This window comes from Copadichromis virginalis, linkage group LG8 (genome assembly GCF_057382275.1).
Source record: "Copadichromis virginalis isolate Kocher_CV1m ecotype Utaka linkage group LG8, C_Virginalis_male_GT1.1, whole genome shotgun sequence".
Classification (NCBI taxonomy): domain Eukaryota; kingdom Metazoa; phylum Chordata; class Actinopteri; order Cichliformes; family Cichlidae; genus Copadichromis; species Copadichromis virginalis.
The window spans coordinates 560703-630984 of NC_140625.1; the positions used below are offsets into that span (position 1 = coordinate 560703).

A 70282-nucleotide genomic window follows, 5' to 3' on the forward strand; every position below is an offset into this window, starting at 1 on the left:
GTGAACACATCTTGAATAAAAAAACCTGAAAACAAAACATACTTATCTTTTCTGTTTTATTGAAACCACTTTACAGAATTGTTTCCAATGAAGAAAGAAGTAGGTAGCTTTCCATGTGTAATTAGTGTGTCATTGCAGAAGAAGCTTAATGTGTAGTTTGTAAAAACAATGGGGAAAAAAGGTGTCTGAAGAAGAAATGATAAATGTCCTTTTTTTTCAAGCCCTCTCTGGCCGGCCGTTTCAGTGCCTCGCTTGGGGGGGGCGGGGAGACGTGCACTGGCGTTTCCTTTTTGCTTTTTCCTGCTCTGGCCAAGTCCTCCGCCTGCTCTACATCTCTCTCATTACCTTTTATTAGCCGAAAATCCCAATGAGGCTTACACTCATGCCTTTGCCCTTCACCACTTCCTTCATACGCTCTCTTTGCTTTTGGCCTTCCTCACTACACTAAGTAGGATTTTTTAACGCTGTGTAGTGACTCTTGCTAAGTACATGTGAAGAGATGTTGAATAAAAAAAGTAAAAGAAAAGGTACTTTTGTTTTGTGTTTTATTGAAAGCACTTTCCATAAAGTGTAATTGTTTCCAATGAAGAAAGAAGTAGGTAGCTTTCCATGTGTAATTAGTGTGTCATTGCAGAAGAAGCTTAATGTGTAGTTTGTAGGGTTAGGGTTAGGGTTAGGGTTAGGAGAGGGTAAGGTGGGGGCCCGATTGGGTCCCAATGCACAGGCCATCCTTGCTCCCGGCTCAAGGAACCATGTCCCCGATTTGGTGCCCTGAAAAGGGATTGTTTTAGCATCCTGAGCATGAGGCCTCCAGATGGGGAGGGAGGGGAGGAGGGAGGGAGGGAGAGCGAGAGAAAAGGGTGAGGGAGAGGGAGAACGGGGAGGGAGGGGGGGGGGGGAAGGAGAGGAGGGTTTTTGGGGTCAAGGGTCAAACCAATATGGGGTTCAAGGTGGTTAGGGTCAGGATTGAATTCAGGGCTGGGCATCAAAGATGAGGTTAAATCCAGCGCAGGTTTCGAGCCGGTTAAGGTTAGGATAAAACCTCATGGTCAGGGTGCTTCAGCAAATATATACAGAGACCGGTGGAATGATGATAACAGCAATAATGATGATGAGTATAACAAGCATGGCAACAAGCATAGCAACAACAAGACACTAATAAACAACAATTATGTACACTGTGTGGATTTTATGTCCCTTTAAAAACTTTTTTCATTTAACCCCTTAGGGTGTACAGTGTCTAATTTGGCAATCCAGCCTCTTTCAGCCTTCCTCCTCTGCTGAGCTGTCCATCTGGGGTTTGCCTGTATCACTGTTGCTTTGACCGATTTCCAGCCGTGTGACAGGAAGTGTTTCACCAAATGTGTGTGTGTGTTCCTTTTCCTTAACACATTGTACCTGTGCTGGGTGAATCTGGTCAGAAGTGTGTTGCCTGTCTCACCAACATATTGGATGCCACATTGGCTGCAAGTAATCACATAAATACAGTTCCTGGAGCGTGGGGTACCGTTACATTGTGAGTGGAATACATTTCCATTTGAGAAGCTGCGCAGCCATGTTTGGTGCTTAAAAAATTGCCCCTGGTCTCTGAGTTTGGGCTCAGAGAGAGGTGAAAGTTTTGCCTTAATGAGGAAATCCCTCAGGTTTTTATTCCTCTTAAAGGCCGCTATCACCTTATGATCACCCAGTAATTGGGTTTTCTGGACAAGATCTTGAAAGTTGTTCTTAATCACTCTGATCAGTTTACATGTTGATGGGGCATATGTCACAATCACTGGTAGGATAGGGGTCAGATCAATAGGTTTGGTCTGTAGGAATGATTTAAAACATTTCCTAAGGAAAGAACGACAGTACCCCCTAGTGGCGAGAGCTGCAAATAGAATTTTGGTCGCTGCTCTGAAATCACTCCGCTGGGTGCAGATTCTGTGGAATCGCAATAATTGGGACTTAATTAGACCAGCAAAGGTATGTTTCGGGTGGAAGCTTGTTTTATATAACAATGCATGCGTGTCCGTGGGTTTGAAAAACACTTTAATGTCCAATTTGTGGGTCTGTGAAAAATTTGGGCCTTTAAAGGTGGTTGTGTCCAAGAAGTCAATTGTAGAGTCGCTAATTGTGGATTTAAGTTTAATTGAGTCATTGTGATCATTCAGAGTGGTTAGAAACGTTTCAAAATCTTGTTCAGAATGAGGCCATACTCCCCAGATGTCATCAAGAAACCTGTAATAATACAGCGGTTTTTTATTACATTTTGCCAGGGCTGCAGTTTCCCATTCAGCCATGAATATGTTGGCGTATGCTGGGGCAAATTTCTTACCCATGGCTGTCCCTTTTATTTGTAAGAAGTAGTCCCCGTTGAACTCAAAGTCATTTCTTGTCAGATTGATTTCCAATAATTGCAATAATTCTTTTTCTGGCCTTTTCTTTTCTGGATATTTGTGGAAAATATTCCTAATGGAGTTCATTCCCTCCTTAATATCAATATTGGTATAAAGGCTGTCAATGTCAATCGAGAAAAGAAATGAGTTTGGGGGTACCTCTGCCTGTTTCACCTTCTCCACAAAGTCATATGTGTCTTTAATATAACTGTCATGCTTTGTGGACAAGGGGTTCAGGAAAAAGTCCAGATATTCTGCTGTGTGGTATGTTTCACTTTCACAATCAGATACAATGGGACGCCCGGGAGGCACCTGGAATGGTACAGACCACTTTGCCGGGTCTTTGTGGATTTTGGGAAGCAAATAAAACAGCCTTCCTCTTGGCTCAGAGGAGCCCAATAAATAGTTTTTCTGTTTCATATTAATGAATTTCTTTTGATAAAGATTATTAATTATTTTCTCCACAATAGGCAGTGTGTCCAAATAGATGGGTTTCTTCAATTTTGAGTAGTATGTTGTATCATTTAGTTGTCTGTAGCCCTCCTGTAAATATTGATCTCTGTCCAGGATGACCACAGCACTTCCTTTGTCTGCCGGTTTTATAATTATTTGTTTATTTTCTCTTAGTTCTTTTAGAGCTTTGGTTTCTTCTCCCTTTAAGTTAGGTTTGATGCGGTCAATGTGGAAATGATTATCAAAATATTCATAATCAGCTTTCACCAAGGTGGACACCTCATGTGGAAGCTGACCCAAGGGAGGAGACCAATTAGATTTGGGAGTGAAGGGTTGGATTTCTGTGTCAGATTTATCTCCATAATGTATAGCCAATTTGACCCTTCTGTGATATTGTTGAATGTCGTATCTACATTGTAATAGGAAATTTTTATTGTGGCCCTTTGTGGGAATAAAATTAAGGCCCCTACTTAAAAGGGTCCGCTGAGCAGTGGAAGGCTGAAAGTGTTTAGATAAATTGATGACACTGTTGCAATTGACATCACTTACCCCCTCCCTGTTAGCTGGGTTCACGGGGATACAACATTTACATAGTTGCTCCAATGCTCCAACATACACATCGCTGTCTTATCAGTCCAATGGATATTGTCCTTTTCTGTGTGGAACATTGAATCAGGAAGAGTGGGTATGTGTTCGTCCAGACCTGCAATAAAAGTGTTCAAATGTAGCAGTGTTTCCTGCTCATTCCGGGGCAGAGTTGAGGAAAAGTTAATAGCTGGAATGTAGATGTCGGCCTCAGGAAATCTTTCCTGGGCTGTCTGCAGTGCCTTTTTCAGCTCTGTGACCGGTGTGTCTTTGTCTCTTTGTGACCTATTGTTTAGGCCAAAAGATAACACCAGTGTTTCCAAATCTTCGTCGCAGGTCGCTTTTTCCAAAAGGGCTTGTGCGTGGCACCATTTCGCCCCGGGAAAACTGTCAATTTGTATTCCTGGTGCTGAAAAGGATGGGAGTTTACACACATTTGAGTCACCCATGATGAGTGATGTTTCTCTGATGTGAAGACTCCAGTCTTCCAGTTTCTTCTGCGTGTTCGGGTGTCTTGTTGGAGGGTGCGTTTGCTGAATGGGTGTACCTGGTGAAGAGGGAGGAGACAAGGAGGATTCCTCAATTCTCCTCGTTTGGAGGCGGGTCTGCACGCAGGATTTCAGTTTATCCTGAGTGGTGCGTGGCAGGCTGGAGCGTGAAGCTGTCGGGGATTTGGGCGCTGTTCTTCTGCCTCCCTTGGATTTGGTGGGGGTGGATTCCCCCTGTGTGAGGTCCATTACCTCGATCTCCATGTTCTCAGAAGGCTGTGGAGGCTGAGTGGGTGGAGGTGACTTCTCCCCAGTGGGGGTCACGTGGAGAGCGTCGAGGACCCTTCTCACTCTCTGGTCTTTAGATGACATTGGTTCAGGCTCTGGTTCAGGAGGATCTTCCTGAGGGGTGGTGGTGGGCCTCAGGTCACCGTTCTCCTCCACCAGTCCCTCTGTGAGGGGTGACCAGTCACCTCTGATGGGGTCAGTCATGGTCGTCGCTGTCACCATGGTTACAGCGCTCGCTACAGGCGGAGCATGGATCTGCGCAGTAACTTTAATGGCCCGGCTGGTGCTGGGCTGTGGTGTGGCAGGTCGCGTGTGGGAGGAGGCTGGCTGCAACACCTCCACCGGAGGTTCGACAGGGTCGGGTTGTATCAGGTCCTCCCTCGCCTCTGGTTGTCGTCTCGGCTTGCCGGCTGTATGGTCCCGCTCTGCCGATCTGGTGTCTGCCAGCCTAGCTACGATGACTGCCTCGGTCTGTTCTAGCGACTCAGGCTGGAGGCGGCGGCCCAGGTTGCGTTTGGCCCAGGATGTCGCCACTTCAAAGGGTCCCCTCCAGTCCTGCTTAGGGAACTCAAAAAGGCTTTTTAATTCCTCCTCCATCGCCTCAGAATAATGTTCACGGAGGATTGAAACAGTGTTGTGCGCCCAGTTTTGAGCATTACCCTCAATCAGCGCCTGTGTCCGTTCATTTGGGACGGCCGGCTTAACAACAGTCATCAAGTTCTGGGCTATTTTATTCAAAGAGGGCGGGTATGCATCCCTTGAGACATTTTTAAGGTGGTGGACTGATTTAATGAGTCTATGAATAATACGCACTTTGATAGAAAAGTCTGGGTCATCAGACGGTATTTTGTTCGTGGGAGGCTCAGATCGCTCGGATCTGGCGTGTTTCACATACCGTCTATTCTGGGCTGGTCTCTGTTCAAAACGCCGCTCTCGGTGACGGGCAGTATGGTGGTCCGCAGTCGTTCGCCATCTCTGCTGGTTTGGCTGCCATGTGTGCGGGATTTCTCTCACCTCCCGGTGGTCCCGTCCTCTCACTACCGATGCGTAGGTCCGGCGCCCATTGCGGGACGGGTAGCTGGTCCGTCGGGGTGACCTCCGGTCGCTCGTGAAGTAGCGATCTCCCCGTGTGTCCTGGGCTCGCCCCCGTTCAAACCGCTGCTCTCGTTCAGTCCGATCTCTGTGTTGGGCAGCATAGCGATCCTCAGTCGGCCGTTCTCTCCGCTGGTTGTGCTGCCATACGTGCGGGATTTCTCTCTCATCCCGGTAGTCACGTCCTCTCACCACCGATGCGTAGGTCCGGCGTCTGTTGCGGGACGGGTAGCTGGTACGCCGGGGTGATCTCCGGTCGCTCGCAAAGCCGCGATCTCCTCTCCGGTTTCCACGTCGTCGGACGGTGGTCCACCGGTCCTCTGCTGTAAACGTGGGCATGTTTGCGGTCTCACTCGTGGCTTTAACTTAACTAACTGGTCACTTGTGACTGTGCTAGCAATGTTAAGCAGCTGTGCGCAAACTGATGACACTCACGTTAGGGGTTAGTAAAAGAAAAAGTAAAAGAAAAGTACCTTTTCTTTTACTTTTTTTATTCAACATCTCTTCACATGTACTTAGCAAGAGTCACTACACAGCGTTAAAAAATCCTACTTAGTGTAGTGAGGACATGTTTTGCCTGCTCCAGCCAAGTCCTCCGCCCCCTCTACATCTCTCTTATTACCCTTTATTACCTTACACTCATGCCTTTGCCTTTCACCACTTCAAAACTAAGCCTACTTCAATATTACCTTCATACACTTGCCTTGCTTTTCGCCTTCCTCACGCTGTGTACTCACGCTTGCTAAGTACATGTGAACACATCTTGAATAAAAAAACCTGAAAACAAAACATACTTATCTTTTCTGTTTTATTGAAACCACTTTACAGAATTGTTTCCAATGAAGAAAGAAGTAGGTAGCTTTCCATGTGTAATTAGTGTGTCATTGCAGAAGAAGCTTAATGTGTACTTTGTAAAAACAATGGGGAAAAAAAGGTGTCTGAAGAAGAAATGATAAATGTCCTTTTTTTTCAAGCCCTCTCTGGCCTGCCGTTTCAGTGCCTCGCTTGGGGGGGGGGGGCGGGGAGACGTGCACTGGCGTTTCCTTTTTGCTTTTTCCTGCTCTGGCCAAGTCCTCCGCCTGCTCTACATCTCTCTCATTACCTTTTATTAGCCGAAAATCCCAATGAGGCTTACACTCATGCCTTTGCCTTTCACCACTTCCTTCATACGCTCTCTTTGCTTTTGGCCTTCCTCACTACACTAAGTAGGATTTTTTAACGCTGTGTAGTGACTCTTGCTAAGTACATGTGAAGAGATGTTGAATAAAAAAAGTAAAAGAAAAGGTACTTTTGTTTTGTGTTTTATTGAAAGCACTTTCCATAAAGTGTAATTGTTTCCAATGAAGAAAGAAATAGGTAGGTTTGCATGTGTAATTAGTGTGTCATTGCAGAAGAAGCTTAATGTGTAGTTTGTAAAAACAATGGGGAAAAAAGGTGTCTGAAGAAGAAATGATAAATGTCCTTTTTTTTAAGCATTCACTCGGCCGGCCGTTTGGCGCATGACATGTGGCGGAGCACCCTGCTACAGAGCTCCGCCAGTTCGAACCCCCCACGAACTCAATGCCACGGCCCTGCGCGGGGGGCGGGGAAGCGCACTCGCGTTTCCTTTTTGCCTGCTCCAGCCAAGTCCTCCGCCCCCTCTACATCTCTCTTATTACCCTTTATTACCTTACACTCATGCCTTTGCCTTTCACCACTTCAAAACTAAGCCTACTTCAATATTACCTTCATACACTTGCCTTGCTTTTCGCCTTCCTCACGCTGTGTACTCACGCTTGCTAAGTACATGTGAACACATCTTGAATAAAAAAACCTGAAAACAAAACATACTTATCTTTTCTGTTTTATTGAAACCACTTTACAGAATTCAATGCCACGGCCCTGACAACCACACTGGGGCACATATTCACCAAAACACAGCACACCTTGACAATCTTATCAAGCAGTGCTGTCTTCATCCTCACATGATATGAGTAATCGGATTGGCATTGTAGAAAAATGACACGCGAAGCTGTCAAACACTCTATTTAAAAACTATTAAAATAAGATATTTCTGCTGATGAATACACTGAGCTGGATTATAGTGCTGTGGCTTATGTTGAAATCTGCTGTGCTGTAGGGGAACAGGCTGTGTTGTCTTGTTGTGTGCATGTTTGAGTTGTGTTTCTTTTGAGATGGTATATTTTTTTCTTAACAGAAACAGACTGTGTCCAGGGTGAGAAGGGTCAGCTGTGATCTGAGCTGCACGCCCCAGTGTCCTGGAGGTGTACAGGTCCTGCAGAGATGGGAGTTTGCAGCCAATCACCTTCTCAGCAGAGCGCACAAGGGTTGCCCGGGGCGGCATCGTGGTGGGGGGCGGCATCACGGGCATCGGCGAGAAAAAAAAAAATAAAAAATTGCTCGTACTCATGCTGCCCCGACATCAGCCGGCGCATATTGGGAATGGTACAGGCACCGATCGGTTTTCTATCGCCCATTTGCTGGGAGTAAGGGCACCCTCTGTTTGCGAGGTGCGCCTGCTGCTTCGCAAAATAAACACTGAAGCAGTTTCACAAAACTTAGCGAGCAGTTTGCTGACTGTAGCATGGGAGATGGGTGGTCTCGTAGGGTGTCTTGCATTGAAATCTGCTGCAATGACCCGGTTACTGCGTTCACCAGATATCAACACAATTTCGATCCGCTCCTAACATGTTAACCTCTTCGACATATCAATGGCTGTGAACAAAGAGAAACTTGTAAATAACTCATGAAAGGATAACCAAGCACACCATTGGGCAGAGAGAGTGTTCGCCCGTGGCGCCAAACAGGCTAGGACCGCCACTGTCCCTGATAGTGGCTCCAGCGTACCACACGGTGATGGAGTTGAGGATGGACTCGATGATTGCAGTGTAGAATTGCATCATCGCCCGTGTTGGCAGGTTGAATTTCTTCAGCTCCCTCAGGAAGTACATCCTCTGCTATGGCATCATGGCCTTGGACTCATTTTTACAACTTTTTAATAGGAAAAAAAGATTAATTTTAATTAAAAAATGTTTTGACATTTGTGAAAATGGAATTTTTCCTGTATTCATTTTTTTTACATTTGTTTTGGTTTTTATTGCCTTTTGAGTCAAAAGTCTCCAGAGGCAGATGCTTGGTTTCCTGGTATTTCAAGACATTAATGCAATGGAAAGGGATTTAAAAAAAAAGAAAGAAAGAAAGGAAACAGTGGAAAGTGAATCTCACATGAAGCGGAGGAGCTCAGAGTTCTCTCACTAGTCTAAATATCTTCAGAAGTGAGTGCAGATAGTAGTGGGAACATTTACTCAAGTACTTAAAATACATAAAGTCTGTGTTTCAGGTAGGTGTTTCCATGTTATACTAGATTCTGCTATTGTCATGGTTGGCTGTGTGGCAGGCGAGCAGAAGCGGTGGACGCAAAAATGCAGGACTCTTGGAGACGGGAATAAACTGAAAACGCAGCTTTATTGCTGGAAGAATGACTGACAAAATAAAACTTACAAAAGGAAAACAAGACTCTAAAGCGAGGTGCTGGAGGACTGGACATTACAAACACACAGCAGGTTGAAGGTACGACGCGACAGGGAGCCCAGGAAAACACAGGGCTTAAATACACAGGGGAGTAATTAGGGAATGGGCGGGAGGGAGGGAGACACAGCTGGGAGAAATCAGGCTAACGAGACAGGGGAGAGGTAAAACTGAACACACTGACATAAGACATGAACTTTCAAAGTAAAACAGGAAATAAGAAACAAATCACAAAACCGCAAACATATCCACAGTCATCCAGGACACACATATATATACACTCTGCACAGTTATGTGTTAAAAATACAGTAGATCAGGTCCATCAGTCAGAAACGGAGCCTGGAGACGTCTGAGACAAAGCTTTTGTAGCTCTTTGTCGACGTTCCTCATAATATTTCTAAAAAAAAGGGAAAAGTGAGAAAACAAACATCGTTAGGCCAACAGTGTGATTTTGTGTGCTGAATCGTGTATATGTATGTGCGTGCGTACCTGCAGGTTGTCGTAGTGTTTCTGGCTGCAGCAGTGGAGTTCCTTGGCGGTCTTCTCATTCAGGCAGAAAACAGAGCAGATGTTACAGAAAAATCCTGATTTAGGGACCACAAACTCCTGACCTGCAGAGAAGCAGAAACAGGAAGATTAGACAAGTATTAACAACACATTTGAATTTAGAGTGTGTGTGTCTGACCGATGGGGCTGTTAGGGTTGAACTGAGGCAGTCTGAAATCTGCTACAACACACGGAGACTGAGAGCGAGATCGCTTTGCCTCAGCTCCGACAAGCTCCCTCCTGCGTTTAGCCACAACTGAAAATGAAAAGAGCGACACGTTAATCATCAACGAATCTGCTACAGGAGCCACTGGGTTTATAACATATTTAAACATTCAATTATAACTCAATAATAATTGAACAAATGATTTCGATTTACTTGAAAAGCTGAAACGTTCATCGGCCACTTTATTAGGTACACCTGTTTGACTGCTCATTAATGCGACTCTCTAATCAGCCAATCACATGGCAGCAACTTAGTGATTTAGGTATGTAGACATGGTCAGATGACCTGCTGAAATTCAAACTGAGCATCAGAATGAAGAAGAAAAATAATTTAAGTCACTTAAACGTGGCATGTTTGCTGAGCTTAGCATTTCAAAAACTGCTGATGTGCTGGGATTTTCCCACAGAAGCATCTCTAGGGTTTACATAAAACCGTCTGAAACAGAAAATATCCAGTGAGTGGCAGTTCCCTGGAGGAAATGCATTTTTGAGTTTAGAGGAGAATGAAATAACTGCTTCACGCTGACCGGAAGGCCAGAGCAAGCCAAACAACCACTTATTACAATGCACAAGAGCATCTCTGAACGCACAGCACATCCAAGACTGAAGCAGATGAGCTACAGCAGCAGAAGACCACACTGGGTTCGACTTCTCTAAGCTAAGAACGCAAAACTGAGGGTACAATTCACACAGGCTCAGCAACGCTGTAAAATAAAAACGCTGCCTGGTCTGTTGAATCTCAGTTTCTGCTGTGACATTAGGATGGTAGGGTCAGAAATCTTGGATCCATCCTGCCTTGTATCAAAATCTCAGGCTGGTGATGGTGTGGGACATAGTCATCGCACCAACGGAGCATTTCTTAAACACCACATATATAAAATATATTACTACCACCAGGCTGAATGTCTGTAGCACAGTGAGGAGCACAAATATGAGATCAGAGCCACAAAATATCACAACTTGTCTTTTTATATTCACTTTACTGTGTTTTGGCTGTCAGAGCGGTGTATTTTGCTGATTTAAAGCAGCTCTTTGTACCTTTAATGTCGGCCATGCTCCATCCATCATTCTCCTCTCCCTCCTGTGTCTCGTCATCAGGACACTTGGGCTCTGGCTGCTGTCCAGCAGGGGCGGCTGCAGCATCGGGCTGGGTCCCTGCTTCCTCCTCGGTCCTCTGGCTCTCCGCCTGGCAGTCACCTTTGGTCACTGCATCAGTCGATTCTGCGGTCTTCTTGGTTTTCATTTTGAGGTTGTCACCAGAGTCTTGCAGACGCTGTTTCAGGCTCTTCAAACTGAATTTGAAAGCAAAGATGCCAGTAGGTTACCACGAAAAGAGGTTTGTTGTCACAAAATGTTCATGTGAAATAAGAAATTCCATTTCAAATTCCTAATCTAGAGTTGCTTATATCTAAATCACATGCTGCTCTTTTTGCATCTTTGGGAACTGTTTACTACAGACGACCTTGAGGAGCGTATGGTATATTTGACTCTGCCACTAAAGCTGAAAAAGAAAGATACTCACGACTCAATACGTCCAGCTTTACTGCTATGAAGAGGAGAGAAAGAAGCACAAGGTCAGACAGACATGAAGACACTTTAAAGAAAATGAAGAAACACAGTGTAAAATAAATTTCCTCTTTTTCTCACTTCTGATCGTGGGACACACTTACCAAGCAGATAAATAGTCCTTGGTGACTTTGCTCTCCATCACCTGTGTTAATCCACCAGGTTCGGCCATCTCAATGCATATCTGAGAGAACAGAACGGATATTTGAGCAACACAGTGGTACTCAATGGGTGTGCTACAGGCACGATTTGTATTGTACAGGGCGATAAAGAATTTGTCCTGGCGAGTTTCTTTACTGCCCTGTACGATAGTACAAGGCAAAGAAAAAAAAATCTTGGAGTTTTAAACTTGCAAATGGGAAATAAGTGCAAACATATTTCTATACTTTTGCAAAGTTTTGATTGAACAATAAAACCACTGAGCAAGAAACACTAAAAGAATAACTTAGCGCTGCCTCAAACTGCAGGGATCTCCCCTGCTCGATGGGCCAGGACAAAAGGCTGAACAGGTCATAAGATTACTACTTGGTTGAGAACTTGGTGCATTTCAGGCAGTCCTTCTTCACCAGTGTTTGCAAAGGCATGTGTAATTCAGATTGCCTGCCGCAGGGACTGTCTGTACATGGAATATTTAAACTTGCTCAACTCGTGTTAAAAAACCACAAAGTCTCCTTCAGACTCATTTAAAATGTTTCTCAATATGAAAAGAACAGCAGACACCATGACAAGCCTTGCAGCCTTCTGTAAAACATAAAACAGTTGCACGTGTTTATGAAATCGTACCCTGTTGGCAAGCGGCAAGAATCTGACAAAAGCAGCGATGGACGCCACCACTTCCATGATCATCATGACAAGGTCCACATTCACCTCGGAGACCTCCACACTCAGCAGCCGGTCCTCCAGAGACTCCGACTCTGGAACATGCTGAAAAACAACCAGCGTTAAGATCAGGGAGACCCGAGCCTGCTGCTTTTACAAGACAGATTTATGTGACTGCTGCCTTACAGTGGTGCTCCATTTCATCATGCTTCTATACATGCTCTCCTGTGAAAAGAGCAGAAGATGAAAGGGGATTACATCAATCGCTGATCCTCTGTTTGTACAATAAATATTGAATAACTCTCCTCCTGGTTAGAGTGTTTTTAATCTTCTATTGAGCACATTTAATAAGATAAATATTGGACTCCACTGTAAGTGAGAAGTGACTCGATCCTGGTTTGCATCTTTGTGGCAAAGGATTCATACTTCAGGACAGTAACGACACAACATATAACAAGGTTTTGCAGGAACTATTTGATGCTATTTGAGTCTCAGTGTCAGGTCTGACGGTGCCCCGACCGGCGCCCTGTGTGTATGTGTGTGTTTGTTCTCCTCTCTCTCGCTCTGTTTCTTCCTCTCCTGCTCCGCTGCGATTGGTACGCGGTCGCGTAGCAATGGGAGATCTCCGACCCGGAAGTGCTGCCGCTCTGAGCTGCTGTCCCACCTGCGACTGATTCCTCGCCAGCTGCTGCCAATCATCCACCGTCGTTGGCAGAGCTATTTAATGGTGTGGCTGAGTGACAGACAGCGCTGGAGTATTGCACCAAGCCTGGTAGTGACTCGAGCTCAGCAAGGGTAAAGCAAGTGTTTGATAGCGGAGGGAGGCTAATCGTGGCTGTTTTGCCTTTTGCCAGGAAGCGAACGAGGCGGAGAGACGGAAGGAGAGACGTCACTGATGCACGGGAGTTGTGTGGACACACGAGGAGAGACGGGGAGAGGAGCACTGAAGGGACTTGCACTATGGATAACTGTGGATTGGCTTCACTGTAAATAAAGACACTGTTCAACTTTAACGAGAGGTCCGCGTCTGGGTTCACTAACTCACCATCCTTAACACTCAGTGACTTTCCGCAACAGTTGTCAGACCTCAATTCCTCTTAACATGTAGCTGTGGAGAGAGCTCTCAGAAAGCTCCTGAATAGCTAGCCCACAAGGAAACTTGAGAGGGGAAACGCTGACGCTAGAAGGTTAGCAGCGACTGAAGTTTCAAAATAAGTAAGGGCATTACTTAATAGTCAGTAAAACACTCTGGAACCTATGTCTGGGTCTTTAAAGTTTACACGGGGCTGACTTCACAAGGAGCTCTGTGGAAATTTAAAGTGGTGGCGGAATGACGTGGGTTGTCGCCTACGAACAGAAAAGTGGATAAAGTTCATGCAGCTTTTGTGCTGCTGTTGCAAAAAGGAAGGAACAAATACAGACGAAGTAACAATAAATAGTTGATTTGAAATTCATGCATATTTTTAGTTTTTCCATTTCTTATTCAGATATTTATCAATGAGTGACTTATATGTATGTATATATTGTATATATTGTGCTATTCCTTACTTCTTGTATCTGTCTGTGTTACTGTTTGTACTGTAACCAATATATTTCCCCCAGGGATCAATAAAGTACTCTGAGTATTCTCATTCTAGTAATATTAGCCCAGAGAAGGATGATGCTGTGCTCACTCCTTAGAGGAGAAATCTGTTTTGATTGGGATCTGAATAGTTTGAGTGAAACAGGAGCATGCCCCCGATTTAACAGCCCCCGATTGCTCCATTTTCATACCTCACTTGTACCAGGAAGCATGTCTTGTAAAACAATGTGGATTCTGAGCGTCCACTCTCCAACAGTAACTGGATTTTTGAGGTAATCCCTGGCGAAATCGCAGCACGCATCCCAGCTGTTAAAAAACACAAAGGCCTGGAGGGGAAAAATGATGCAGAGGAAACATTCAATATCAATCATTAAATTGAATTCAATTTGCAAATGCAAATTTCTCTGTATCAGCCTGCTGGGTCTACTCCTCACCCTCCTCTGCAGTGATAAAACGATTATTTTGTAGTACAGAGTCTGAACAGTCTGATCAGGGACGTAACGCCACACCAGCTTGGTGACATCCTCCTGTCTGTAGTTTCCTTCTGGCAAACCGGTCAACATGATGGTGGAGAACGTAGAACCTTGAGATTGGGCTTTCTGCAAGACACAAGGTTCAAGAACCAAAGTTTATTCGAAGAGAAACTTTGCGGTACTTTTTAAAAAATATATTATTATTACTGAGCACATAGAGAAGACAAAATGAAACCAACTTTAGCAGAAAAAAAGAAATGTGGTTTTTGAGGTGAGTATTTGGAAAAATGGACACCTCTTGGTATTTACTCAAGGATTCCTGTTTAACACATGAAACCTGGGTTTATAAGATGCACTCACCTCAATGTCATCAGGTTCACTGACAGTTAAATACTCTAGAAGTGTAAAACAGACACAGTTAGTAACAGTCAACACTTTATATCTGGAGGTTAATTTTAGTTTCCAGCTGTTTCTCTCACCTGGGATTGTGAACCAAGGAGAGACAGTGGGGAACACAAAGGGACTAGTTGTCATTGTGATCCAATATGGTGAAGTGCTGCGTTGTGGGATGGTAATATCTTCTGTTGGGACAGTTGCACCATCAACAGCAACCTCGCTGTCTGGCAAAGCTTTGTCTGGCAATCTTGGTGCTGCACAAGCAAAAATAAGTTTTGTTAAAAGTTTTGTGGGGGAAAGAAAAGGAAAAACGAGTGGTGCAAAACAGGTTTTTAATGTTTACAATGATCCAGTAATATCAATGTTTTGACTTTTATTTGAACTTTAAGCACCTTTACAGATACCCAAGGTATCATAGACATCAGAAAAACAACGATTAGTGGGTTAGATCAAATGCCAGACTGAAAAAGTGCAGTTTAAGTAATGGCTCTGGCTCATGTGTCTGGGGCAGAGACAAGCAGAAGGAAATTGACCACTGATGGAGCAAAGATTTCTGGAGGGGCCAGAAAAGAGGTCAGAGAGATAATAAGGCAAATGAGCATCAAAGGATTTGTGGGAACCAGAATCACAGTGTTAGTGGATAAAAGTTGAGGGAATGTGTCACAATGATTGATTGTGAACAACAATAAATCAGCAGTTTTGTCTGCACTTTATCCACAGCCCAGGGGAGACCTGAAAAATCTATTCATGAGTGTTTCACAAACAGAAAGCGAAAGAAAGGTCTGACCTTCCATTAACTTAACCCATCTTTTTGTTTCCGTTTAATTCATATTTGTTTAAAATCCCATTTAAAAAACACTTACGCAGTGAGGTACATCCACACTGTGGTATTTTCAGCCTTGACAATTTGTGGCCGGTGGGCCGTTTTAGAAGGCTGTACCAAACGCCAAGGCGATCAGCATCACGAAGAGACTGAAATTCGATAAACACCTGAAACACAAGAAAGAAAATGTATTCTGAACATTTTACCTTCACATTGTAAATGTTAGAAAACAAGTGCTAAGCACACGTGGAAAGAGTGAACTAAGTACAGCTTTATTGTGGAGTTCACTGGATTCAAGAGTCAGAAATCCTGGCTCAATGATGCACTGGAGCCATGCTCAACATGACCCCTGCACTAATGCTGTAATGTGATAAATACTAGTGCGCATGAGCATATGAAGAATTGCTCAGCGAGCAGCTTATCGGCAGTCTCTCTTTACTATCGCTATAGTTTTGCAGTTGTGCTTTCCTCAAGATAAGTAGCATCCAAATCTAGACACATTATCTCTTTTGAAGGATGGATTTATGAAGGTTGGTGCACGTCCTTTAGTTTGGTGTGCAAGCGGTTAATCTGTCAATTTTTCTGTATGGTTAAGATTACACTTACACAAGCACATATCTCACACAGCCTTTCACAGACTTCTAACACATGCACTTGTTGGCATTTATGAGTGTGTTTATACCTTGTTGAGAAGAGGCAGGTAGTTTCTTACACAATCCATTTTTTTCAAAGCTTCTCTGAGATGCCGGGACTCGCCTGGCGAGATGTTCCTGATGTAGATTAATCGTGCTCCATTGTCAGTCACTTGCTGCTTCGAGAAAACCGGGTTAACGTGAAAAAACAACAACCCCACAAACAGTATGACATTCCAAACATTCTTATACTACAGCTCCAAGATCAAGGCCATAAGTTTGCACTTATATTCACACAGCAGGTATGCACCCTGGCAGCTATCTTCATTTTCCAAACAATTTATAATTGCAGCTCTCGCTGTTTTTGATAACACTGGTTGAAAAAGTATTTAAACTAATGTACACACAGTGCCGTGGAAAACGCATTTGGCTCGTTCCCAATTTCCTAATTTTTTGCACAAGTTTCAAATCGTTAAACAAATGTTTAAAAAAAATACAAAATGCATTTTTAAATGAGGATTTAATTTATTCCAGGAAAAGAGTTCTCCAAACCTTTCCTAGCCCTGTGTGAATATCTGAAAAAACGGGTATGTCCCCATTTTTCAAGGTGTTTTGACTTGGATGTGAGTGCTTCCAGTTATGACTTTATACTCTGACCAATAAATCTAAAGGTATTCGAGTGCAGTCTTTGTTTCTGAGATATGTGCGTTACTTACATAGCATAGCCGTTTCATCAGAGACTTATAAAACTCAAGCTGAAAGAAAAAAAACAGTTCAAAATCATTACATCACTTCGGATTCGGTTCGATTTATTTCAGCTTAAAGGTATTTTTTTCTACAAAAAGAAATATTTTTTACATTTATAATCACACTTTAAATAAACAAGCAGAAACAAATATTTTCAAATAATTGTAATAACATCTGTCACAACAGTAGATTGCATTATCTACACACAGTGCTTACCGGCGTCATTAAAATGTTGCCCTTCTCAACCTGCAGTCGAAGTTTAGAACCACTGAGAATAAAATCGTGATTTTCTGATGCTAGCACGATGTTTTTAGCTGCCACTGCTGTCGGCATGAGGGCAAAAGCCTGAAGGAAAAACAAACAACCAAACACTGATTTTTACTGAATAACCATGAAGACAGGCACTCACAAAATATGTATTAACTAACTAAATGTTAGTTAGGTCGTCTTAGAAAAGAGATTTAGAGCGCCATTAAAATGAAGGTCATAACCCAGCCCAATGCAAACTGGTGCTTACCATGCGTGCCTGTGGTATAACGTAGATCGTGTCGTCGTAATACTCAAATCGGTGTCGAGTGAGCAGACCGGCGATGTCCTCCTCTGCGTAACAGCCATCGTGATACTCTGGCAGGTTGCTTATTAACAGCACCTTGTAATCAAGCGAAACAAGCTGTGCAAACGAAAAGAATTTCAGGATCAGTTCACAATTGCAATGGAAGAAATTCCAGACAGAAATCTGAAAAATGCAAACATTAACTTATAAACCTCACTTTGAGCACTGTCTACAACTATGAACACAATCAGGTACCTATTACAAAATGTTTCTGATGCTAATTTTCCTTTACTTCTTTTTTTCTTTCTTTGTTTCACGTAGTGCAGCTCTACCTTGACTCACTGACAAAAAAGGCAGTAAGAGTCAGCTATGAAAGTACTTTTCATTTAAGGTGGATCCATAAACAGTGATAACTGATTCCCAAAAGGCAATGTGTAAACAGCACTATTGCACATGTCAAACTTGGGAAGGAAAAACCTTTTTAAGCACTCAAAACCACCATGTCCTGGATGACTGTGCATATAATTTGAACATGTTAAACTAGCTTTTCAATAAAGGAGTTTTAGTATGTGTTAGTACATGAGATAATTGTTTTATTACAATACTAAATTGGTAACCAAGAATGGTGCAATTCTATTGGTGTCTATACTGACTACAAAATCTCTGGTATTGCGACATCCCTAGTGAATTTTTAACATTTTTCTACATTTACACCTACTTGAGCGTCACCTGACAATGAGATATAACTACAAACTTGTAAAACAAACTGAACTATTTCAGATCAAAACTTAACCACTTTGATAAAGCATGTTTTTCTTACAGGTATAATTGAAGTGTTTTTTTAATGTTACCTTTGAATTGGGAAGTTTGACTGTCTTGAGACAACCTGTGAAGTGCAGAGCAAAAGAAAAACCAAAAAATAATTATGAAATAGAAAATATCTTCACATTGAGAAATCTTTCATACAGATCTTTGGGGATTTCTTACGGATTCTTTCTGGACGCAGTTGCTCTTGTATCCGCTCCCAAAATGTTGGGTGGGTAACAGCGACCGGCTGATCCTTTGAGATCTTCTCTGCAGTCACAGAGTCTTGGAATAAAGGAAATGTAGTTAAGTTCAATAGTGGTAGTTTAGATAGGATGCAAATTACCCAGCTGATCTAAATACAAATCTGCGTGGTTGAGGCCGTTTCTGCTTTGGAAGCCAAGACTTTTGGCTCACCGTCAACTGCAGCACCTTTAATTGGTTCAACAGCCTCCGTAGCCTTGGCTGTATTTTTAGGTGCCACTGCAGCTTCCTTACAAACACACACACAACGAACATACATTAGTTTGTATTACTACCAAAACTGTTAAGTTACTACATTCACACTAAGAATCATACATGAGCACTTGTCATGAGCTTACAAGTATTTACAGACAAGTTGGAGTCTTCCATGCAAACCACAAGCAACTGTGGCAACTTGCAAGCAACCAGTGCGATTCCAAGGATGTTTTCAGTGCAATGTGTATATATAGATTTAAAAAATGCATAATGCAACACAGCAAAATAAAAGTACAGTGTGTATGCTTTCATAGCATTAGACTTGAGCGGAAGCTTCCTGACATGGGGATGACTATATAAAAGCTCAGTATAATCCAAAGTAACTATGAATTTGAGGGGTGCGAGACTGTAGAAGAAATGTAAGGATAACCAACTGACTTTAAACCGCATAATGAATGCAGGACTACAACCGTGAACGGACAGTATATTTATAGAGAATTGTAGCTACGGTGCATAAATATCTATCTTAGATTGCAGAAGCAAACCAGGAGACAAACAGGAGAGGAACTTTCTCTCGATTCACAAGTAGGTCAATGAACTCATCCATCTATAACAGTGACAGGGGCGGATCTAGAAGGGTGGTATGGGGTGGCAAGTGCCACCCTAAAATGATCCCTTGCCACCCCAAGTGCCACCCCAGTTTTGCATATGACAGTGTTGTTTATTAAAATAAGACAGCATTAACAGTTTGAACGTAGTTACAGTCAACAGTGAATATAAATGCTAAAACTGAAAATATTGCATAGTGTTCCCCCCTCCACCATTAACAAATGGTTCAGCCCATAGCAGGACCGGCTTTTTTCTTGTTTTCAGTAGCAAGCGATGCTTATGATTGTGCCAGAGCACATTCTGAACAACACCATGGGAATTTCGCTTTTTACACAGGTGGGTGGATGTTACACTCTGGAAATGGAAGGAAGGTGAGTGTTATTAACCCTCTGTGGTCCACGGACACGCTGCACCTCCAAATCACATGACTGATGTAAGCTGACACAGCAACAAGCTGCAGCCACGCTGAGTTTCTATTTCAGCCCACATTGAAAATTCGGACTTCAAAGTTTTTAAATTTTAATTACAGGCCAGTAAATCCAGAGTTATGATAATATATATAAGCCACGCTTTGTTCTAAATACTGTCGTCACGTTTTTGTGTGTGTGTGTTTTAAGCGTTTTGTAAGGACAGCACGAAAACAGTAAAGAAAGAAAAAAAGCCACCACCTTCCTAAATGTACCATGTCGACCAATTAAAAAAACAGTCAACGCGTGGGATTTGATTGTTTAGGAAGAGGGAAACGTTTTAGGAGTGACGGTAACGGCAGCGAGACAGAGCAAGCAAGTGAGAGAGAGAGTTTTTAGATGTGGGAGATTTGTGACGTTTAGTGTGGAGTGTTTACTTAGTGTGTTGTCTTGTGTAGTTCTGTTGTGTAGTCGTTTTGTTTTGTGTGTCAGTGAGGGCACTAATGAATGTCACAAAGGCACATTTGCAATGTAAACACTGTCACTAAGTAGAAAACCAGCGGAGTGATACAGCTGCTGTTATCAGGCCTGCAGGTTTGTCCCTGTGCTGTTCTGTCTTTTGGTGGACAAACTTTTTTTTTACTGGCACACATAGTTTGTGGGGCATCTTAGTGCGACACCTAATTGTTCTCTCATTTTAGTTGTAGTAATATTTTTAAATTCTTATACAAAATGAAAAAAAAACAAAAAACGGCAGGTGTATCGGCTGCATTTTTAGATAAATAGTTGTATATGTTTACAAAATGTACAATTTATATTTGCATTTCAAGTTATAAAAATATACTGTGGTGTTTTTTTTTTACAGTAAAAACATACTACTAGGATTTTACGTTCTTTGTGTGGTTTCAGATCAGTAATACTAATGCAGTATGTCAGTGAAAAAAACAACTAAATTCAGTTGAGCTGAAAAGAATGACACCAAACAAGGCAAGGGGAACAAAATAAAATGAAACAATCTGAGGGTGAAATACAAACGTAAACTCAAAAGGAGTCAAAAATGGCCGATTGTATTTCAGACCTCAGTGGGTTCATCCAACAAATCATGAAAAATTAGGTTTAAATTGTTGTTCATGACAGTGCAGATTTCTGACATTTTGTGTCATTTAAGCTGTAACAATGTGACTGTTTTCTAACAGTGTGTCTGGATTTTATACTTGTTGGGCTACATATTTATTTATTATACAGGCTATACAGAAACTCACATGTTTTATGTAACTAAAGTGTGTAATTATGTGGGCTACAGACAATAATTAAGTTCTAGACTATATTTATATGAAAAACGTGTATACTTACTGCATTTGAATTATTCTAACCATATGTAACCACCTGCATATGTGTTTGAAAAATAAGAAGGCTTCGATTTTGCCACCCTATTTGATTTCTTTGCCACCCTAAGAAAATTTCTCTAGATCCGCCCCTGAACAGTGAACAAATTTCAGTGTACATACCTGTAATTTTGACCTAAACAAAACAACTGACTTAGTTTTTCAAAATGTTTTCTCCATAGCAGAAATCACATCACTGTGACAGAGACTACTTACAGTCCCTTGTAGCCTCACCATGGTCGGAGGGGAAGATTTGCCAGCCTGTGGAAACACAGGGAAGAAAATTATGAACAAACCAAATGCAGATTTCATCATGACAACTTGACTCAAACTATCTGCTTGTATAAATCTGTGTTGAAAGATTTAATCTTGGTTGTGTGGCATCAACAATCACGTCATCTGTCACTGATCACATTATAAATTGTCCAAAACTGTGCATTCATGAAAAAAGGCATAATATGAAGTCACCTCTGTCTTCTCTGTGCTAGGCGTCCCTTTAGTTGTTTCTGGAGATGCAGAACGTGAGGACGATGATGATGATGTTGATGGGGACGACTTCATCTTGACTAGCTCAGCCAGCAGGGCAGGAGCCAAAGTTTTGACGACAGTCTCCAGGTCAGACTGGTTTGATAAGGACTGGAGAGCTAAAAGACCACAGGTGCAAAAGAGATTCACACTTTGGTGGGTGCCAAGTCTCGAAAATCATCTACCGTTTCTGAAAGTTTTATAATAGTAGAAAAAACTATGCTGACATTTCTGGTGGCACTGGTCTTTATTTATCCTTTACATTAGTAAAGTTAAGGTTGTGAGGGGGGAGGAGAACTTTGATCTTAGAAAAACTAATGAGTACATACAAAAAAATAAAACATGAAGCAATTTTCAAACCTGATGTTTCCAGCAGTTTCTTTGCCAAGATCTTTGAGCTGCTTGACTTCTTTCGCCTCGGAGATGACCTCTCAGTCGACGATCGCCTCTCCCAGCTTTTCCTCGGTGATGAACGTTTCTCATCTCTTCTTCTCAGTGAGGATCGTCTCTCGCGGCACCTTGAGCGTGATCGATATCGTGAAGAGGAAGGACGGTCATACCACGAGGAGTCAGAATGAGACCGGGACCTGAAAAAAGTATGGATCAAAGAACTTAATAACTCAGAAACATCTCAAAGCACACACCCAGCATGGATACAAAAGGTAAATGCTGTCCACCAATTAAGTTTTTTCAAGTTGATATTTTTATATATATGTTATATTTCACCCTTTAACAATCCACTGGAGAGCTAAATCTTCTTGATTGATCCTAGTTCTCAAAATGTTTGTTGGACAGACCTGCGATTGCGTCTGGACCTGTACAGAGATCGTGATTGGCTTCTGTGTCTCTCCCTTCGGCGGCTGCGTGATTGAGAACAGGAATGACTGTTCCTCCTATTCTGCAAGTCACGGTGGCGACGTGGGCTGCCGGAGCGGGAATGGCTGCTTCGCCTGTCCCTGCTACGCTCCGAGTCACGATGAGTGCGGGGTCTGCGAGAGCGGGAAAGCCTTCTTCGCCTGTCGCTGCTTTGCTCCGAGTCACGATGACTGCGGGGGCTGCAGGAACGGGAACGACTCTCATGTCTGGTTTTCTTCTGGGAAGTCTCAGCAGACGTTGCGGGAGAGGGCTTGGCACCTGACGCACTAACAAGTGCATTAAAAAGAAAAGCACAGTTAAATGAAAGAAAATGAAAGGCTCCAATGCTGGCATGTTTTTTTATTCGCCAAATGACTTCAAATGAAGATATTTACCCTCGCGGTGATGCTATTTCACCGTTCCACTCTGGGTATCTGTGGAAAAACACAGGTACATTTTTGTCAGATGTTGCCAAGTAGAATGTCCTTAAAAATATATTATTGTTCATTAATTCAAAAACTTAGAAATGTATTCAGCCTTTTAACAATAAATCATTAAGGTGCTTTACAGGAACGCAACAAATATGACAAAGAAAAATGAAAAAATACAAATGAACAGTTCTTAGGAAGCTATCCTAGCATTACAACCCCGACATCATTTCGGCACAACCATGGTTGCGCTGCCCCAAAGATATCGGTTCATAATCACGAAGTACAGAGAAGAAAGACTGACTGCTTTCGCAGAAGTTTGCAGTTCTCGATGTGAAGGCTGGTATTCTGGTGGGAGACCCAATCCTAGTGGTCACAACAAAAAACAAACATTTAGACCAGATTCATTATTATCAGGAGCAATGTTTGTCATTGACATCACTTGCTGATAAAAAGGTCACTAAACTTTGCAGTGGCCTTAAAAAAAATCTTAAAATATTAACAGTTAGTCCTTCACTGAACGGAGAAGCATTATAACATTAGCCAGGAGCCTGGATTGCACTTAGAAACCTTCATGGGCCAAAAACAAAACAGGAACAAATAAGCATGACACATTATACCTCTCCTGGGATACAATTTTAAAGATGAAATTATTTAGTATATATGGAAAACACAAGTCAAACATCTGACTACAAACAACCAAAACAAAAGGGTCATCTTAGGCTCTGGATTCTGGACTCTCAGGCTTAGGGGTGGGTTTTTATAATCGATTCATCGATTAAAATCGATTCTGGCTTGGATAACGTAAAATCGATTCATTAAAATCCTGAATCGATTTTTTAATATAAATTTATTTTGCCCAAAATGCCAGAATCTCAGGTGACATCTCACAAAATTTCAAGAACCACCAAACAGTTAAGACAGTAAATGAGAGCAGGAACACGGCTTCTGCACATAGACTTAAACACACAGCGCGACCCGCGGATCAGAATCAGTGAGATGTCGCCTTTCTCACGGTCGGGGCTGAAAGCCGACAGCTCGCTGATTCTGATCTGTCGGCGGGTCCGCGCTGTGTGTTCACGCCCTTTATGAGCCGATTCTAAAGCTGTTAGTTTGATCTCTCTCCAAACAATATTGACCGAACCAGCAGCAAAAGAAGATCCAAACGCTTCACATAAACATCATCATGAATTCACTCTGACTTTTACTGTTTTGCTTCCACCGCGATGCACAGCTCTCTCTCCCTCTCTCTGTACTTCAAGAACAGTTTCCCTTTCTTCATTATTCGCTTGCTTGTTACGCACAAGTCTACCGCTGTTTACAGGCTGTCGGCCGCTGTTTTTTTCCCTTTTACCTTCTTCCGAAAAGAAAACCTCATTTCTGCTGTTCAATACTGAACAAATTTAAACTTTTTAAAATTATTCAAAATGTAAAACGCTTAACCGTGTCTCTAATAAAACCGCTGTAACGTCAGAGGTGATGTTCATATGTTGATTAATGGTTTTCTTTCATTTTTGATGTACTGCAGAATATTTTTATAAAATCCCAGGCCAGGAAAATCACCTTCATGTTTTTCTGTGTTTTATCTTCAGCTACTTTGACACAAAAGCATCTGCTGTGACGCTTACACCTGTGATAAAGTCTTGCGTGTGTCAGCTTCCTTTTGATTGATACAAAAATATGTAAATGTACTGATCTGAATTATAATATTTCTGACTGTCAAAATTTCCCAGATTTAAATCGAATCGAATTAAATCGAATCGTGGATCGAATCGATTCGGGACCTTGTGAATCGGAATTGAATCGATTCTAGAAATCAGTGACGATACCCAGCCCTACTCAGGCTCTTCTTATGGCATCAAAATTTCCCAAGGTTCCAAGAAGGTCGTCTCAGGAGAGGCCAAGTTTGGATTAGGACAAAATGCACCACCTATGTTGATCACAGTTAGAGTAGCGACAGGAAGATGATGTTGAAATAGGCCAGAAGAGGAAGGCGCTGTTTCTTTGACGAGGAGCCCAAATGTGAAATTTGGTGCAGCAAAGGAAGGCACATCCATAAAGAGAGATTCAACAATCAGTCAAATTAAAGCTGGTGCTTGTGTAGCTCATGACTGGGCGCTGCGCCCAGGGTGCTTATGTTTGTGGTAGTAAAAGTCTTGTGACACCGAAACACTAACTTAAAGTATGAGCAAAGAAAATTAGTATAACACAAAAACAAGGTGCCTACTGATATAAAATAAAGGACCAAACACACTATTGTTCACTCTAGTGACAAAAGACAAAAAGGGGAACTTTTACATTCAGCAACAGTTCCAGGAAAAGCAAAGCTGAATGAGCACTGTGGAACAGTAGCCCAAGGACAGAGACAAATGAAAAAACAGCCCTCTTCCAACATTTTCTGATGCACAGGTTCTTCATGCTTGCAGATTCTTCCTCATCACGTCATCTGAGGCCTTGGCTCCATTGTTAGCAAATGCCTTGAATGTCTTCGCATGGGTTTACATCAAGTCAAAAGACATTAAATCTATCAATTGCAAGTACAGACCACTGAAGTTTCTGAAGGTCTCTTTGAAGTAGTTTTTTAAATTACAACATCTGGTAGACATATAGTTAAGTTTAGTCTGGACTGTAATCCTTCAAAAGTTCTGTTACAGAATACTGAATTGCAGAAATATGGGAAAATGTGTCCAAATGTTTGCAGTCCAAGTTGGTAGTCTTCCTACAGTCATCATTATGCAGTAATAGTGAATAAAACAAACCAAATAAACTTTAAAGTAGCATCCATGAAGCTTTTTCAAAACCAAAATCCTATAATGGCATTCAAAGTCAAATAATTAAAAACAATCCCAAAACAAAACAAAAAACATTGCGTTTCAAATAAATAAAAACTGACTGAAAGCAAAAACATCGAACAATCTTCGACTTACCTTCATCTGATTACATTCCTTGTTACATAGAGAGCAGGTATGCGGAAAGACCCTAGGTGAAGTGGCAGTGTAGTCTTGCATCTGGGCCAGCACTGGGATATCCTCTGTCACTTGTAAGGTAAAAGGCAGGTTGTCAGGAGTGATCTGATCTTCAGAGTATGAGATTGGATGTTCCAGGTCCTCTTTTTCAAGTCCAAATTGCATAAGGATGTTCACAGCTGTTTCTGAAGTAGACTCTGCAGAGCCCACAGGTTTGGACTTCTTTATGTCCTCTTCCATTGAAGTCTTACTCCCTTCTGGCCTGCAGCTCATTGGCATAGTTAGCAGTGATGGGATTGTTCCTCCAGATTTTGCAGGAGACGCAGATGAAACTCCAGAAGAGCTAAAGCTGGACCCAGGCCCAAGATGAGGAGGTGTCTTATGAGAGTCTCTCTCTGCCTGCATACTCGACTGTCCATAGCGCCCCTGGGCTGAACTTTGTTTCCCAGAGGCATAGGGGTTATATAAGGGATGGGACATGGTGTTAGCAACCTTCAGAAGGTTTAGTAGACTGATGGCTGCAGCTGTCAGGAAAGGGGGGTGTTGTAGATATAAATGGGGCGCGTGTATTGGTTCGGCCACCAATAGCAATGGCGTTATTTATCTGTGTCAACGCAAGGCGGGCTTTCAGCTGAGCCAGCCGCAAGCATGCAGCTTGCTGTCCGATCAGTAAAGAGCTCCCTGGGAGCCTACCATGTAGGGGGCTCTGTTTGTACCCTGGTGCAGGAGAAGGGGTGTAACGCTTCGATGGCAATGGAAAGCTGGAAAGTTAAAAATAAAGAAAACAAAGAAAACAGGTTAATGAGTTGTACTGGGCCTCAGAATCTTGGAAAGATGAAATCCACACAGATGGACCTGGACTGGTGCAAACTGCCATAAGTCATGAACACATCCTCCTACCCCCTAAACATGATCGCAACAAGCAGGATTCACTGCACTGTTAATGTTAGCTATGTTATATTGCTGCCTCTGTTCGGTGGTGTCGAGCCAAACGGACTTTAACGTGTGTTTGAACGAGCTGACGGTTCACTCGTTAAGCTGAAAGAAAGATGCTTTAATCACAGCAGTCACACATGTGTCCACTGTACCATCTGGGAACTCTTCTTGTGTAGCACTCGTAATAACACAAACACTAAATCCTCCTTCTCTGGTGCTGTTGTGTAGCAGTGTGTACACCTGAGACTGTCACCTGTCTGTCTGTCCTGCACTCTCTCTCTGTTTCTTTCTCTCTGATTGTGGAATAAAAGTATGAACGTGTGTTTATAAGTTACACTTGTGTCTGAATCCTGCAGCTTATCACACATTTCATTTCCATGTGTGACAACTGCAAGTGTCCAGAGTGAGGACAGACTGAGGGACCCACTGCTGCACATCATCTGTGAGGCTTTGCAGCCCTGATGATCCACCAGGACAAACTCAGCAGTGTGTGAGGAAGAGGAGGAGGAAGAGCCAGCAGCAGCTGACAGATGGAGAGAATAGACAGACTGTTCCCTGTTTGTGAAGGACTGCTAGGAAAGTTTAACATAACTGTCTGTGCTGAATCAGTCTTATTAGGTAATGTTCAAATAATGTTATCATCCCAGTGTTTTCAGTGTGAGAGAAAGTACTCAGGGCCTTCAAGTTACAAACTATGAAAGGCAGCAACAAGTTCAATGTTCAGAAACCTAAAGTATGTATCAGCAGCAGAATGGAGCTAAAATAAATGTTTGTTTCAGTTCTATGAAGCTTTGAGTATTTTGGATCAGTAGCACTGCTGTGTTTGTTGCATCATATTGCTGTAATTGTTTATATGCTTTATATATTCTGAGCTAAGTTGATCTATAGTGTTACATCATATTCTATAAGGATGTTATGTGATTGTAGACTTTCTGCCCAGTTTGACCCATTTAGCAGAAGTCAGCCTGTTTAAGGCTCTGATATCTATTCTGTATGACTTAAAGCAGTTATGACATGGTCTGATTTTCTCACCCAATAAAGGAATATTTCATGTATCAGTCTACTCTTCATTCTATCAGACACAGTTACCACAGCTCGCACATTTTCTTTTTACACATATATGTAAGCATTGAGCCAAATTTAGTAATGCCAGCATATTAAACGAACAATATTTGTCTTTTCTATATGATACATCTATATACACACTGTCAAACATACTTGTCTTTGAGTGAAGATTTAAGGAGATAGGAAATATAAATAATTGTAACTTGAATCTTATGGCGTTATTTTTGTGCCACTATTCTGAGCGCAAGTAAAAAGAATTTGAGCATAGTGGCACTAAAATAACGCCATAGAATCTTTACTGAAGCTCAGTATTTGACACAGAGTTCGAACTCACTGCTGTGATAACTAATAATGATTAAGATAATAACTATCATATTGGCCATATTATATTTACATTACCAAAGTAAGATGACTTTAGTCTCATGAACAACATGAGCTAATTGTTATTTACTAGCTAATCTTAAAATGACTGTTCAGTACAAAAATGAAGCCCAACAATCATGTTTTACAGTCGTGTGGTCTCAGCCTCAGATACTTATCACATCACACAAAGCTCATGTAGAAACAAATGAACAAAATATGTTCTACTCCGTTTCTGTCAAACAAAGCTGTATGAAACGTTTCCCGCTTTTAGTATAACGGTTGATAGGCAACCTGGGCAGCGCGAGGGAGGCTAGACCGTCCCATTTCACAAGCCTACAAGCCTGTTTTTGTTTTCTTTACAACAACTCGGTGTACATACCGTGCTTTATATGTGTGTAATCCCTTTGTTCTGGTGTGCTCAAATGTATACTCGCAAAAAACTTCTTGCAATCTACAACTTTGCTAACGGAAAGTAAACGCTAAACGGTAGCCAGGTGACCCAGCGCAACGATTTCCGTTTCAATGGGCTGCCTTCAAAATAAAAGCACGAACGGAAACGGCAAATTTCAAGATACTGTAGTAATTCCACTAAAGCATATTATTAATGTTTTGCTTTTATTCCACTTGTTTTGTAGTGTATTGCATTTATAAAATGAGGTTGCTGTTGTAAAATGTGTGACTTTGGGATATCCTTTAAGTGTGTGAGCTCTCATAAAAAGAAAAAAGAAATTTGTGGGATTAAAATATAATTACATTTTATCAAGAATCAAGAATCGCACTAACTGTGACATAAAAAATGTGGCATTTTACCCAGCTAACTATTTTAATTGGAATTATGTTTTGTAAAATATATTTTTTGTTTTTATTTTTTGTTTTTGAAGGCTCTGATAGGATAAATTTCTTAGACAACCAAGAAATTGAGGCACTAGTAGCTAACACTGTATTTTAAGCGAAAGCATAATTCTGGCAACCACTACCAATCAGCAATCAGAAAACAAAAATAAAAATAATGATGAGGAAAATGCAAATAGTTTACTAAAGTAAATGACTCAAATACAGTGTTAGCTACTAGTGCCTCAATTTCTTGGTTGTCTAAGAAATTTATCCTATCAGAGCCTTCAAAAACAAAAAATAAAAACAAAAAATATATTTTACAAAACATAATTCCAATTAAAATAGTTAGCTGGGTAAAATGCCACATTTTTTATGTCACAGTTAGTGCGATTCTTGATTCTTGATAAAATGTAATTATATTTTAATCCCACAAATTTCTTTTTTCTTTTTATGAGAGCTCACACACTTAAAGGATATCCCAAAGTCACACATTTTACAACAGCAACCTCATTTTATAAATGCAATACACTACAAAACAAGTGGAATAAAAGCAAAACATTAATAATATGCTTTAGTGGAATTACTACAGTATCTTGAAATTTGCCGTTTCCGTTCGTGCTTTTATTTTGAAGGCAGCCCATTGAAACGGAAATCGTTGCGCTGGGTCACCTGGCTACCGTTTAGCGTTTACTTTCCGTTAGCAAAGTTGTAGATTGCAAGAAGTTTTTTGCGAGTATACATTTGAGCACACCAGAACAAAGGGATTACACACATATAAAGCACGGTATGTACACCGAGTTGTTGTAAAGAAAACAAAAACAGGCTTGTAGGCTTGTGAAATGGGACGGTCTAGCCTCCCTCGCGCTGCCCAGGTTGCCTATCAACCGTTATACTAAAAGCGGGAAACGTTTCATACAGCTTTGTTTGACAGAAACGGAGTAGAACATATTTTGTTCATTTGTTTCTACATGAGCTTTGTGTGATGTGATAAGTATCTGAGGCTGAGACCACACGACTGTAAAACATGATTGTTGGGCTTCATTTTTGTACTGAACAGTCATTTTAAGATTAGCTAGTAAATAACAATTAGCTCATGTTGTTCATGAGACTAAAGTCATCTTACTTTGGTAATGTAAATATAATATGGCCAATATGATAGTTATTATCTTAATCATTATTAGTTATCACAGCAGTGAGTTCGAACTCTGTGTCAAATACTGAGCTTCAGTAAAGATTCTATGGCGTTATTTTAGTGCCACTATGCTCAAATTCTTTTTACTTGCGCTCAGAATAGTGGCACAAAAATAACGCCATAAGATTCAAGTTACAATTATTTATATTTCCTATCTCCTTAAATCTTCACTCAAAGACAAGTATGTTTGACAGTGTGTATATAGATGTATCATATAGAAAAGACAAATATTGTTCGTTTAATATGCTGGCATTACTAAATTTGGCTCAATGCTTACATATATGTGTAAAAAGAAAATGTGCGAGCTGTGGTAACTGTGTCTGATAGAATGAAGAGTAGACTGATACATGAAATATTCCTTTATTGGGTGAGAAAATCAGACCATGTCATAACTGCTTTAAGTCATACAGAATAGATATCAGAGCCTTAAACAGGCTGACTTCTGCTAAATGGGTCAAACTGGGCAGAAAGTCTACAATCACATAACATCCTTATAGAATATGATGTAACACTATAGATCAACTTAGCTCAGAATATATAAAGCATATAAACAATTACAGCAATATGATGCAACAAACACAGCAGTGCTACTGATCCAAAATACTCAAAGCTTCATAGAACTGAAACAAACATTTATTTTAGCTCCATTCTGCTGCTGATACATACTTTAGGTTTCTGAACATTGAACTTGTTGCTGCCTTTCATAGTTTGTAACTTGAAGGCCCTGAGTACTTTCTCTCACACTGAAAACACTGGGATGATAACATTATTTGAACATTACCTAATAAGACTGATTCAGCACAGACAGTTATGTTAAACTTTCCTAGCAGTCCTTCACAAACAGGGAACAGTCTGTCTATTCTCTCCATCTGTCAGCTGCTGCTGGCTCTTCCTCCTCCTCTTCCTCACACACTGCTGAGTTTGTCCTGGTGGATCATCAGGGCTGCAAAGCCTCACAGATGATGTGCAGCAGTGGGTCCCTCAGTCTGTCCTCACTCTGGACACTTGCAGTTGTCACACATGGAAATGAAATGTGTGATAAGCTGCAGGATTCAGACACAAGTGTAACTTATAAACACACGTTCATACTTTTATTCCACAATCAGAGAGAAAGAAACAGAGAGAGAGTGCAGGACAGACAGACAGGTGACAGTCTCAGGTGTACACACTGCTACACAACAGCACCAGAGAAGGAGGATTTAGTGTTTGTGTTATTACGAGTGCTACACAAGAAGAGTTCCCAGATGGTACAGTGGACACATGTGTGACTGCTGTGATTAAAGCATCTTTCTTTCAGCTTAACGAGTGAACCGTCAGCTCGTTCAAACACACGTTAAAGTCCGTTTGGCTCGACACCACCGAACAGAGGCAGCAATATAACATAGCTAACATTAACAGTGCAGTGAATCCTGCTTGTTGCGATCATGTTTAGGGGGTAGGAGGATGTGTTCATGACTTATGGCAGTTTGCACCAGTCCAGGTCCATCTGTGTGGATTTCATCTTTCCAAGATTCTGAGGCCCAGTACAACTCATTAACCTGTTTTCTTTGTTTTCTTTATTTTTAACTTTCCAGCTTTCCATTGCCATCGAAGCGTTACACCCCTTCTCCTGCACCAGGGTACAAACAGAGCCCCCTACATGGTAGGCTCCCAGGGAGCTCTTTACTGATCGGACAGCAAGCTGCATGCTTGCGGCTGGCTCAGCTGAAAGCCCGCCTTGCGTTGACACAGATAAATAACGCCATTGCTATTGGTGGCCGAACCAATACACGCGCCCCATTTATATCTACAACACCCCCCTTTCCTGACAGCTGCAGCCATCAGTCTACTAAACCTTCTGAAGGTTGCTAACACCATGTCCCATCCCTTATATAACCCCTATGCCTCTGGGAAACAAAGTTCAGCCCAGGGGCGCTATGGACAGTCGAGTATGCAGGCAGAGAGAGACTCTCATAAGACACCTCCTCATCTTGGGCCTGGGTCCAGCTTTAGCTCTTCTGGAGTTTCATCTGCGTCTCCTGCAAAATCTGGAGGAACAATCCCATCACTGCTAACTATGCCAATGAGCTGCAGGCCAGAAGGGAGTAAGACTTCAATGGAAGAGGACATAAAGAAGTCCAAACCTGTGGGCTCTGCAGAGTCTACTTCAGAAACAGCTGTGAACATCCTTATGCAATTTGGACTTGAAAAAGAGGACCTGGAACATCCAATCTCATACTCTGAAGATCAGATCACTCCTGACAACCTGCCTTTTACCTTACAAGTGACAGAGGATATCCCAGTGCTGGCCCAGATGCAAGACTACACTGCCACTTCACCTAGGGTCTTTCCGCATACCTGCTCTCTATGTAACAAGGAATGTAATCAGATGAAGGTAAGTCGAAGATTGTTCGATGTTTTTGCTTTCAGTCAGTTTTTATTTATTTGAAACGCAATGTTTTTTGTTTTGTTTTGGGATTGTTTTTAATTATTTGACTTTGAATGCCATTATAGGATTTTGGTTTTGAAAAAGCTTCATGGATGCTACTTTAAAGTTTATTTGGTTTGTTTTATTCACTATTACTGCATAATGATGACTGTAGGAAGACTACCAACTTGGACTGCAAACATTTGGACACATTTTCCCATATTTCTGCAATTCAGTATTCTGTAACAGAACTTTTGAAGGATTACAGTCCAGACTAAACTTAACTATATGTCTACCAGATGTTGTAATTTAAAAAACTACTTCAAAGAGACCTTCAGAAACTTCAGTGGTCTGTACTTGCAATTGATAGATTTAATGTCTTTTGACTTGATGTAAACCCATGCGAAGACATTCAAGGCATTTGCTAACAATGGAGCCAAGGCCTCAGATGACGTGATGAGGAAGAATCTGCAAGCATGAAGAACCTGTGCATCAGAAAATGTTGGAAGAGGGCTGTTTTTTCATTTGTCTCTGTCCTTGGGCTACTGTTCCACAGTGCTCATTCAGCTTTGCTTTTCCTGGAACTGTTGCTGAATGTAAAAGTTCCCCTTTTTGTCTTTTGTCACTAGAGTGAACAATAGTGTGTTTGGTCCTTTATTTTATATCAGTAGGCACCTTGTTTTTGTGTTATACTAATTTTCTTTGCTCATACTTTAAGTTAGTGTTTCGGTGTCACAAGACTTTTACTACCACAAACATAAGCACCCTGGGCGCAGCGCCCAGTCATGAGCTACACAAGCACCAGCTTTAATTTGACTGATTGTTGAATCTCTCTTTATGGATGTGCCTTCCTTTGCTGCACCAAATTTCACATTTGGGCTCCTCGTCAAAGAAACAGCGCCTTCCTCTTCTGGCCTATTTCAACATCATCTTCCTGTCGCTACTCTAACTGTGATCAACATAGGTGGTGCATTTTGTCCTAATCCAAACTTGGCCTCTCCTGAGACGACCTTCTTGGAACCTTGGGAAATTTTGATGCCATAAGAAGAGCCTGAGTAGGGCTGGGTATCGTCACTGATTTCTAGAATCGATTCAATTCCGATTCACAAGGTCCCGAATCGATTCGATCCACGATTCGATTTAATTCGATTCGATTTAAATCTGGGAAATTTTGACAGTCAGAAATATTATAATTCAGATCAGTACATTTACATATTTTTGTATCAATCAAAAGGAAGCTGACACACGCAAGACTTTATCACAGGTGTAAGCGTCACAGCAGATGCTTTTGTGTCAAAGTAGCTGAAGATAAAACACAGAAAAACATGAAGGTGATTTTCCTGGCCTGGGATTTTATAAAAATATTCTGCAGTACATCAAAAATGAAAGAAAACCATTAATCAACATATGAACATCACCTCTGACGTTACAGCGGTTTTATTAGAGACACGGTTAAGCGTTTTACATTTTGAATAATTTTAAAAAGTTTAAATTTGTTCAGTATTGAACAGCAGAAATGAGGTTTTCTTTTCGGAAGAAGGTAAAAGGGAAAAAAACAGCGGCCGACAGCCTGTAAACAGCGGTAGACTTGTGCGTAACAAGCAAGCGAATAATGAAGAAAGGGAAACTGTTCTTGAAGTACAGAGAGAGGGAGAGAGAGCTGTGCATCGCGGTGGAAGCAAAACAGTAAAAGTCAGAGTGAATTCATGATGATGTTTATGTGAAGCGTTTGGATCTTCTTTTGCTGCTGGTTCGGTCAATATTGTTTGGAGAGAGATCAAACTAACAGCTTTAGAATCGGCTCATAAAGGGCGTGAACACACAGCGCGGACCCGCCGACAGATCAGAATCAGCGAGCTGTCGGCTTTCAGCCCCGACCGTGAGAAAGGCGACATCTCACTGATTCTGATCCGCGGGTCGCGCTGTGTGTTTAAGTCTATGTGCAGAAGCCGTGTTCCTGCTCTCATTTACTGTCTTAACTGTTTGGTGGTTCTTGAAATTTTGTGAGATGTCACCTGAGATTCTGGCATTTTGGGCAAAATAAATTTATATTAAAAAATCGATTCAGGATTTTAATGAATCGATTTTACGTTATCCAAGCCAGAATCGATTTTAATCGATGAATCGATTATAAAAACCCACCCCTAAGCCTGAGAGTCCAGAATCCAGAGCCTAAGATGACCCTTTTGTTTTGGTTGTTTGTAGTCAGATGTTTGACTTGTGTTTTCCATATATACTAAATAATTTCATCTTTAAAATTGTATCCCAGGAGAGGTATAATGTGTCATGCTTATTTGTTCCTGTTTTGTTTTTGGCCCATGAAGGTTTCTAAGTGCAATCCAGGCTCCTGGCTAATGTTATAATGCTTCTCCGTTCAGTGAAGGACTAACTGTTAATATTTTAAGATTTTTTTTAAGGCCACTGCAAAGTTTAGTGACCTTTTTATCAGCAAGTGATGTCAATGACAAACATTGCTCCTGATAATAATGAATCTGGTCTAAATGTTTGTTTTTTGTTGTGACCACTAGGATTGGGTCTCCCACCAGAATACCAGCCTTCACATCGAGAACTGCAAACTTCTGCGAAAGCAGTCAGTCTTTCTTCTCTGTACTTCGTGATTATGAACCGATATCTTTGGGGCAGCGCAACCATGGTTGTGCCGAAATGATGTCGGGGTTGTAATGCTAGGATAGCTTCCTAAGAACTGTTCATTTGTATTTTTTCATTTTTCTTTGTCATATTTGTTGCGTTCCTGTAAAGCACCTTAATGATTTATTGTTAAAAGGCTGAATACATTTCTAAGTTTTTGAATTAATGAACAATAATATATTTTTAAGGACATTCTACTTGGCAACATCTGACAAAAATGTACCTGTGTTTTTCCACAGATACCCAGAGTGGAACGGTGAAATAGCATCACCGCGAGGGTAAATATCTTCATTTGAAGTCATTTGGCGAATAAAAAAACATGCCAGCATTGGAGCCTTTCATTTTCTTTCATTTAACTGTGCTTTTCTTTTTAATGCACTTGTTAGTGCGTCAGGTGCCAAGCCCTCTCCCGCAACGTCTGCTGAGACTTCCCAGAAGAAAACCAGACATGAGAGTCGTTCCCGTTCCTGCAGCCCCCGCAGTCATCGTGACTCGGAGCAAAGCAGCGACAGGCGAAGAAGGCTTTCCCGCTCTCGCAGACCCCGCACTCATCGTGACTCGGAGCGTAGCAGGGACAGGCGAAGCAGCCATTCCCGCTCCGGCAGCCCACGTCGCCACCGTGACTTGCAGAATAGGAGGAACAGTCATTCCTGTTCTCAATCACGCAGCCGCCGAAGGGAGAGACACAGAAGCCAATCACGATCTCTGTACAGGTCCAGACGCAATCGCAGGTCTGTCCAACAAACATTTTGAGAACTAGGATCAATCAAGAAGATTTAGCTCTCCAGTGGATTGTTAAAGGGTGAAATATAACATATATATAAAAATATCAACTTGAAAAAACTTAATTGGTGGACAGCATTTACCTTTTGTATCCATGCTGGGTGTGTGCTTTGAGATGTTTCTGAGTTATTAAGTTCTTTGATCCATACTTTTTTCAGGTCCCGGTCTCATTCTGACTCCTCGTGGTATGACCGTCCTTCCTCTTCACGATATCGATCACGCTCAAGGTGCCGCGAGAGACGATCCTCACTGAGAAGAAGAGATGAGAAACGTTCATCACCGAGGAAAAGCTGGGAGAGGCGATCGTCGACTGAGAGGTCATCTCCGAGGCGAAAGAAGTCAAGCAGCTCAAAGATCTTGGCAAAGAAACTGCTGGAAACATCAGGTTTGAAAATTGCTTCATGTTTTATTTTTTTGTATGTACTCATTAGTTTTTCTAAGATCAAAGTTCTCCTCCCCCCTCACAACCTTAACTTTACTAATGTAAAGGATAAATAAAGACCAGTGCCACCAGAAATGTCAGCATAGTTTTTTCTACTATTATAAAACTTTCAGAAACGGTAGATGATTTTCGAGACTTGGCACCCACCAAAGTGTGAATCTCTTTTGCACCTGTGGTCTTTTAGCTCTCCAGTCCTTATCAAACCAGTCTGACCTGGAGACTGTCGTCAAAACTTTGGCTCCTGCCCTGCTGGCTGAGCTAGTCAAGATGAAGTCGTCCCCATCAACATCATCATCATCGTCCTCACGTTCTGCATCTCCAGAAACAACTAAAGGGACGCCTAGCACAGAGAAGACAGAGGTGACTTCATATTATGCCTTTTTTCATGAATGCACAGTTTTGGACAATTTATAATGTGATCAGTGACAGATGACGTGATTGTTGATGCCACACAACCAAGATTAAATCTTTCAACACAGATTTATACAAGCAGATAGTTTGAGTCAAGTTGTCATGATGAAATCTGCATTTGGTTTGTTCATAATTTTCTTCCCTGTGTTTCCACAGGCTGGCAAATCTTCCCCTCCGACCATGGTGAGGCTACAAGGGACTGTAAGTAGTCTCTGTCACAGTGATGTGATTTCTGCTATGGAGAAAACATTTTGAAAAACTAAGTCAGTTGTTTTGTTTAGGTCAAAATTACAGGTATGTACACTGAAATTTGTTCACTGTTCAGGGGCGGATCTAGAGAAATTTTCTTAGGGTGGCAAAGAAATCAAATAGGGTGGCAAAATCGAAGCCTTCTTATTTTTCAAACACATATGCAGGTGGTTACATATGGTTAGAATAATTCAAATGCAGTAAGTATACACGTTTTTCATATAAATATAGTCTAGAACTTAATTATTGTCTGTAGCCCACATAATTACACACTTTAGTTACATAAAACATGTGAGTTTCTGTATAGCCTGTATAATAAATAAATATGTAGCCCAACAAGTATAAAATCCAGACACACTGTTAGAAAACAGTCACATTGTTACAGCTTAAATGACACAAAATGTCAGAAATCTGCACTGTCATGAACAACAATTTAAACCTAATTTTTCATGATTTGTTGGATGAACCCACTGAGGTCTGAAATACAATCGGCCATTTTTGACTCCTTTTGAGTTTACGTTTGTATTTCACCCTCAGATTGTTTCATTTTATTTTGTTCCCCTTGCCTTGTTTGGTGTCATTCTTTTCAGCTCAACTGAATTTAGTTGTTTTTTTCACTGACATACTGCATTAGTATTACTGATCTGAAACCACACAAAGAACGTAAAATCCTAGTAGTATGTTTTTACTGTAAAAAAAAAACACCACAGTATATTTTTATAACTTGAAATGCAAATATAAATTGTACATTTTGTAAACATATACAACTATTTATCTAAAAATGCAGCCGATACACCTGCCGTTTTTTGTTTTTTTTTCATTTTGTATAAGAATTTAAAAATATTACTACAACTAAAATGAGAGAACAATTAGGTGTCGCACTAAGATGCCCCACAAACTATGTGTGCCAGTAAAAAAAAAGTTTGTCCACCAAAAGACAGAACAGCACAGGGACAAACCTGCAGGCCTGATAACAGCAGCTGTATCACTCCGCTGGTTTTCTACTTAGTGACAGTGTTTACATTGCAAATGTGCCTTTGTGACATTCATTAGTGCCCTCACTGACACACAAAACAAAACGACTACACAACAGAACTACACAAGACAACACACTAAGTAAACACTCCACACTAAACGTCACAAATCTCCCACATCTAAAAACTCTCTCTCTCACTTGCTTGCTCTGTCTCGCTGCCGTTACCGTCACTCCTAAAACGTTTCCCTCTTCCTAAACAATCAAATCCCACGCGTTGACTGTTTTTTTAATTGGTCGACATGGTACATTTAGGAAGGTGGTGGCTTTTTTTCTTTCTTTACTGTTTTCGTGCTGTCCTTACAAAACGCTTAAAACACACACACACAAAAACGTGACGACAGTATTTAGAACAAAGCGTGGCTTATATATATTATCATAACTCTGGATTTACTGGCCTGTAATTAAAATTTAAAAACTTTGAAGTCCGAATTTTCAATGTGGGCTGAAATAGAAACTCAGCGTGGCTGCAGCTTGTTGCTGTGTCAGCTTACATCAGTCATGTGATTTGGAGGTGCAGCGTGTCCGTGGACCACAGAGGGTTAATAACACTCACCTTCCTTCCATTTCCAGAGTGTAACATCCACCCACCTGTGTAAAAAGCGAAATTCCCATGGTGTTGTTCAGAATGTGCTCTGGCACAATCATAAGCATCGCTTGCTACTGAAAACAAGAAAAAAGCCGGTCCTGCTATGGGCTGAACCATTTGTTAATGGTGGAGGGGGGAACACTATGCAATATTTTCAGTTTTAGCATTTATATTCACTGTTGACTGTAACTACGTTCAAACTGTTAATGCTGTCTTATTTTAATAAACAACACTGTCATATGCAAAACTGGGGTGGCACTTGGGGTGGCAAGGGATCATTTTAGGGTGGCACTTGCCACCCCATACCACCCTTCTAGATCCGCCCCTGTCACTGTTATAGATGGATGAGTTCATTGACCTACTTGTGAATCGAGAGAAAGTTCCTCTCCTGTTTGTCTCCTGGTTTGCTTCTGCAATCTAAGATAGATATTTATGCACCGTAGCTACAATTCTCTATAAATATACTGTCCGTTCACGGTTGTAGTCCTGCATTCATTATGCGGTTTAAAGTCAGTTGGTTATCCTTACATTTCTTCTACAGTCTCGCACCCCTCAAATTCATAGTTACTTTGGATTATACTGAGCTTTTATATAGTCATCCCCATGTCAGGAAGCTTCCGCTCAAGTCTAATGCTATGAAAGCATACACACTGTACTTTTATTTTGCTGTGTTGCATTATGCATTTTTTAAATCTATATATACACATTGCACTGAAAACATCCTTGGAATCGCACTGGTTGCTTGCAAGTTGCCACAGTTGCTTGTGGTTTGCATGGAAGACTCCAACTTGTCTGTAAATACTTGTAAGCTCATGACAAGTGCTCATGTATGATTCTTAGTGTGAATGTAGTAACTTAACAGTTTTGGTAGTAATACAAACTAATGTATGTTCGTTGTGTGTGTGTTTGTAAGGAAGCTGCAGTGGCACCTAAAAATACAGCCAAGGCTACGGAGGCTGTTGAACCAATTAAAGGTGCTGCAGTTGACGGTGAGCCAAAAGTCTTGGCTTCCAAAGCAGAAACGGCCTCAACCACGCAGATTTGTATTTAGATCAGCTGGGTAATTTGCATCCTATCTAAACTACCACTATTGAACTTAACTACATTTCCTTTATTCCAAGACTCTGTGACTGCAGAGAAGATCTCAAAGGATCAGCCGGTCGCTGTTACCCACCCAACATTTTGGGAGCGGATACAAGAGCAACTGCGTCCAGAAAGAATCCGTAAGAAATCCCCAAAGATCTGTATGAAAGATTTCTCAATGTGAAGATATTTTCTATTTCATAATTATTTTTTGGTTTTTCTTTTGCTCTGCACTTCACAGGTTGTCTCAAGACAGTCAAACTTCCCAATTCAAAGGTAACATTAAAAAAACACTTCAATTATACCTGTAAGAAAAACATGCTTTATCAAAGTGGTTAAGTTTTGATCTGAAATAGTTCAGTTTGTTTTACAAGTTTGTAGTTATATCTCATTGTCAGGTGACGCTCAAGTAGGTGTAAATGTAGAAAAATGTTAAAAATTCACTAGGGATGTCGCAATACCAGAGATTTTGTAGTCAGTATAGACACCAATAGAATTGCACCATTCTTGGTTACCAATTTAGTATTGTAATAAAACAATTATCTCATGTACTAACACATACTAAAACTCCTTTATTGAAAAGCTAGTTTAACATGTTCAAATTATATGCACAGTCATCCAGGACATGGTGGTTTTGAGTGCTTAAAAAGGTTTTTCCTTCCCAAGTTTGACATGTGCAATAGTGCTGTTTACACATTGCCTTTTGGGAATCAGTTATCACTGTTTATGGATCCACCTTAAATGAAAAGTACTTTCATAGCTGACTCTTACTGCCTTTTTTGTCAGTGAGTCAAGGTAGAGCTGCACTACGTGAAACAAAGAAAGAAAAAAAGAAGTAAAGGAAAATTAGCATCAGAAACATTTTGTAATAGGTACCTGATTGTGTTCATAGTTGTAGACAGTGCTCAAAGTGAGGTTTATAAGTTAATGTTTGCATTTTTCAGATTTCTGTCTGGAATTTCTTCCATTGCAATTGTGAACTGATCCTGAAATTCTTTTCGTTTGCACAGCTTGTTTCGCTTGATTACAAGGTGCTGTTAATAAGCAACCTGCCAGAGTATCACGATGGCTGTTACGCAGAGGAGGACATCGCCGGTCTGCTCACTCGACACCGATTTGAGTATTACGACGACACGATCTACGTTATACCACAGGCACGCATGGTAAGCACCAGTTTGCATTGGGCTGGGTTATGACCTTCATTTTAATGGCGCTCTAAATCTCTTTTCTAAGACGACCTAACTAACATTTAGTTAGTTAATACATATTTTGTGAGTGCCTGTCTTCATGGTTATTCAGTAAAAATCAGTGTTTGGTTGTTTGTTTTTCCTTCAGGCTTTTGCCCTCATGCCGACAGCAGTGGCAGCTAAAAACATCGTGCTAGCATCAGAAAATCACGATTTTATTCTCAGTGGTTCTAAACTTCAACTGCAGGTTGAGAAGGGCAACATTTTAATGACGCCGGTAAGCACTGTGTGTAGATAATGCAATCTACTGTTGTGACAGATGTTATTACAATTATTTGAAAATATTTGTTTCTGCTTGTTTATTTAAAGTGTGATTATAAATGTAAAAAATATTTCTTTTTGTAGAAAAAAATACCTTTAAGCTGAAATAAATCGAACCGAATCCGAAGTGATGTAATGATTTTGAACTGTTTTTTTTCTTTCAGCTTGAGTTTTATAAGTCTCTGATGAAACGGCTATGCTATGTAAGTAACGCACATATCTCAGAAACAAAGACTGCACTCGAATACCTTTAGATTTATTGGTCAGAGTATAAAGTCATAACTGGAAGCACTCACATCCAAGTCAAAACACCTTGAAAAATGGGGACATACCCGTTTTTTCAGATATTCACACAGGGCTAGGAAAGGTTTGGAGAACTCTTTTCCTGGAATAAATTAAATCCTCATTTAAAAATGCATTTTGTATTTTTTTTAAACATTTGTTTAACGATTTGAAACTTGTGCAAAAAATTAGGAAATTGGGAACGAGCCAAATGCGTTTTCCACGGCACTGTGTGTACATTAGTTTAAATACTTTTTCAACCAGTGTTATCAAAAACAGCGAGAGCTGCAATTATAAATTGTTTGGAAAATGAAGATAGCTGCCAGGGTGCATACCTGCTGTGTGAATATAAGTGCAAACTTATGGCCTTGATCTTGGAGCTGTAGTATAAGAATGTTTGGAATGTCATACTGTTTGTGGGGTTGTTGTTTTTTCACGTTAACCCGGTTTTCTCGAAGCAGCAAGTGACTGACAATGGAGCACGATTAATCTACATCAGGAACATCTCGCCAGGCGAGTCCCGGCATCTCAGAGAAGCTTTGAAAAAAATGGATTGTGTAAGAAACTACCTGCCTCTTCTCAACAAGGTATAAACACACTCATAAATGCCAACAAGTGCATGTGTTAGAAGTCTGTGAAAGGCTGTGTGAGATATGTGCTTGTGTAAGTGTAATCTTAACCATACAGAAAAATTGACAGATTAACCGCTTGCACACCAAACTAAAGGACGTGCACCAACCTTCATAAATCCATCCTTCAAAAGAGATAATGTGTCTAGATTTGGATGCTACTTATCTTGAGGAAAGCACAACTGCAAAACTATAGCGATAGTAAAGAGAGACTGCCGATAAGCTGCTCGCTGAGCAATTCTTCATATGCTCATGCGCACTAGTATTTATCACATTACAGCATTAGTGCAGGGGTCATGTTGAGCATGGCTCCAGTGCATCATTGAGCCAGGATTTCTGACTCTTGAATCCAGTGAACTCCACAATAAAGCTGTACTTAGTTCACTCTTTCCACGTGTGCTTAGCACTTGTTTTCTAACATTTACAATGTGAAGGTAAAATGTTCAGAATACATTTTCTTTCTTGTGTTTCAGGTGTTTATCGAATTTCAGTCTCTTCGTGATGCTGATCGCCTTGGCGTTTGGTACAGCCTTCTAAAACGGCCCACCGGCCACAAATTGTCAAGGCTGAAAATACCACAGTGTGGATGTACCTCACTGCGTAAGTGTTTTTTAAATGGGATTTTAAACAAATATGAATTAAACGGAAACAAAAAGATGGGTTAAGTTAATGGAAGGTCAGACCTTTCTTTCGCTTTCTGTTTGTGAAACACTCATGAATAGATTTTTCAGGTCTCCCCTGGGCTGTGGATAAAGTGCAGACAAAACTGCTGATTTATTGTTGTTCACAATCAATCATTGTGACACATTCCCTCAACTTTTATCCACTAACACTGTGATTCTGGTTCCCACAAATCCTTTGATGCTCATTTGCCTTATTATCTCTCTGACCTCTTTTCTGGCCCCTCCAGAAATCTTTGCTCCATCAGTGGTCAATTTCCTTCTGCTTGTCTCTGCCCCAGACACATGAGCCAGAGCCATTACTTAAACTGCACTTTTTCAGTCTGGCATTTGATCTAACCCACTAATCGTTGTTTTTCTGATGTCTATGATACCTTGGGTATCTGTAAAGGTGCTTAAAGTTCAAATAAAAGTCAAAACATTGATATTACTGGATCATTGTAAACATTAAAAACCTGTTTTGCACCACTCGTTTTTCCTTTTCTTTCCCCCACAAAACTTTTAACAAAACTTATTTTTGCTTGTGCAGCACCAAGATTGCCAGACAAAGCTTTGCCAGACAGCGAGGTTGCTGTTGATGGTGCAACTGTCCCAACAGAAGATATTACCATCCCACAACGCAGCACTTCACCATATTGGATCACAATGACAACTAGTCCCTTTGTGTTCCCCACTGTCTCTCCTTGGTTCACAATCCCAGGTGAGAGAAACAGCTGGAAACTAAAATTAACCTCCAGATATAAAGTGTTGACTGTTACTAACTGTGTCTGTTTTACACTTCTAGAGTATTTAACTGTCAGTGAACCTGATGACATTGAGGTGAGTGCATCTTATAAACCCAGGTTTCATGTGTTAAACAGGAATCCTTGAGTAAATACCAAGAGGTGTCCATTTTTCCAAATACTCACCTCAAAAACCACATTTCTTTTTTTCTGCTAAAGTTGGTTTCATTTTGTCTTCTCTATGTGCTCAGTAATAATAATATATTTTTTAAAAAGTACCGCAAAGTTTCTCTTCGAATAAACTTTGGTTCTTGAACCTTGTGTCTTGCAGAAAGCCCAATCTCAAGGTTCTACGTTCTCCACCATCATGTTGACCGGTTTGCCAGAAGGAAACTACAGACAGGAGGATGTCACCAAGCTGGTGTGGCGTTACGTCCCTGATCAGACTGTTCAGACTCTGTACTACAAAATAATCGTTTTATCACTGCAGAGGAGGGTGAGGAGTAGACCCAGCAGGCTGATACAGAGAAATTTGCATTTGCAAATTGAATTCAATTTAATGATTGATATTGAATGTTTCCTCTGCATCATTTTTCCCCTCCAGGCCTTTGTGTTTTTTAACAGCTGGGATGCGTGCTGCGATTTCGCCAGGGATTACCTCAAAAATCCAGTTACTGTTGGAGAGTGGACGCTCAGAATCCACATTGTTTTACAAGACATGCTTCCTGGTACAAGTGAGGTATGAAAATGGAGCAATCGGGGGCTGTTAAATCGGGGGCATGCTCCTGTTTCACTCAAACTATTCAGATCCCAATCAAAACAGATTTCTCCTCTAAGGAGTGAGCACAGCATCATCCTTCTCTGGGCTAATATTACTAGAATGAGAATACTCAGAGTACTTTATTGATCCCTGGGGGAAATATATTGGTTACAGTACAAACAGTAACACAGACAGATACAAGAAGTAAGGAATAGCACAATATATACAATATATACATACATATAAGTCACTCATTGATAAATATCTGAATAAGAAATGGAAAAACTAAAAATATGCATGAATTTCAAATCAACTATTTATTGTTACTTCGTCTGTATTTGTTCCTTCCTTTTTGCAACAGCAGCACAAAAGCTGCATGAACTTTATCCACTTTTCTGTTCGTAGGCGACAACCCACGTCATTCCGCCACCACTTTAAATTTCCACAGAGCTCCTTGTGAAGTCAGCCCCGTGTAAACTTTAAAGACCCAGACATAGGTTCCAGAGTGTTTTACTGACTATTAAGTAATGCCCTTACTTATTTTGAAACTTCAGTCGCTGCTAACCTTCTAGCGTCAGCGTTTCCCCTCTCAAGTTTCCTTGTGGGCTAGCTATTCAGGAGCTTTCTGAGAGCTCTCTCCACAGCTACATGTTAAGAGGAATTGAGGTCTGACAACTGTTGCGGAAAGTCACTGAGTGTTAAGGATGGTGAGTTAGTGAACCCAGACGCGGACCTCTCGTTAAAGTTGAACAGTGTCTTTATTTACAGTGAAGCCAATCCACAGTTATCCATAGTGCAAGTCCCTTCAGTGCTCCTCTCCCCGTCTCTCCTCGTGTGTCCACACAACTCCCGTGCATCAGTGACGTCTCTCCTTCCGTCTCTCCGCCTCGTTCGCTTCCTGGCAAAAGGCAAAACAGCCACGATTAGCCTCCCTCCGCTATCAAACACTTGCTTTACCCTTGCTGAGCTCGAGTCACTACCAGGCTTGGTGCAATACTCCAGCGCTGTCTGTCACTCAGCCACACCATTAAATAGCTCTGCCAACGACGGTGGATGATTGGCAGCAGCTGGCGAGGAATCAGTCGCAGGTGGGACAGCAGCTCAGAGCGGCAGCACTTCCGGGTCGGAGATCTCCCATTGCTACGCGACCGCGTACCAATCGCAGCGGAGCAGGAGAGGAAGAAACAGAGCGAGAGAGAGGAGAACAAACACACACATACACACAGGGCGCCGGTCGGGGCACCGTCAGACCTGACACTGAGACTCAAATAGCATCAAATAGTTCCTGCAAAACCTTGTTATATGTTGTGTCGTTACTGTCCTGAAGTATGAATCCTTTGCCACAAAGATGCAAACCAGGATCGAGTCACTTCTCACTTACAGTGGAGTCCAATATTTATCTTATTAAATGTGCTCAATAGAAGATTAAAAACACTCTAACCAGGAGGAGAGTTATTCAATATTTATTGTACAAACAGAGGATCAGCGATTGATGTAATCCCCTTTCATCTTCTGCTCTTTTCACAGGAGAGCATGTATAGAAGCATGATGAAATGGAGCACCACTGTAAGGCAGCAGTCACATAAATCTGTCTTGTAAAAGCAGCAGGCTCGGGTCTCCCTGATCTTAACGCTGGTTGTTTTTCAGCATGTTCCAGAGTCGGAGTCTCTGGAGGACCGGCTGCTGAGTGTGGAGGTCTCCGAGGTGAATGTGGACCTTGTCATGATGATCATGGAAGTGGTGGCGTCCATCGCTGCTTTTGTCAGATTCTTGCCGCTTGCCAACAGGGTACGATTTCATAAACACGTGCAACTGTTTTATGTTTTACAGAAGGCTGCAAGGCTTGTCATGGTGTCTGCTGTTCTTTTCATATTGAGAAACATTTTAAATGAGTCTGAAGGAGACTTTGTGGTTTTTTAACACGAGTTGAGCAAGTTTAAATATTCCATGTACAGACAGTCCCTGCGGCAGGCAATCTGAATTACACATGCCTTTGCAAACACTGGTGAAGAAGGACTGCCTGAAATGCACCAAGTTCTCAACCAAGTAGTAATCTTATGACCTGTTCAGCCTTTTGTCCTGGCCCATCGAGCAGGGGAGATCCCTGCAGTTTGAGGCAGCGCTAAGTTATTCTTTTAGTGTTTCTTGCTCAGTGGTTTTATTGTTCAATCAAAACTTTGCAAAAGTATAGAAATATGTTTGCACTTATTTCCCATTTGCAAGTTTAAAACTCCAAGATTTTTTTTTCTTTGCCTTGTACTATCGTACAGGGCAGTAAAGAAACTCGCCAGGACAAATTCTTTATCGCCCTGTACAATACAAATCGTGCCTGTAGCACACCCATTGAGTACCACTGTGTTGCTCAAATATCCGTTCTGTTCTCTCAGATATGCATTGAGATGGCCGAACCTGGTGGATTAACACAGGTGATGGAGAGCAAAGTCACCAAGGACTATTTATCTGCTTGGTAAGTGTGTCCCACGATCAGAAGTGAGAAAAAGAGGAAATTTATTTTACACTGTGTTTCTTCATTTTCTTTAAAGTGTCTTCATGTCTGTCTGACCTTGTGCTTCTTTCTCTCCTCTTCATAGCAGTAAAGCTGGACGTATTGAGTCGTGAGTATCTTTCTTTTTCAGCTTTAGTGGCAGAGTCAAATATACCATACGCTCCTCAAGGTCGTCTGTAGTAAACAGTTCCCAAAGATGCAAAAAGAGCAGCATGTGATTTAGATATAAGCAACTCTAGATTAGGAATTTGAAATGGAATTTCTTATTTCACATGAACATTTTGTGACAACAAACCTCTTTTCGTGGTAACCTACTGGCATCTTTGCTTTCAAATTCAGTTTGAAGAGCCTGAAACAGCGTCTGCAAGACTCTGGTGACAACCTCAAAATGAAAACCAAGAAGACCGCAGAATCGACTGATGCAGTGACCAAAGGTGACTGCCAGGCGGAGAGCCAGAGGACCGAGGAGGAAGCAGGGACCCAGCCCGATGCTGCAGCCGCCCCTGCTGGACAGCAGCCAGAGCCCAAGTGTCCTGATGACGAGACACAGGAGGGAGAGGAGAATGATGGATGGAGCATGGCCGACATTAAAGGTACAAAGAGCTGCTTTAAATCAGCAAAATACACCGCTCTGACAGCCAAAACACAGTAAAGTGAATATAAAAAGACAAGTTGTGATATTTTGTGGCTCTGATCTCATATTTGTGCTCCTCACTGTGCTACAGACATTCAGCCTGGTGGTAGTAATATATTTTATATATGTGGTGTTTAAGAAATGCTCCGTTGGTGCGATGACTATGTCCCACACCATCACCAGCCTGAGATTTTGATACAAGGCAGGATGGATCCAAGATTTCTGACCCTACCATCCTAATGTCACAGCAGAAACTGAGATTCAACAGACCAGGCAGCGTTTTTATTTTACAGCGTTGCTGAGCCTGTGTGAATTGTACCCTCAGTTTTGCGTTCTTAGCTTAGAGAAGTCGAACCCAGTGTGGTCTTCTGCTGCTGTAGCTCATCTGCTTCAGTCTTGGATGTGCTGTGCGTTCAGAGATGCTCTTGTGCATTGTAATAAGTGGTTGTTTGGCTTGCTCTGGCCTTCCGGTCAGCGTGAAGCAGTTATTTCATTCTCCTCTAAACTCAAAAATGCATTTCCTCCAGGGAACTGCCACTCACTGGATATTTTCTGTTTCAGACGGTTTTATGTAAACCCTAGAGATGCTTCTGTGGGAAAATCCCAGCACATCAGCAGTTTTTGAAATGCTAAGCTCAGCAAACATGCCACGTTTAAGTGACTTAAATTATTTTTCTTCTTCATTCTGATGCTCAGTTTGAATTTCAGCAGGTCATCTGACCATGTCTACATACCTAAATCACTAAGTTGCTGCCATGTGATTGGCTGATTAGAGAGTCGCATTAATGAGCAGTCAAACAGGTGTACCTAATAAAGTGGCCGATGAACGTTTCAGCTTTTCAAGTAAATCGAAATCATTTGTTCAATTATTATTGAGTTATAATTGAATGTTTAAATATGTTATAAACCCAGTGGCTCCTGTAGCAGATTCGTTGATGATTAACGTGTCGCTCTTTTCATTTTCAGTTGTGGCTAAACGCAGGAGGGAGCTTGTCGGAGCTGAGGCAAAGCGATCTCGCTCTCAGTCTCCGTGTGTTGTAGCAGATTTCAGACTGCCTCAGTTCAACCCTAACAGCCCCATCGGTCAGACACACACACTCTAAATTCAAATGTGTTGTTAATACTTGTCTAATCTTCCTGTTTCTGCTTCTCTGCAGGTCAGGAGTTTGTGGTCCCTAAATCAGGATTTTTCTGTAACATCTGCTCTGTTTTCTGCCTGAATGAGAAGACCGCCAAGGAACTCCACTGCTGCAGCCAGAAACACTACGACAACCTGCAGGTACGCACGCACATACATATACACGATTCAGCACACAAAATCACACTGTTGGCCTAACGATGTTTGTTTTCTCACTTTTCCCTTTTTTTTAGAAATATTATGAGGAACGTCGACAAAGAGCTACAAAAGCTTTGTCTCAGACGTCTCCAGGCTCCGTTTCTGACTGATGGACCTGATCTACTGTATTTTTAACACATAACTGTGCAGAGTGTATATATATGTGTGTCCTGGATGACTGTGGATATGTTTGCGGTTTTGTGATTTGTTTCTTATTTCCTGTTTTACTTTGAAAGTTCATGTCTTATGTCAGTGTGTTCAGTTTTACCTCTCCCCTGTCTCGTTAGCCTGATTTCTCCCAGCTGTGTCTCCCTCCCTCCCGCCCATTCCCTAATTACTCCCCTGTGTATTTAAGCCCTGTGTTTTCCTGGGCTCCCTGTCGCGTCGTACCTTCAACCTGCTGTGTGTTTGTAATGTCCAGTCCTCCAGCACCTCGCTTTAGAGTCTTGTTTTCCTTTTGTAAGTTTTATTTTGTCAGTCATTCTTCCAGCAATAAAGCTGCGTTTTCAGTTTATTCCCGTCTCCAAGAGTCCTGCATTTTTGCGTCCACCGCTTCTGCTCGCCTGCCACACAGCCAACCATGACAATAGCAGAATCTAGTATAACATGGAAACACCTACCTGAAACACAGACTTTATGTATTTTAAGTACTTGAGTAAATGTTCCCACTACTATCTGCACTCACTTCTGAAGATATTTAGACTAGTGAGAGAACTCTGAGCTCCTCCGCTTCATGTGAGATTCACTTTCCACTGTTTCCTTTCTTTCTTTCTTTTTTTTTAAATCCCTTTCCATTGCATTAATGTCTTGAAATACCAGGAAACCAAGCATCTGCCTCTGGAGACTTTTGACTCAAAAGGCAATAAAAACCAAAACAAATGTAAAAAAAAATGAATACAGGAAAAATTCCATTTTCACAAATGTCAAAACATTTTTTAATTAAAATTAATCTTTTTTTCCTATTAAAAAGTTGTAAAAATGAGTCCAAGGCCATGATGCCATAGCAGAGGATGTACTTCCTGAGGGAGCTGAAGAAATTCAACCTGCCAACACGGGCGATGATGCAATTCTACACTGCAATCATCGAGTCCATCCTCAACTCCATCACCGTGTGGTACGCTGGAGCCACTATCAGGGACAGTGGCGGTCCTAGCCTGTTTGGCGCCACGGGCGAACACTCTCTCTGCCCAATGGTGTGCTTGGTTATCCTTTCATGAGTTATTTACAAGTTTCTCTTTGTTCACAGCCATTGATATGTCGAAGAGGTTAACATGTTAGGAGCGGATCGAAATTGTGTTGATATCTGGTGAACGCAGTAACCGGGTCATTGCAGCAGATTTCAATGCAAGACACCCTACGAGACCACCCATCTCCCATGCTACAGTCAGCAAACTGCTCGCTAAGTTTTGTGAAACTGCTTCAGTGTTTATTTTGCGAAGCAGCAGGCGCACCTCGCAAACGGAGGGCGCCCTTACTCCCAGCAAATGGGCGATAGAAAACCGATCGGTGCCTGTACCATTCCCAATATGCGCCGGCTGATGTCGGGGCAGCATGAGTACGAGCAATTTTTTATTTTTTTTTTTCTCGCCGATGCCCGTGATGCCGCCCCCCACCACGATGCCGCCCCGGGCAACCCTTGTGCGCTCTGCTGAGAAGGTGATTGGCTGCAAACTCCCATCTCTGCAGGACCTGTACACCTCCAGGACACTGGGGCGTGCAGCTCAGATCACAGCTGACCCTTCTCACCCTGGACACAGTCTGTTTCTGTTAAGAAAAAAATATACCATCTCAAAAGAAACACAACTCAAACATGCACACAACAAGACAACACAGCCTGTTCCCCTACAGCACAGCAGATTTCAACATAAGCCACAGCACTATAACCCAGCTCAGTGTATTCATCAGCAGAAATATCTTATTTTAATAGTTTTTAAATAGAGTGTTTGACAGCTTCGCGTGTCATTTTTCTACAATGCCAATCCGATTACTCATATCATGTGAGGATGAAGACAGCACTGCTTGATAAGATTGTCAAGGTGTGCTGTGTTTTGGTGAATATGTGCCCCAGTGTGGTTGTCAGGGCCGTGGCATTGAATTCTGTAAAGTGGTTTCAATAAAACAGAAAAGATAAGTATGTTTTGTTTTCAGGTTTTTTTATTCAAGATGTGTTCACATGTACTTAGCAAGCGTGAGTACACAGCGTGAGGAAGGCGAAAAGCAAGGCAAGTGTATGAAGGTAATATTGAAGTAGGCTTAGTTTTGAAGTGGTGAAAGGCAAAGGCATGAGTGTAAGGTAATAAAGGGTAATAAGAGAGATGTAGAGGGGGCGGAGGACTTGGCTGGAGCAGGCAAAACATGTCCTCACTACACTAAGTAGGATTTTTTAACGCTGTGTAGTGACTCTTGCTAAGTACATGTGAAGAGATGTTGAATAAAAAAAGTAAAAGAAAAGGTACTTTTGTTTTGTGTTTTATTGAAAGCACTTTCCATAAAGTGTAATTGTTTCCAATGAAGAAAGAAGTAGGTAGCTTTCCATGTGTAATTAGTGTGTCATTGCAGAAGAAGCTTAATGTGTAGTTTGTAAAAACAATGGGGAAAAAAGGTGTCTGAAGAAGAAATGATAAATGTCCTTTTTTTTAAGCATTCACTTGGCCGGCCGTTTGGCGCATGACATGTGGCGGAGCACCCTGCTACAGAACTCCGCCAGTTCGAACCCCCCACGAACTCAATGCCACGGCCCTGCGCGGGGGGCGGGGAAGCGCACTCGCGTTTCCTTTTTGCCTGCTCCAGCCAAGTCCTCCGCCCCCTCTACATCTCTCTTATTACCCTTTATTACCTTACACTCATGCCTTTGCCTTTCACCACTTCAAAACTAAGCCTACTTCAATATTACCTTCATACACTTGCCTTGCTTTTCGCCTTCCTCACGCTGTGTACTCACGCTTGCTAAGTACATGTGAACACATCTTGAATAAAAAAACCTGAAAACAAAACATACTTATCTTTTCTGTTTTATTGAAACCACTTTACAGAATTGTTTCCAATGAAGAAAGAAGTAGGTAGCTTTCCATGTGTAATTAGTGTGTCATTGCAGAAGAAGCTTAATGTGTACTTTGTAAAAACAATGGGGAAAAAAGGTGTCTGAAGAAGAAATGATAAATGTCCTTTTTTTTCAAGCCCTCTCTGGCCGGCCGTTTCAGTGCCTCGCTTGGGGGGGGGGGCGGGGAGACGTGCACTGGCGTTTCCTTTTTGCTTTTTCCTGCTCTCGCCAAGTCCTCCGCCTGCTCTACATCTCTCTCATTACCTTTTATTAGCCGAAAATCCCAATGAGGCTTACACTCATGCCTTTGCCTTTCACCACTTCCTTCATACGCTCTCTTTGCTTTTGGCCTTCCTCACTACACTAAGTAGGATTTTTTAACGCTGTGTAGTGACTCTTGCTAAGTACATGTGAAGAGATGTTGAATAAAAAAAGTAAAAGAAAAGGTACTTTTGTTTTGTGTTTTATTGAAAGCACTTTCCATAAAGTGTAATTGTTTCCAATGAAGAAAGAAGTAGGTAGCTTTCCATGTGTAATTAGTGTGTCATTGCAGAAGAAGCTTAATGTGTAGTTTGTAAAAACAATGGGGAAAAAAGGTGTCTGAAGAAGAAATGATAAATGTCCTTTTTTTTAAGCATTCACTTGGCCGGCCGTTTGGCGCATGACATGTGGCGGAGCACCCTGCTACAGAACTCCGCCAGTTCGAACCCCCCACGAACTCAATGCCACGGCCCTGCGCGGGGGGCGGGGAAGCGCACTCGCGTTTCCTTTTTGCCTGCTCCAGCCAAGTCCTCCGCCCCCTCTACATCTCTCTTATTACCCTTTATTACCTTACACTCATGCCTTTGCCTTTCACCACTTCAAAACTAAGCCTACTTCAATATTACCTTCATACACTTGCCTTGCTTTTCGCCTTCCTCACGCTGTGTACTCACGCTTGCTAAGTACATGTGAACACATCTTGAATAAAAAAACCTGAAAACAAAACATACTTATCTTTTCTGTTTTATTGAAACCACTTTACAGAATTGTTTCCAATGAAGAAAGAAGTAGGTAGCTTTCCATGTGTAATTAGTGTGTCATTGCAGAAGAAGCTTAATGTGTACTTTGTAAAAACAATGGGGAAAAAAGGTGTCTGAAGAAGAAATGATAAATGTCCTTTTTTTTCAAGCCCTCTCTGGCCGGCCGTTTCAGTGCCTCGCTTGGGGGGGGGGGGGGGCGGGGAGACGTGCACTGGCGTTTCCTTTTTGCTTTTTCCTGCTCTCGCCAAGTCCTCCGCCTGCTCTACATCTCTCTCATTACCTTTTATTAGCCGAAAATCCCAATGAGGCTTACACTCATGCCTTTGCCTTTCACCACTTCCTTCATACGCTCTCTTTGCTTTTGGCCTTCCTCACTACACTAAGTAGGATTTTTTAACGCTGTGTAGTGACTCTTGCTAAGTACATGTGAAGAGATGTTGAATAAAAAAAGTAAAAGAAAAGGTACTTTTCTTTTACTTTTTCTTTTACTAACCCCTAACCCTAACCCTAACCCTAACCCTAACCCTACAAACTACACATTAAGCTTCTTCTGCAATGACACACTAATTACACATGGAAAGCTACCTACTTCTTTCTTCATTGGAAACAATTACACTTTATGGAAAGTGCTTTCAATAAAACACAAAACAAAAGTACCTTTTCTTTTACTTTTTTTATTCAACATCTCTTCACATGTACTTAGCAAGAGTCACTACACAGCGTTAAAAAATCCTACTTAGTGTAGTGAGGACATGTTTTGCCTGCTCCAGCCAAGTCCTCCGCCCCCTCTACATCTCTCTTATTACCCTTTATTACCTTACACTCATGCCTTTGCCTTTCACCACTTCAAAACTAAGCCTACTTCAATATTACCTTCATACACTTGCCTTGCTTTTCGCCTTCCTCACGCTGTGTACTCACGCTTGCTAAGTACATGTGAACACATCTTGAATAAAAAAACCTGAAAACAAAACATACTTATCTTTTCTGTTTTATTGAAACCACTTTACAGAATTGTTTCCAATGAAGAAAGAAGTAGGTAGCTTTCCATGTGTAATTAGTGTGTCATTGCAGAAGAAGCTTAATGTGTACTTTGTAAAAACAATGGGGAAAAAAAGGTGTCTGAAGAAGAAATGATAAATGTCCTTTTTTTTCAAGCCCTCTCTGGCCTGCCGTTTCAGTGCCTCGCTTGGGGGGGGCGGGGAGACGTGCACTGGCGTTTCCTTTTTGCTTTTTCCTGCTCTCGCCAAGTCCTCCGCCTGCTCTACATCTCTCTCATTACCTTTTATTAGCCGAAAATCCCAATGAGGCTTACACTCATGCCTTTGCCTTTCACCACTTCCTTCATACGCTCTCTTTGCTTTTGGCCTTCCTCACTACACTAAGTAGGATTTTTTAACGCTGTGTAGTGACTCTTGCTAAGTACATGTGAAGAGATGTTGAATAAAAAAAGTAAAAGAAAAGGTACTTTTGTTTTGTGTTTTATTGAAAGCACTTTCCATAAAGTGTAATTGTTTCCAATGAAGAAAGAAGTAGGTAGCTTTCCATGTGTAATTAGTGTGTCATTGCAGAAGAAGCTTAATGTGTACTTTGTAAAAACAATGGGGAAAAAAGGTGTCTGAAGAAGAAATGATAAATGTCCTTTTTTTTAAGCATTCACTTGGCCGGCCGTTTGGCGCATGACATGTGGCGGGGCACCCTGCTACAGAACTCCTCCAGTTCGAACCCCCCACGAACTCAATGCCACGGCCCTGCGCGGGGGGCGGGGAAGCGCACTCGCGTTTCCTTTTTGCCTGCTCCAGCCAAGTCCTCCGCCCGCTCTACATCTCTCTTATTACCCTTTATTACCTTACACTCATGCCTTTGCCTTTCACCACTTCAAAACTAAGCCTACTTCAATATTACCTTCATACACTTGCCTTGCTTTTCGCCTTCCTCACGCTGTGTACTCACGCTTGCTAAGTACATGTGAACACATCTTGAATAAAAAAACCTGAAAACAAAACATACTTATCTTTTCTGTTTTATTGAAACCACTTTACAGAATTGTTTCCAATGAAGAAAGAAGTAGGTAGCTTTCCATGTGTAATTAGTGTGTCATTGCAGAAGAAGCTTAATGTGTACTTTGTAAAAACAATGGGGAAAAAAAGGTGTCTGAAGAAGAAATGATAAATGTCCTTTTTTTTCAAGCCCTCTCTGGCCTGCCGTTTCAGTGCCTCGCTTGGGGGGGGCGGGGAGACGTGCACTGGCGTTTCCTTTTTGCTTTTTCCTGCTCTCGCCAAGTCCTCCGCCTGCTCTACATCTCTCTCATTACCTTTTATTAGCCGAAAATCCCAATGAGGCTTACACTCATGCCTTTGCCTTTCACCGCTTCCTTCATACGCTCTCTTTGCTTTTGGCCTTCCTCACTACACTAAGTAGGATTTTTTAACGCTGTGTAGTGACTCTTGCTAAGTACATGTGAAGAGATGTTGAATAAAAAAAGTAAAAGAAAAGGTACTTTTGTTTTGTGTTTTATTGAAAGCACTTTCCATAAAGTGTAATTGTTTCCAATGAAGAAAGAAGTAGGTAGCTTTCCATGTGTAATTAGTGTGTCATTGCAGAAGAAGCTTAATGTGTACTTTGTAAAAACAATGGGGAAAAAAGGTGTCTGAAGAAGAAATGATAAATGTCCTTTTTTTTAAGCATTCACTTGGCCGGCCGTTTGGCGCATGACATGTGGCGGAGCACCCTGCTACAGAACTCCGCCAGTTCGAACCCCCCACGAACTCAATGCCACGGCCCTGCGCGGGGGGCGGGGAAGCGCACTCGCGTTTCCTTTTTGCCTGCTCCAGCCAAGTCCTCCGCCCCCTCTACATCTCTCTTATTACCCTTTATTACCTTACACTCATGCCTTTGCCTTTCACCACTTCAAAACTAAGCCTACTTCAATATTACCTTCATACACTTGCCTTGCTTTTCGCCTTCCTCACGCTGTGTACTCACGCTTGCTAAGTACATGTGAACACATCTTGAATAAAAAAACCTGAAAACAAAACATACTTATCTTTTCTGTTTTATTGAAACCACTTTACAGAATTGTTTCCAATGAAGAAAGAAGTAGGTAGCTTTCCATGTGTAATTAGTGTGTCATTGCAGAAGAAGCTTAATGTGTACTTTGTAAAAACAATGGGGAAAAAAGGTGTCTGAAGAAGAAATGATAAATGTCCTTTTTTTTCAAGCCCTCTCTGGCCGGCCGTTTCAGTGCCTCGCTTGGGGCGGGGGCGGGGAGACGTGCACTGGCGTTTCCTTTTTGCTTTTTCCTGCTCTCGCCAAGTCCTCCGCCTGCTCTACATCTCTCTCATTACCTTTTATTAGCCGAAAATCCCAATGAGGCTTACACTCATGCCTTTGCCTTTCACCACTTCCTTCATACGCTCTCTTTGCTTTTGGCCTTCCTCACTACACTAAGTAGGATTTTTTAACGCTGTGTAGTGACTCTTGCTAAGTACATGTGAAGAGATGTTGAATAAAAAAAGTAAAAGAAAAGGTACTTTTGTTTTGTGTTTTATTGAAAGCACTTTCCATAAAGTGTAATTGTTTCCAATGAAGAAAGAAGTAGGTAGCTTTCCATGTGTAATTAGTGTGTCATTGCAGAAGAAGCTTAATGTGTAGTTTGTAAAAACAATGGGGAAAAAAGGTGTCTGAAGAAGAAATGATAAATGTCCTTTTTTTTCAAGCCCTCTCTGGCCGGCCGTTTCAGTGCCTCGCTTGGGGGGGGGGGGCGGGGAGACGTGCACTGGCGTTTCCTTTTTGCTTTTTCCTGCTCTCGCCAAGTCCTCCGCCTGCTCTACATCTCTCTCATTACCTTTTATTAGCCGAAAATCCCAATGAGGCTTACACTCATGCCTTTGCCTTTCACCACTTCCTTCATACGCTCTCTTTGCTTTTGGCCTTCCTCACTACACTAAGTAGGATTTTTTAACGCTGTGTAGTGACTCTTGCTAAGTACATGTGAAGAGATGTTGAATAAAAAAAGTAAAAGAAAAGGTACTTTTGTTTTGTGTTTTATTGAAAGCACTTTCCATAAAGTGTAATTGTTTCCAATGAAGAAAGAAGTAGGTAGCTTTCCATGTGTAATTAGTGTGTCATTGCAGAAGAAGCTTAATGTGTAGTTTGTAAAAACAATGGGGAAAAAAGGTGTCTGAAGAAGAAATGATAAATGTCCTTTTTTTTAAGCATTCACTTGGCCGGCCGTTTGGCGCATGACATGTGGCGGAGCACCCTGCTACAGAACTCCGCCAGTTCGAACCCCCCACGAACTCAATGCCACGGCCCTGCGCGGGGGGCGGGGAAGCGCACTCGCGTTTCCTTTTTGCCTGCTCCAGCCAAGTCCTCCGCCCCCTCTACATCTCTCTTATTACCCTTTATTACCTTACACTCATGCCTTTGCCTTTCACCACTTCAAAACTAAGCCTACTTCAATATTACCTTCATACACTTGCCTTGCTTTTCGCCTTCCTCACGCTGTGTACTCACGCTTGCTAAGTACATGTGAACACATCTTGAATAAAAAAACCTGAAAACAAAACATACTTATCTTTTCTGTTTTATTGAAACCACTTTACAGAATTGTTTCCAATGAAGAAAGAAGTAGGTAGCTTTCCATGTGTAATTAGTGTGTCATTGCAGAAGAAGCTTAATGTGTACTTTGTAAAAACAATGGGGAAAAAAGGTGTCTGAAGAAGAAATGATAAATGTCCTTTTTTTTCAAGCCCTCTCTGGCCGGCCGTTTCAGTGCCTTGCTTGGGGGGGGGGCGGGGAGACGTGCACTGGCGTTTCCTTTTTGCTTTTTCCTGCTCTCGCCAAGTCCTCCGCCTGCTCTACATCTCTCTCATTACCTTTTATTAGCCGAAAATCCCAATGAGGCTTACACTCATGCCTTTGCCTTTCACCACTTCCTTCATACGCTCTCTTTGCTTTTGGCCTTCCTCACTACACTAAGTAGGATTTTTTAACGCTGTGTAGTGACTCTTGCTAAGTACATGTGAAGAGATGTTGAATAAAAAAAGTAAAAGAAAAGGTACTTTTGTTTTGTGTTTTATTGAAAGCACTTTCCATAAAGTGTAATTGTTTCCAATGAAGAAAGAAGTAGGTAGCTTTCCATGTGTAATTAGTGTGTCATTGCAGAAGAAGCTTAATGTGTAGTTTGTAAAAACAATGGGGAAAAAAGGTGTCTGAAGAAGAAATGATAAATGTCCTTTTTTTTAAGCATTCACTCGGCCGGCCGTTTGGCGCATGACATGTGGCGGAGCACCCTGCTACAGAACTCCGCCAGTTCGAACCCCCCACGAACTCAATGCCACGGCCCTGCGCGGGGGGCGGGGAAGCGCACTCGCGTTTCCTTTTTGCCTGCTCCAGCCAAGTCCTCCGCCCCCTCTACATCTCTCTTATTACCCTTTATTACCTTACACTCATGCCTTTGCCTTTCACCACTTCAAAACTAAGCCTACTTCAATATTACCTTCATACACTTGCCTTGCTTTTCGCCTTCCTCACGCTGTGTACTCACGCTTGCTAAGTACATGTGAACACATCTTGAATAAAAAAACCTGAAAACAAAACATACTTATCTTTTCTGTTTTATTGAAACCACTTTACAGAATTGTTTCCAATGAAGAAAGAAGTAGGTAGCTTTCCATGTGTAATTAGTGTGTCATTGCAGAAGAAGCTTAATGTGTACTTTGTAAAAACAATGGGGAAAAAAGGTGTCTGAAGAAGAAATGATAAATGTCCTTTTTTTTCAAGCCCTCTCTGGCCGGCCGTTTCAGTGCCTCGCTTGGGGGGGGGGGCGGGGAGACGTGCACTGGCGTTTCCTTTTTGCTTTTTCCTGCTCTCGCCAAGTCCTCCGCCTGCTCTACATCTCTCTCATTACCTTTTATTAGCCGAAAATCCCAATGAGGCTTACACTCATGCCTTTGCCTTTCACCACTTCCTTCATACGCTCTCTTTGCTTTTGGCCTTCCTCACTACACTAAGTAGGATTTTTTAACGCTGTGTAGTGACTCTTGCTAAGTACATGTGAAGAGATGTTGAATAAAAAAAGTAAAAGAAAAGGTACTTTTGTTTTGTGTTTTATTGAAAGCACTTTCCATAAAGTGTAATTGTTTCCAATGAAGAAAGAAGTAGGTAGCTTTCCATGTGTAATTAGTGTGTCATTGCAGAAGAAGCTTAATGTGTACTTTGTAAAAACAATGGGGAAAAAAGGTGTCTGAAGAAGAAATGATAAATGTCCTTTTTTTTCAAGCCCTCTCTGGCCGGCCGTTTCAGTGCCTCGCTTGGGGGGGGGGCGGGGAGACGTGCACTGGCGTTTCCTTTTTGCTTTTTCCTGCTCTCGCCAAGTCCTCCGCCTGCTCTACATCTCTCTCATTACCTTTTATTAGCCGAAAATCCCAATGAGGCTTACACTCATGCCTTTGCCTTTCACCACTTCCTTCATACGCTCTCTTTGCTTTTGGCCTTCCTCACTACACTAAGTAGGATTTTTTAACGCTGTGTAGTGACTCTTGCTAAGTACATGTGAAGAGATGTTGAATAAAAAAAGTAAAAGAAAAGGTACTTTTGTTTTGTGTTTTATTGAAAGCACTTTCCATAAAGTGTAATTGTTTCCAATGAAGAAAGAAGTAGGTAGCTTTCCATGTGTAATTAGTGTGTCATTGCAGAAGAAGCTTAATGTGTAGTTTGTAAAAACAATGGGGAAAAAAGGTGTCTGAAGAAGAAATGATAAATGTCCTTTTTTTTCAAGCCCTCTCTGGCCGGCCGTTTCAGTGCCTCGCTTGGGGGGGGGGCGGGGAGACGTGCACTGGCGTTTCCTTTTTGCTTTTTCCTGCTCTCGCCAAGTCCTCCGCCTGCTCTACATCTCTCTCATTACCTTTTATTAGCCGAAAATCCCAATGAGGCTTACACTCATGCCTTTGCCTTTCACCACTTCCTTCATACGCTCTCTTTGCTTTTGGCCTTCCTCACTACACTAAGTAGGATTTTTTAACGCTGTGTAGTGACTCTTGCTAAGTACATGTGAAGAGATGTTGAATAAAAAAAGTAAAAGAAAAGGTACTTTTGTTTTGTGTTTTATTGAAAGCACTTTCCATAAAGTGTAATTGTTTCCAATGAAGAAAGAAGTAGGTAGCTTTCCATGTGTAATTAGTGTGTCATTGCAGAAGAAGCTTAATGTGTAGTTTGTAAAAACAATGGGGAAAAAAGGTGTCTGAAGAAGAAATGATAAATGTCCTTTTTTTTAAGCATTCACTTGGCCGGCCGTTTGGCGCATGACATGTGGCGGAGCACCCTGCTACAGAACTCCGCCAGTTCGAACCCCCCACGAACTCAATGCCACGGCCCTGCGCGGGGGGCGGGGAAGCGCACTCGCGTTTCCTTTTTGCCTGCTCCAGCCAAGTCCTCCGCCCCCTCTACATCTCTCTTATTACCCTTTATTACCTTACACTCATGCCTTTGCCTTTCACCACTTCAAAACTAAGCCTACTTCAATATTACCTTCATACACTTGCCTTGCTTTTCGCCTTCCTCACGCTGTGTACTCACGCTTGCTAAGTACATGTGAACACATCTTGAATAAAAAAACCTGAAAACAAAACATACTTATCTTTTCTGTTTTATTGAAACCACTTTACAGAATTGTTTCCAATGAAGAAAGAAGTAGGTAGCTTTCCATGTGTAATTAGTGTGTCATTGCAGAAGAAGCTTAATGTGTAGTTTGTAAAAACAATGGGGAAAAAAGGTGTCTGAAGAAGAAATGATAAATGTCCTTTTTTTTCAAGCCCTCTCTGGCCGGCCGTTTCAGTGCCTCGCTTGGGGGGGGGGCGGGGAGACGTGCACTGGCGTTTCCTTTTTGCTTTTTCCTGCTCTCGCCAAGTCCTCCGCCTGCTCTACATCTCTCTCATTACCTTTTATTAGCCGAAAATCCCAATGAGGCTTACACTCATGCCTTTGCCTTTCACCACTTCCTTCATACGCTCTCTTTGCTTTTGGCCTTCCTCACTACACTAAGTAGGATTTTTTAACGCTGTGTAGTGACTCTTGCTAAGTACATGTGAAGAGATGTTGAATAAAAAAAGTAAAAGAAAAGGTACTTTTGTTTTGTGTTTTATTGAAAGCACTTTCCATAAAGTGTAATTGTTTCCAATGAAGAAAGAAGTAGGTAGCTTTCCATGTGTAATTAGTGTGTCATTGCAGAAGAAGCTTAATGTGTAGTTTGTAAAAACAATGGGGAAAAAAGGTGTCTGAAGAAGAAATGATAAATGTCCTTTTTTTTAAGCATTCACTTGGCCGGCCGTTTGGCGCATGACATGTGGCGGAGCACCCTGCTACAGAACTCCGCCAGTTCGAACCCCCCACGAACTCAATGCCACGGCCCTGCGCGGGGGGCGGGGAAGCGCACTCGCGTTTCCTTTTTGCCTGCTCCAGCCAAGTCCTCCGCCCCCTCTACATCTCTCTTATTACCCTTTATTACCTTACACTCATGCCTTTGCCTTTCACCACTTCAAAACTAAGCCTACTTCAATATTACCTTCATACACTTGCCTTGCTTTTCGCCTTCCTCACGCTGTGTACTCACGCTTGCTAAGTACATGTGAACACATCTTGAATAAAAAAACCTGAAAACAAAACATACTTATCTTTTCTGTTTTATTGAAACCACTTTACAGAATTGTTTCCAATGAAGAAAGAAGTAGGTAGCTTTCCATGTGTAATTAGTGTGTCATTGCAGAAGAAGCTTAATGTGTACTTTGTAAAAACAATGGGGAAAAAAGGTGTCTGAAGAAGAAATGATAAATGTCCTTTTTTTTCAAGCCCTCTCTGGCCGGCCGTTTCAGTGCCTCGCTTGGGGGGGGGGGGGGCGGGGAGACGTGCACTGGCGTTTCCTTTTTGCTTTTTCCTGCTCTCGCCAAGTCCTCCGCCTGCTCTACATCTCTCTCATTACCTTTTATTAGCCGAAAATCCCAATGAAGCTTACACTCATGCCTTTGCCTTTCACCACTTCCTTCATACGCTCTCTTTGCTTTTGGCCTTCCTCACTACACTAAGTAGGATTTTTTAACGCTGTGTAGTGACTCTTGCTAAGTACATGTGAAGAGATGTTGAATAAAAAAAGTAAAAGAAAAGGTACTTTTGTTTTGTGTTTTATTGAAAGCACTTTCCATAAAGTGTAATTGTTTCCAATGAAGAAAGAAGTAGGTAGCTTTCCATGTGTAATTAGTGTGTCATTGCAGAAGAAGCTTAATGTGTAGTTTGTAAAAACAATGGGGAAAAAAGGTGTCTGAAGAAGAAATGATAAATGTCCTTTTTTTTAAGCATTCACTTGGCCGGCCGTTTGGCGCATGACATGTGGCGGAGCACCCTGCTACAGAACTCCGCCAGTTCGAACCCCCCACGAACTCAATGCCACGGCCCTGCGCGGGGGGCGGGGAAGCGCACTCGCGTTTCCTTTTTGCCTGCTCCAGCCAAGTCCTCCGCCCCCTCTACATCTCTCTTATTACCCTTTATTACCTTACACTCATGCCTTTGCCTTTCACCACTTCAAAACTAAGCCTACTTCAATATTACCTTCATACACTTGCCTTGCTTTTCGCCTTCCTCACGCTGTGTACTCACGCTTGCTAAGTACATGTGAACACATCTTGAATAAAAAAACCTGAAAACAAAACATACTTATCTTTTCTGTTTTATTGAAACCACTTTCCATAAAGTGTAATTGTTTCCAATGAAGAAAGAAGTAGGTAGCTTTCCATGTGTAATTAGTGTGTCATTGCAGAAGAAGCTTAATGTGTACTTTGTAAAAACAATGGGGAAAAAAGGTGTCTGAAGAAGAAATGATAAATGTCCTTTTTTTTCAAGCCCTCTCTGGCCGGCCGTTTCAGTGCCTCGCTTGGGGGGGGGGCGGGGAGACGTGCACTGGCGTTTCCTTTTTGCTTTTTCCTGCTCTCGCCAAGTCCTCCGCCTGCTCTACATCTCTCTCATTACCTTTTATTAGCCGAAAATCCCAATGAGGCTTACACTCATGCCTTTGCCTTTCACCACTTCCTTCATACGCTCTCTTTGCTTTTGGCCTTCCTCACTACACTAAGTAGGATTTTTTAACGCTGTGTAGTGACTCTTGCTAAGTACATGTGAAGAGATGTTGAATAAAAAAAGTAAAAGAAAAGGTACTTTTGTTTTGTGTTTTATTGAAAGCACTTTCCATAAAGTGTAATTGTTTCCAATGAAGAAAGAAGTAGGTAGCTTTCCATGTGTAATTAGTGTGTCATTGCAGAAGAAGCTTAATGTGTAGTTTGTAAAAACAATGGGGAAAAAAGGTGTCTGAAGAAGAAATGATAAATGTCCTTTTTTTTCAAGCCCTCTCTGGCCGGCCGTTTCAGTGCCTCGCTTGGGGGGGGGGCGGGGAGACGTGCACTGGCGTTTCCTTTTTGCTTTTTCCTGCTCTCGCCAAGTCCTCCGCCTGCTCTACATCTCTCTCATTACCTTTTATTAGCCGAAAATCCCAATGAGGCTTACACTCATGCCTTTGCCTTTCACCACTTCCTTCATACGCTCTCTTTGCTTTTGGCCTTCCTCACTACACTAAGTAGGATTTTTTAACGCTGTGTAGTGACTCTTGCTAAGTACATGTGAAGAGATGTTGAATAAAAAAAGTAAAAGAAAAGGTACTTTTGTTTTGTGTTTTATTGAAAGCACTTTCCATAAAGTGTAATTGTTTCCAATGAAGAAAGAAGTAGGTAGCTTTCCATGTGTAATTAGTGTGTCATTGCAGAAGAAGCTTAATGTGTAGTTTGTAAAAACAATGGGGAAAAAAGGTGTCTGAAGAAGAAATGATAAATGTCCTTTTTTTTAAGCATTCACTTGGCCGGCCGTTTGGCGCATGACATGTGGCGGAGCACCCTGCTACAGAACTCCGCCAGTTCGAACCCCCCACGAACTCAATGCCACGGCCCTGCGCGGGGGGCGGGGAAGCGCACTCGCGTTTCCTTTTTGCCTGCTCCAGCCAAGTCCTCCGCCCCCTCTACATCTCTCTTATTACCCTTTATTACCTTACACTCATGCCTTTGCCTTTCACCACTTCAAAACTAAGCCTACTTCAATATTACCTTCATACACTTGCCTTGCTTTTCGCCTTCCTCACGCTGTGTACTCACGCTTGCTAAGTACATGTGAACACATCTTGAATAAAAAAACCTGAAAACAAAACATACTTATCTTTTCTGTTTTATTGAAACCACTTTACAGAATTGTTTCCAATGAAGAAAGAAGTAGGTAGCTTTCCATGTGTAATTAGTGTGTCATTGCAGAAGAAGCTTAATGTGTACTTTGTAAAAACAATGGGGAAAAAAGGTGTCTGAAGAAGAAATGATAAATGTCCTTTTTTTTCAAGCCCTCTCTGGCCTGCCGTTTCAGTGCCTCGCTTGGGGGGGGCGGGGAGACGTGCACTGGCGTTTCCTTTTTGCTTTTTCCTGCTCTCGCCAAGTCCTCCGCCTGCTCTACATCTCTCTCATTACCTTTTATTAGCCGAAAATCCCAATGAGGCTTACACTCATGCCTTTGCCTTTCACCACTTCCTTCATACGCTCTCTTTGCTTTTGGCCTTCCTCACTACACTAAGTAGGATTTTTTAACGCTGTGTAGTGACTCTTGCTAAGTACATGTGAAGAGATGTTGAATAAAAAAAGTAAAAGAAAAGGTACTTTTGTTTTGTGTTTTATTGAAAGCACTTTCCATAAAGTGTAATTGTTTCCAATGAAGAAAGAAGTAGGTAGCTTTCCATGTGTAATTAGTGTGTCATTGCAGAAGAAGCTTAATGTGTACTTTGTAAAAACAATGGGGAAAAAAGGTGTCTGAAGAAGAAATGATAAATGTCCTTTTTTTTAAGCATTCACTTGGCCGGCCGTTTGGCGCATGACATGTGGCGGAGCACCCTGCTACAGAACTCCGCCAGTTCGAACCCCCCACGAACTCAATGCCACGGCCCTGCGCGGGGGGCGGGGAAGCGCACTCGCGTTTCCTTTTTGCCTGCTCCAGCCAAGTCCTCCGCCCCCTCTACATCTCTCTTATTACCCTTTATTACCTTACACTCATGCCTTTGCCTTTCACCACTTCAAAACTAAGCCTACTTCAATATTACCTTCATACACTTGCCTTGCTTTTCGCCTTCCTCACGCTGTGTACTCACGCTTGCTAAGTACATGTGAACACATCTTGAATAAAAAAACCTGAAAACAAAACATACTTATCTTTTCTGTTTTATTGAAACCACTTTACAGAATTGTTTCCAATGAAGAAAGAAGTAGGTAGCTTTCCATGTGTAATTAGTGTGTCATTGCAGAAGAAGCTTAATGTGTACTTTGTAAAAACAATGGGGAAAAAAGGTGTCTGAAGAAGAAATGATAAATGTCCTTTTTTTTCAAGCCCTCTCTGGCCGGCCGTTTCAGTGCCTCGCTTGGGGGGGGGGGGCGGGGAGACGTGCACTGGCGTTTCCTTTTTGCTTTTTCCTGCTCTCGCCAAGTCCTCCGCCTGCTCTACATCTCTCTCATTACCTTTTATTAGCCGAAAATCCCAATGAGGCTTACACTCATGCCTTTGCCTTTCACCACTTCCTTCATACGCTCTCTTTGCTTTTGGCCTTCCTCACTACACTAAGTAGGATTTTTTAACGCTGTGTAGTGACTCTTGCTAAGTACATGTGAAGAGATGTTGAATAAAAAAAGTAAAAGAAAAGGTACTTTTGTTTTGTGTTTTATTGAAAGCACTTTCCATAAAGTGTAATTGTTTCCAATGAAGAAAGAAGTAGGTAGCTTTCCATGTGTAATTAGTGTGTCATTGCAGAAGAAGCTTAATGTGTAGTTTGTAAAAACAATGGGGAAAAAAGGTGTCTGAAGAAGAAATGATAAATGTCCTTTTTTTTAAGCATTCACTTGGCCGGCCGTTTGGCGCATGACATGTGGCGGAGCACCCTGCTACAGAACTCCGCCAGTTCGAACCCCCCACGAACTCAATGCCACGGCCCTGCGCGGGGGGCGGGGAAGCGCACTCGCGTTTCCTTTTTGCCTGCTCCAGCCAAGTCCTCCGCCCCCTCTACATCTCTCTTATTACCCTTTATTACCTTACACTCATGCCTTTGCCTTTCACCACTTCAAAACTAAGCCTACTTCAATATTACCTTCATACACTTGCCTTGCTTTTCGCCTTCCTCACGCTGTGTACTCACGCTTGCTAAGTACATGTGAACACATCTTGAATAAAAAAACCTGAAAACAAAACATACTTATCTTTTCTGTTTTATTGAAACCACTTTACAGAATTGTTTCCAATGAAGAAAGAAGTAGGTAGCTTTCCATGTGTAATTAGTGTGTCATTGCAGAAGAAGCTTAATGTGTACTTTGTAAAAACAATGGGGAAAAAAGGTGTCTGAAGAAGAAATGATAAATGTCCTTTTTTTTCAAGCCCTCTCTGGCCGGCCGTTTCAGTGCCTCGCTTGGGGGGGGGGCGGGGAGACGTGCACTGGCGTTTCCTTTTTGCTTTTTCCTGCTCTCGCCAAGTCCTCCGCCTGCTCTACATCTCTCTCATTACCTTTTATTAGCCGAAAATCCCAATGAGGCTTACACTCATGCCTTTGCCTTTCACCACTTCCTTCATACGCTCTCTTTGCTTTTGGCCTTCCTCACTACACTAAGTAGGATTTTTTAACGCTGTGTAGTGACTCTTGCTAAGTACATGTGAAGAGATGTTGAATAAAAAAAGTAAAAGAAAAGGTACTTTTGTTTTGTGTTTTATTGAAAGCACTTTCCATAAAGTGTAATTGTTTCCAATGAAGAAAGAAGTAGGTAGCTTTCCATGTGTAATTAGTGTGTCATTGCAGAAGAAGCTTAATGTGTAGTTTGTAAAAACAATGGGGAAAAAAGGTGTCTGAAGAAGAAATGATAAATGTCCTTTTTTTTAAGCATTCACTTGGCCGGCCGTTTGGCGCATGACATGTGGCGGAGCACCCTGCTACAGAACTCCGCCAGTTCGAACCCCCCACGAACTCAATGCCACGGCCCTGCGCGGGGGGCGGGGAAGCGCACTCGCGTTTCCTTTTTGCCTGCTCCAGCCAAGTCCTCCGCCCCCTCTACATCTCTCTTATTACCCTTTATTACCTTACACTCATGCCTTTGCCTTTCACCACTTCAAAACTAAGCCTACTTCAATATTACCTTCATACACTTGCCTTGCTTTTCGCCTTCCTCACGCTGTGTACTCACGCTTGCTAAGTACATGTGAACACATCTTGAATAAAAAAACCTGAAAACAAAACATACTTATCTTTTCTGTTTTATTGAAACCACTTTACAGAATTGTTTCCAATGAAGAAAGAAGTAGGTAGCTTTCCATGTGTAATTAGTGTGTCATTGCAGAAGAAGCTTAATGTGTACTTTGTAAAAACAATGGGGAAAAAAGGTGTCTGAAGAAGAAATGATAAATGTCCTTTTTTTTCAAGCCCTCTCTGGCCGGCCGTTTCAGTGCCTCGCTTGGGGGGGGGGCGGGGAGACGTGCACTGGCGTTTCCTTTTTGCTTTTTCCTGCTCTCGCCAAGTCCTCCGCCTGCTCTACATCTCTCTCATTACCTTTTATTAGCCGAAAATCCCAATGAGGCTTACACTCATGCCTTTGCCTTTCACCACTTCCTTCATACGCTCTCTTTGCTTTTGGCCTTCCTCACTACACTAAGTAGGATTTTTTAACGCTGTGTAGTGACTCTTGCTAAGTACATGTGAAGAGATGTTGAATAAAAAAAGTAAAAGAAAAGGTACTTTTGTTTTGTGTTTTATTGAAAGCACTTTCCATAAAGTGTAATTGTTTCCAATGAAGAAAGAAGTAGGTAGCTTTCCATGTGTAATTAGTGTGTCATTGCAGAAGAAGCTTAATGTGTAGTTTGTAAAAACAATGGGGAAAAAAGGTGTCTGAAGAAGAAATGATAAATGTCCTTTTTTTTCAAGCCCTCTCTGGCCGGCCGTTTCAGTGCCTCGCTTGGGGGGGGGGGCGGGGAGACGTGCACTGGCGTTTCCTTTTTGCTTTTTCCTGCTCTCGCCAAGTCCTCCGCCTGCTCTACATCTCTCTCATTACCTTTTATTAGCCGAAAATCCCAATGAGGCTTACACTCATGCCTTTGCCTTTCACCACTTCCTTCATACGCTCTCTTTGCTTTTGGCCTTCCTCACTACACTAAGTAGGATTTTTTAACGCTGTGTAGTGACTCTTGCTAAGTACATGTGAAGAGATGTTGAATAAAAAAAGTAAAAGAAAAGGTACTTTTGTTTTGTGTTTTATTGAAAGCACTTTCCATAAAGTGTAATTGTTTCCAATGAAGAAAGAAGTAGGTAGCTTTCCATGTGTAATTAGTGTGTCATTGCAGAAGAAGCTTAATGTGTAGTTTGTAAAAACAATGGGGAAAAAAGGTGTCTGAAGAAGAAATGATAAATGTCCTTTTTTTTAAGCATTCACTTGGCCGGCCGTTTGGCGCATGACATGTGGCGGAGCACCCTGCTACAGAACTCCGCCAGTTCGAACCCCCCACGAACTCAATGCCACGGCCCTGCGCGGGGGGCGGGGAAGCGCACTCGCGTTTCCTTTTTGCCTGCTCCAGCCAAGTCCTCCGCCCCCTCTACATCTCTCTTATTACCCTTTATTACCTTACACTCATGCCTTTGCCTTTCACCACTTCAAAACTAAGCCTACTTCAATATTACCTTCATACACTTGCCTTGCTTTTCGCCTTCCTCACGCTGTGTACTCACGCTTGCTAAGTACATGTGAACACATCTTGAATAAAAAAACCTGAAAACAAAACATACTTATCTTTTCTGTTTTATTGAAACCACTTTACAGAATTGTTTCCAATGAAGAAAGAAGTAGGTAGCTTTCCATGTGTAATTAGTGTGTCATTGCAGAAGAAGCTTAATGTGTACTTTGTAAAAACAATGGGGAAAAAAGGTGTCTGAAGAAGAAATGATAAATGTCCTTTTTTTTCAAGCCCTCTCTGGCCGGCCGTTTCAGTGCCTCGCTTGGGGGGGGGGCGGGGAGACGTGCACTGGCGTTTCCTTTTTGCTTTTTCCTGCTCTCGCCAAGTCCTCCGCCTGCTCTACATCTCTCTCATTACCTTTTATTAGCCGAAAATCCCAATGAGGCTTACACTCATGCCTTTGCCTTTCACCACTTCCTTCATACGCTCTCTTTGCTTTTGGCCTTCCTCACTACACTAAGTAGGATTTTTTAACGCTGTGTAGTGACTCTTGCTAAGTACATGTGAAGAGATGTTGAATAAAAAAAGTAAAAGAAAAGGTACTTTTGTTTTGTGTTTTATTGAAAGCACTTTCCATAAAGTGTAATTGTTTCCAATGAAGAAAGAAGTAGGTAGCTTTCCATGTGTAATTAGTGTGTCATTGCAGAAGAAGCTTAATGTGTAGTTTGTAAAAACAATGGGGAAAAAAGGTGTCTGAAGAAGAAATGATAAATGTCCTTTTTTTTCAAGCCCTCTCTGGCCGGCCGTTTCAGTGCCTCGCTTGGGGGGGGGGGCGGGGAGACGTGCACTGGCGTTTCCTTTTTGCTTTTTCCTGCTCTCGCCAAGTCCTCCGCCTGCTCTACATCTCTCTCATTACCTTTTATTAGCCGAAAATCCCAATGAGGCTTACACTCATGCCTTTGCCTTTCACCACTTCCTTCATACGCTCTCTTTGCTTTTGGCCTTCCTCACTACACTAAGTAGGATTTTTTAACGCTGTGTAGTGACTCTTGCTAAGTACATGTGAAGAGATGTTGAATAAAAAAAGTAAAAGAAAAGGTACTTTTGTTTTGTGTTTTATTGAAAGCACTTTCCATAAAGTGTAATTGTTTCCAATGAAGAAAGAAGTAGGTAGCTTTCCATGTGTAATTAGTGTGTCATTGCAGAAGAAGCTTAATGTGTAGTTTGTAAAAACAATGGGGAAAAAAGGTGTCTGAAGAAGAAATGATAAATGTCCTTTTTTTTAAGCATTCACTTGGCCGGCCGTTTGGCGCATGACATGTGGCGGAGCACCCTGCTACAGAACTCCGCCAGTTCGAACCCCCCACGAACTCAATGCCACGGCCCTGCGCGGGGGGCGGGGAAGCGCACTCGCGTTTCCTTTTTGCCTGCTCCAGCCAAGTCCTCCGCCCCCTCTACATCTCTCTTATTACCCTTTATTACCTTACACTCATGCCTTTGCCTTTCACCACTTCAAAACTAAGCCTACTTCAATATTACCTTCATACACTTGCCTTGCTTTTCGCCTTCCTCACGCTGTGTACTCACGCTTGCTAAGTACATGTGAACACATCTTGAATAAAAAAACCTGAAAACAAAACATACTTATCTTTTCTGTTTTATTGAAACCACTTTACAGAATTGTTTCCAATGAAGAAAGAAGTAGGTAGCTTTCCATGTGTAATTAGTGTGTCATTGCAGAAGAAGCTTA

The 70282-nt window shown here is 41.8% G+C and overlaps 2 protein-coding genes and 2 long non-coding RNA genes across 8 annotated transcripts; 2 read left to right on the forward strand and 2 right to left on the reverse strand.

The window, feature by feature from the left end:
- Window positions 1–8730: 8730 nt before the first annotated feature.
- LOC146702461 (uncharacterized) lies at window positions 8731–28493 on the reverse strand. 3 transcript variants are annotated; one of them, XM_085465341.1, is made up of 28 exons: window positions 28356–28493; window positions 25574–26373; window positions 22951–23012; window positions 22614–22652; window positions 22161–22505; window positions 21724–21950; window positions 21307–21482; window positions 21055–21099; window positions 18396–18471; window positions 18162–18263; window positions 18026–18060; window positions 17139–17291; window positions 16838–16966; window positions 16591–16629; window positions 15925–16050; window positions 15283–15409; window positions 14503–14673; window positions 14384–14418; window positions 13985–14149; window positions 13742–13876; window positions 12155–12193; window positions 11933–12073; window positions 11254–11333; window positions 11106–11126; window positions 10622–10875; window positions 9498–9614; window positions 9302–9423; window positions 8731–9209 (listed from the first exon to the last, which is right to left on the reverse strand). In XM_085465341.1, exons 2-28 carry the CDS (start codon window positions 26090–26092, stop codon window positions 9135–9137), a joined length of 3555 nt encoding a protein of 1184 aa, XP_085321467.1. In that variant the 5' UTR covers window positions 26093–26373; window positions 28356–28493; the 3' UTR covers window positions 8731–9134. The 3 variants fall into 3 exon arrangements, with proteins under 3 accessions (XP_085321467.1, XP_085321466.1, XP_085321468.1); XM_085465340.1 differs by having other exon boundaries at window positions 11106–11129; XM_085465342.1 differs by lacking the exons at window positions 8731–9209; window positions 9302–9423; window positions 9498–9614 and having other exon boundaries at window positions 10833–10868; window positions 11106–11129.
- LOC146702462 (uncharacterized) lies at window positions 21454–21943 on the forward strand. Its single transcript, XR_014921832.1, has 2 exons — window positions 21454–21519; window positions 21860–21943. It is a non-coding gene; the product is annotated as an uncharacterized LOC146702462 (long non-coding RNA).
- Window positions 28494–29456: 963 nt separating the features above from the next.
- On the forward strand, window positions 29457–49219 carry LOC146702463 (uncharacterized). 3 transcript variants are annotated; one of them, XM_085465343.1, is made up of 28 exons: window positions 29457–29594; window positions 31577–32376; window positions 34938–34999; window positions 35298–35336; window positions 35445–35789; window positions 36000–36226; window positions 36468–36643; window positions 36851–36895; window positions 39479–39554; window positions 39687–39788; window positions 39890–39924; window positions 40659–40811; window positions 40984–41112; window positions 41321–41359; window positions 41900–42025; window positions 42541–42667; window positions 43277–43447; window positions 43532–43566; window positions 43801–43965; window positions 44074–44208; window positions 45757–45795; window positions 45877–46017; window positions 46617–46696; window positions 46821–46844; window positions 47075–47328; window positions 48336–48452; window positions 48527–48648; window positions 48741–49219. In XM_085465343.1, the coding sequence occupies exons 2-28, from the start codon at window positions 31858–31860 to the stop codon at window positions 48813–48815; spliced, it is 3558 nt and encodes a 1185-aa protein (XP_085321469.1). In that variant the 5' UTR covers window positions 29457–29594; window positions 31577–31857; the 3' UTR covers window positions 48816–49219. The 3 variants fall into 3 exon arrangements, with proteins under 3 accessions (XP_085321469.1, XP_085321470.1, XP_085321471.1); XM_085465344.1 differs by having other exon boundaries at window positions 46824–46844; XM_085465345.1 differs by lacking the exons at window positions 48336–48452; window positions 48527–48648; window positions 48741–49219 and having other exon boundaries at window positions 47082–47117.
- LOC146702464 (uncharacterized) lies at window positions 36007–37524 on the reverse strand. Its single transcript, XR_014921833.1, has 2 exons — window positions 36431–37524; window positions 36007–36090 (listed from the first exon to the last, which is right to left on the reverse strand). It is a non-coding gene; the product is annotated as an uncharacterized LOC146702464 (long non-coding RNA).
- Window positions 49220–70282: the final 21063 nt, after the last annotated feature.

Excerpts from the sequence above, each read along its gene's own strand:
- LOC146702461 (XM_085465340.1), bottom strand. The coding sequence starts at position 26,092 with ATGTCCCATCCCTTATATAACCCCTATGCCTCTGGGAAACAAAGTTCA. Across the intron at positions 16,630-16,837 it reads GCAACATTTTAATGACGCCG|CTTGAGTTTTATAAGTCTCT; the intron begins GTAAGCACTGTG and ends TTTTTCTTTCAG. Across the intron at positions 9,424-9,497 it reads CAACCCTAACAGCCCCATCG|GTCAGGAGTTTGTGGTCCCT; the intron begins GTCAGACACACA and ends GCTTCTCTGCAG.
- LOC146702463 (XM_085465343.1), top strand. The coding sequence starts at position 31,858 with ATGTCCCATCCCTTATATAACCCCTATGCCTCTGGGAAACAAAGTTCA. Across the intron at positions 36,896-39,478 it reads TGGTGAGGCTACAAGGGACT|GAAGCTGCAGTGGCACCTAA; the intron begins GTAAGTAGTCTC and ends TGTGTTTGTAAG. Across the intron at positions 42,026-42,540 it reads ACCTGCCTCTTCTCAACAAG|GTGTTTATCGAATTTCAGTC; the intron begins GTATAAACACAC and ends CTTGTGTTTCAG.